Below are 72,089 nucleotides of genomic sequence, written 5' to 3' on the forward strand. Positions count from 1 at the left end.
CATTTATCATTTTCTTTCTTTAACTTTTCACATCAATATCTCTCCCCCTTTGACATCAATGCCAGAAAACTGACAAAAATATCAAAGCAAAAACATAAGCCTCTGAATCTCAAAGCTGACTACTCCCCATGAGCAGTACATCAATGCCAGAATGAATAGTGTCTCAGATAATGCATGTCAGATTGATGCCAAACCGCATCAATCAAGTCTCTGCTGGAGGGGCAAAAACTCCCAATCTGTTTCTTAGGTACTCAAATGATTCCTTGGATAAAGGTTTAGTGAAAATATTTGCAATTTGCTCTTTAGTGTTCGCATAAACCAGTCTAACTTCATTTTCTTCCACCTTCTCCTTCAAAAAGTTATACTTGATAGATATGTGCTTTGTCTTAGAATGAAATACTAGATTCTTTGATATATAAATAGCAGCAGAGTTATCATAGTGAATAACTACTGATGCAGCACAATCCACCTTTATATCCTTCAACATTTGTTTCATCCATAAAAATTGTGTACAGTTAGTAGCAACAACAACATACTCAGCTTCAGCGGTAGATAGAGAAGTACATGATTGTTTCTTGCTGATCCATGAAACTAACTTCTTTCCAAGAAAGAAAGATCCACCGGAAGTACTTTTCCAATCATCAACATCTCCAACCCAATCAACATCTGTATATGCACATAAAGTGAAGTTATTGTCCTTAGGGTACCACAAGCCATATTCTGATGTACCTTGCAAGTATCTAAAAATCCTTTTCACTGCCATCTCATGATTTTCTCTAGGATCACTCTAAAATCTTGAAACAATACAAACAACATTCATAATATCAGGCCTAGTCTAAGTCAAATAAAGTAGACCTCCAATCATAGATTTGTATCTTGTAGGGTTTACCAGTGCAGAAACATCTTTTCTTGTCAATGTCTCACTTGTAACCATAGGAGTAATTACTGGTTTAGAATCTCCCATACCAAATTTCTTCAACAATTCCTTAGCATATTTAATTTGACAGATAAAAATGCCTTTGTTAGTTTGAATAATCTGCAAACCTAAGAAATTTTTTATCTCACCAATCATAGGCATTTCAAATTCTTTCTCCATATTCTTAGAAAATTCTATCATAATTTATCTTCACCTCCAAAAATAATGTCATCAACAAATACTTCAACAATCAGTATATCATCATCAGTGATTTTATAATATAAATTATTGTCAACACTGCCCTTAGTAAAACCAAGTTTCAAAAGATATTTATCCAACCTTGCATACCAAGCTCTAGGTGCTTGTTTCAATCCATATAAAGCTTTCCTTAACCTGCAAACCATATATGTATCATCTAATAGTGAAAAACCATCAGGTTGTTCAATATAAACTTCCTCATTAAGATCCCCATTCAAGAATGCACATTTAACATCCATCTGATAAACTTTGTAGTTTTTGTAAGCAACATAGGCAAGAAATAATCTTACAGCTTCAATCCTAGCTACATGTGCAAAAGTCTCTCCATAATCAATTCCTTCCTTCTGAGAATATCCTTTACAAACCAATCTAGCCTTATTTCTTATTCCTTGACCATCCTCATTCAATTTACTCCTAAAAAACCCATTTAGTTCCAATGACATTTTTATTTTTAGGCCGGGGAACCAAAGTCCATGTGTTATTTTTCTCAATCTGATCTAATTCTTCTTCCATAGCTTTTAACCAATGTTCATCTTTACATGCCTTAATTACTGATACTGGTTCAACTTGTGAAATTAAACATACCTCATTAGTTTCCAGTCTTCTTCTTGTCATCACTCCATCGCTCTTATCCCCAATGATTTGATCTTCAGAATGATTTAATCTCACATACCTAAGAGTCTTCTTCCTCTCGGTTCCTCTTCCCTATTCTTCAGTTACTATAGAATTCTCTGATGTTGTTGGAGTAACTGGTTCAACTCTTTGTTCTGGTAAAGGTGCTACCGGTTCATATATAATCATTTCCATTGTCTGTTCCTTCTCATAAACTTTGATTTGACTTTTGTTTAGCTCATCTACTTTGACATTAGGACTCTCCATAATTCTCTGCAATCTCTTGTTATAACATCTATATGCTTTGCTTTCATTAGAATAACCAAGAAATATGCCTTCATCACATCTAGGATCAAATTTCTAAATAGTATCATCTCTCCTGATATAACATTTACTACTAAAAATTCTGAAGTACTTAATTGTAGGTGTATTGCCAAACCATAATTCATAAGGTGTCTTATTGGTTTCTCTTTTGATATGTACTCTGTTGAATGTATAAACACTTGTACTCACTGCTTCTCTCTAGTAGATATGAGGTAGATTAGCTTCCATCATCATTGTTCTAGCGGCATCCAAGATAGTTATGTTCTTCCTTTCCAGAACTCAATTCTTCTGAGGTGTCTGAGGAGCATAAATTTGTCTTCTTATACCATGCTTGTCAAAAAAGTCATTAAACTCATCGGATGTGAATTCTCCACCATGATCTGATCTCAAATATTTAATCTTTAATCCTGTCTCAGTCTCCACTTTAGCCATAAAGATTTTAAACTTTTCAAATGCTTCAGATTTTTCTCTCAAAAAAGTAACCCACATCATTCTAGAACAATCATCAATGATTAGCATGAAATATCTATCAGCATGAAAACTTTTAACTCTAGCAGGGCCACACAAATCAATATGAATACGATCAACAATATCATTTGATTTATCTTGTATACTCCTAAAAGAGGTTCTGACTTGTTTACCCATTTGACATTCTTTACATACCAGATTATAGGGCTTCATAATCTTATGTGTATCCCTAACTGCCTTAGTTGAATTGATCTTCACAATGCAATCAAAATTCACATGACACGGCCTTTTATGTCATAGCCAACTCTCATCAATATGTGTAATCAAACATGTCTTCTCATCGGAGTTCAAATGAAATATATTACCTTTTGTCTGTGTACTGGTTGCAATCTCCAAGCTAGATCTGTTAATGATTCTACATTTTTCATCCTTGAACTGTAATTGAAATCCCTTATCTACCAATTGTCCTACACTCAAAAGATTATGCTTCAAACCTTCAACATAATAAACATTGTTAGTATTGTCCTTACCATCCAATGATATAGTTCCTTTTACTTTGATCATACATGCTTTGTCATCTCCAAATCTAACTAGTCCACCATCAAATTCTTGCAAAGATAAAAACTTCCCTTTATCTCCAGTCATATGATGTGAACAACCACTATCAATTACCCATTCATCCTTATCTTCAATTTTAGCAGCAAGTGCCTTCTCTTCAAGTACATTCTCTTCCAGTGTCAGATCATCTTCCTTGATAGCCAAGAATACCCATTCTTTTCCATTGCCAGATCCACTAGCAGAGTCTTTTGTCGGTTCATTGTTTGAATCAATAATGCCTTCCTCGTCCGCTATGTAGCATGATTTGTCTCAGTTTTTCTTGTATTTATATTTGTTCTAATATCCAGGGTTAGGATTAAATGATATTTTAACTATTTCTTCAAATCTTGAATTTCTTTTAGGACATCTAGATACAAAATGACCAATCTTATTACATGTAAAACATTTAAAAGGTGTTTTTCCTTCATACTTACTTCCTACCGGTCCTTTCAGTACTCTTATAGCAAAAAATGCTTCAAGTTTCTCAAAATCATCATCTTCTTTCTTCATATCTTATAACTCTTTTGCATATAAAGCTTTCCAGTCTTGCTTACCGGTTGCAGATGTAGATGCATGAAAAGCAGGTTCAGTCTTCACACCTCCAGAAGGTCCAAATTCCTCAAGGTCAAAAGCAGATAGTTTCCCAACCAAAGTATCTCTGTTGATGGATGTATTAGCCATTGTTCTCAATTCATTAATAGCAGTAGCCTTCATTTTGTAAGCCGGTGGTAGGGCTCTTAGGAATTTAGAAACAATTTTATCTTCTGTCAGTGTTCCACCACAACATTGAATTCCCATAACTATATCATTTACCCTTTCCATGAATGCAGTAATCCTTTCATCTTCTTCCATATTCAGATTTTCATATCTCACATGGTAACCATCAAGTTTAGCAATCTTCACTATAGGGTCACCTTCATTAAGAGTCTCCAACTTATCCCATATAGCCTTTCTAGATGATTTGTCTATTAATCCCATTATTTGTTGATCAGAAAGTGCACACAGGAGGGCTTCTCTTGCTCTACAATCATTCTCAAGCTCCTTGTCCAGGTTTACCGGAGGAGGATTGCCAAATCCCACATTATAGGGCGTGACACCATTCTGTGTGATCTCCCAAATCTCCTTGCCAAGAAATCTCAGATGAGTCTCCATCTAAATCTTCCATACTGTGTAATTTGTTCCATCAAGCCTCAGAATATCCCTTTGAAAGATAGCTCCAAAAGAACTGGATGAACTTGAACTGTTAGTCGCAATAGGATCTTCCTCAAGTGGTTAAGCTTTTTGCAGAGAGGATCAAAGCTCTGATACTAATTATTAGATAGTTCAGATAACCAAAAGACAATTGAGAGGGGGGGGGGGGGGGGTGAATCAGTTGTCACAGATTACCAGAAGCATTCAACAATTAAACTTTAATACCGGAACCCAAAATAATAATACCGGAATAACAGTTAATCCAATTAAGCATAAACAATAATCACAGAATAAAAGCCATCCACATAACACCAAGATTTGTATGTGGAAAACCTGATAAAGGGAAAAACCACGGTGGGAAGCCTACCCACAGTTAGATAATACTTTTGCAGTAAGTATGTGAATTACAATGAAGGGGCCTACACTTGCAAGAAGACCAACAACCTAGAGCACACTGCTCATCACAAAAGGAGCCTCACTGACTACATACAAATGCAGACTACAATCCAGAAAAGTGTTGAACTGCACAAGGTAGCATCTCCTATGCCTAAGTACAGTTCTGGTTAAGCTCAATATCGGAGGACTAAATCCTCTTACATAAACCCAATTCGATCTCCAATGATTGATCAACTCATCTACCAGAGTGATATTACATTATTCACATATTACATTCCTTGACCATGACCTCTTACATTAACCATGATGATCTACAATGAGATCTTACATCTATATATACAAACCCTCGACCATAAACAATCAGGTCAGCCACCAGACAATAAACTAATTACATAATTACAAACCATGTTGGCCTTAGACCAAACAAGTAATATCAACACATAAGACATCCCAAAAATACATCAATAAGTCCTATCCACACATTACATTAAAGTCGGTCCATAACCTAGATCAACCGGGACCAAGTATAGGTCCACACGCTTCAACAATTATCTCCAAATGCTAAGTCTCGAACATGATCACCAACAACATCTTGAAACTCCATCAAAAGCTGCACCAACACCACTTATGCAATTTATCAAAGATCTCCATCAAAAGCTCTACTGGTGAAACCCTCGCCGAACCTAGAAACCAATCTTCTAAGCAAGCAGGATAGCATCCGATCTCTAGTCCAAAACCAACTAACCAAGTATGAGTATAAGTATCATGAACAAGCCAATTCTATCACCAAACTATAACAGAGCTTGTCGGATCATGTCGAATCCAAGTTAACCAGAAACCACTTAACCTACTGGGACCAGAAGGGTGTCAGTAAAGCATCCAAACAACTAGTGTTGACATCAATGCAACACATAATCAATTTTACCAAATGGCCAACATCATCATCTATTGGAACAAAGGCAAGGTCAATGGGAGAAAGCTCGATATGGGGATTTTAAAACCTCCATCATATAATCCCTATTTTTTTTAAGCTTATCCAAAGCAAGTTGTTGAGAATTCTTCCTTATAGAATTGTGAGCCCCAGGCTAAATAAATTGGTCATGGGCATCCTTCTTGTTATCTCTCAACTAAGATAACAGAACATAGATAGCCAAATGAGGCAAGCGGTCGACATTGAACTTCCCAATTTTTAAGGAATCATCAAGGGAAGGGAGATTAACAAGCAAAGCAATAAATGTAGCCCTCACCGCAACCTCCAGGTTGTTGAGACACTTTAAAATAAGCACTTGTACATCATTTCAAGTATTATTGGGTGGTGTATGATTAGAAAGGGTAGGTTCACTAACATCATGCTTAGGGATTTCATGATCAGAGATGCCTTTAGCTTTATTAGGAGGCTTGCACTGTGACAAAATAGGGCAATTCCTTTGAATATGATGCTCACATCTACAGAGAAACAAGCATTAATCTTGTCAAGGGTTTCGATAACACGGACCATGGGTTCACTATCGACATTGGTTTCAATTATCGTAGGAAGATCTTTGCCTAGGTTAATTGAAATTAGCACCCTAGCATGCATACGAGGAAGTAAAGACTAGGTGTTATCCACCCTAAGCACCTTCCTTATGGATTCTAGTAACTAGGGAATAAAATTCTATAATAGAGGAGGTGGGTTTTTAACCACAATCCATCTAGGGCATGATAAGGTCAATATCTCATGATAAACAACATAGGGTGAGCATAACTATTTCTTAATCATTGTCACCTAGGATTTAACATCATTGAAAAAATAATAAAAATCCCTTTTTGAATCATTTTGCAGAAAGAAAAATGAAACCCTAATTCTTAATCCATGCATTTTTAAGCCATTCATCTAAAATTTTGCAAGCTAGGCACTTAATGACACCCATGACCACGAGAAACACAACAACATTTTTTAAATGAGATTTTTCATTATTTAAAGTGTTAATCATTTTAGAATTAGAAGAAATGCTAAGGCAAGAGATAGTAGGGGTAGCTTGAACTTACCTCCTCCTCCTCCTGATTTGCCATTACCTTTGGAAAGGGCAACAAAATTTGTGTCAAACTTCGTAGAGTCAAAGATAGAGATTGGGGATTCAATCAACATAGATTTGAATAATTTGATGTCATTCGGAAGGGCACCCTCATTATTATTGGCATGGTCAGTTGAATTAATGCCCCCATTAATTAGATTTTCATTTGTACAAATGTTTTAAAACAACCTTATGAACAAATTGAAATAAAACCCACCAAACTCGAGTGAGAATTAAATATAGAGAGAAAAGATGAATAAAATAAGCCACTTACCTTGGTGGAGGTCATACACCCTCTTGCACAACATCGATGATGACCCCTACGCTAGGGTAAACCCAAGGAGCAAGCACCATCATATTTTTACAGTTTTTTTTTCAAATAATCAATGTCACCTTCTCAAATCGGGATTTGAATTGTGTATATACATACTTATACACACACACATGTATGAATGAATACACACACATATACATATACATATACACTCTCTCTCTCTCTCTCTCATACATACATAATACACACATACATACATATGTATATATGTATATATTATGTATGTATGAGAGAGAGAGAGAGTATGTGTGTATATATACATGTTTGTGTATGTACATAAATATATACACACATATATGTATATATATACACAAATATGTGTGTATTTTTATGAATATATGTGTGTGTGTGTGTGTGTGTGTACATACATATATATATATAGATATAGATATATATACATACATATATATACATACAAACATATATATATATATATATATATATATATATATATATACATATAAAACATATATACACACACACACATATGTATATATATACACAAATATGTGTGTGTTTTTATGAATATATATATGTGTGTGTGTGTGTGTGTATATATATATATATATATATATATATATGCATGTATGTATATATATGTATGTATATATGTATACATATATATGTGTGTGTGTGTGTGTGTGTGTGTACATATATATATATATATATATGTGTGTGTGTGTGTGTGTGTGTGTGTGTGTGTGTGTGTGTGTGTGTGTGTGTGTGTGTACACACACATGTGTGTGTATTCATACATACATATAGTATAGCATCATAAATTGTACACCCTTTATTAGTGTGTCCAATTTCACACTCTCCTAGTAGCTATTTTAGTATTTCCCTTTCCTCTATGCATTATAGGACCTTTATTGTAATAAATCAATATTTAGTTCAATATAATGGGTCTTATTCCACTTTATTATATCATCACACTCTTATGTGGGCCCTTAATTCTAAGTGTGCCCTTTATCATTTTATTCTGGTTTTTCCATAATCATGTCCTAATTTCAACTCTCGAAGCATATTTCGCATATCTACATATCTTGGGTTGAACCATCGAGCTGGATTTAGCACTAGAATCATGATAGCTCACGTCCCTAGAAATTTGGAAAAAAGTGGTCGGGACCGGGGTGCTCGACACACTAATTTTGTGCTTTTTTCCTCGAATTTCGAGAGGATGACTGGGCGGTCTTATCCTATTCAAATTTACCTTTGTGCGAAAAATATATTAATTCTAAGTTGGCATAAAGGTGATTTCAATTATGAAATCACTATATAAGGCATTCTTCTCAACTAATCCAATCTAAGCATCTATCCATTCAAGTATTCAACCAAAAAGCATTGAGGCATTCATAATCAAGCATTTTCAAAGGTCTTCAAGGCTTCATACTATTTATTCATTCATTGTGGAACTAAATTACATCATTCATATGCAAGCATGTGTGTGTGATTAGGGTTTTGTCATGTTCGTGCCATTTCATACAACATATGTGATTATATTCAAGAAGCAAAGCATCATTATCAAAAATTGCAGATTTGAGGTATATCTTTCCATTGTTTATTTCTGTATTTGTAATATTTCATTCAAGGTTAATTCCTAAATCAAGGTTTGACTTAGGCAAACCCCTATTCCTAACACATTTCCCCCTTTTTCTTTTGTGTAGGAAGCATGTACAGAGCTACGATCTTCAGGATTAGCTTTATTTACAGAGACGAACAAGTTCCCCTTTGGATGATGAAAAGTGTGGAGGACTGGTGTGATGGGCATATCGGTCTCGACATTTTAGGAGCTCCTTCTGGGAATAGATCTGGATACTCTTACATTTCTCAGATCTAGGTTTGTGGCTCGATCCGACGACTGTAGCTCACTGTTCATGTGTTTTTTACTTCAATTTTGGCATATTTACCCTAATTTTAGCATTTTACAATTCAACTTAAAAGAGGGCAATCAATTCAAATCCAGTAAACATAATAAGAATTCTCAGCCCTATCCTTGCTGATTTGTGGCTAGATCTATTAGGTTTACCCCTCTTTAATGTAGTGGATGTATGTACATATGTATATATGTATGTATGTATGTATGTATGTATGCATGCATGTATGTATGCATGTATGCCTGCCTGCATGTATGTATGTATACATATACATATACATATACATGCATATCCATACATGTATATGCATCTGCATATATATGTATATACATAAATATATATACACACACACACATGTATATACATGTAGGTCCCTTAAATTTGTCCAAGCTACTTCTAAATCCATTCCAACTTCTTCTAATACCTGTCTTGATGATGATTTGGGCTCTTTGGAGTGTGGACTTTTTCTTTTAAAAGGTTTTTATCCACGTAAATCATTGTGTTGTGGTATGCATGCTATTTGTGTTTATTTTTGTTAAGTTTTTGTAATTGTTGTAAAAATTTAATTTTTTTTTCTATAACCCTTGTCTCAAGGTTAGTGTAGGAAGGTGTTCGTCTACCATGACTTCCTTACATTATCATCGGAGAAATTAATTAAAATATGAAAGAGTTCAAGTATGCTCTTTCATAAGAGTATGGAATATAGGTAGCAAGTCAAGACACATTAAGATAAATGTAAATCATCACCTAATGCTTTCACTAAACATATACAAAGGAGATATTTAGAAAAACATTTAAGTAGAGCTTTTTGATGGGTTTACTATCACTCCTCTTAAATATATTTATCATGCCATGTCCTTAGAGAAGTAGACAACTTGATTTTGCCATGGAAAAGTGTAAGGTATGTGATAAATTTTCTATGGAAAAAATTGACATGACTATATATGCTCAATGGCTACACTCCAAGAGTGAGTATATAGAAAATTCTCAATATGGAAAGACAAAGTTTACATTTTAAGGAGAAAATATGATGCTTGGAGAACCTCTAATGAAAATTTTGTAGCAATCATGGATAAACATAATTCTACCATGGGACATGGTTCCTATACAACAAGAAGCATTCTAATGATAGTCATGTATATTATCTAATTTTACATGGTGATCATTCCCTTGTTACTCCTCATTCCTTAAAGACTCATTTGAAAATAAGGCACAATTAGATCTAGATTTGTAAAGAGTATAAGCACAAGACTCTTTCAAATGTCTCATGGGTCACATGGAGTTCTTGATCAATTTATCCAATTTGAATAGTGCATTAGCCACCCCCAATTCTTGGTAGATTGATTACTTAATGGTCATATGAGGTAATCAATTTCAAAACCTTTTGATGATAATTTTACATGTTGCAAAACATGGAAGGTTCACCTAAGATTCCTAAGTTTGATATTTGAAAATTTTGAATATAAAGATTTGTTTGGAAGGGAAATTGAATGTGAGTTTGGGAACACATATATTTTGTGCATGGGCCATATCACTATTATTCAAATAATGTAGATGTATTTAGAGAAAATATATTTTTTTCTAAATGGGGAACTCCCTACTATATTATTTCTATTGAGAAGATTTATTAATTCTTCTAGCCATGACATAATGTTTGTCAAACAATTTTCATAGACAACAACTCTTAACGAACTGGTGATGTTGGAGTTCTGTCGTCCGTTGGTTCTTGTGCAACCATTTCACCACCTGACGATGTTGGGGTTTTGTCGTCCACTGGTTCTAGTGCGGCTGAGATAGTGGCTGTAGGCATTCATTCTTAGGATTTTGGTGCACTAGCTTCACATGACAAGGCAACGCAAGTGGAAGAGGGATGTATTTTTGTTAAGGGCAAGAAAGCTAAGTTCTATAAGCCTTCTTGTGACATGAATCTTTGATCCCATAAGAGCAACTCTAAATGTAAATCTTGATGGTGCTTGGTTGGGGGTTGATTTCAAGTTGGTTGTTGGCTATTCTTTTTGCAGCTTTGTTTTAGGTTGTGGGGGCCTATTTTAAAAAAACCCATATTTTTGGTTATGGGTGTCCTTTTTACCCCTGGTTGTCTGGTGCTTTCATGTTCCTTTTGTCAAAAAAACTTTTTGGTTAAGGGTTTGATATTTTGATTCTAAACCTTTTAGAATCTTCTTTATAAAGGGCTCCAAGGCCCCTTCACAACCCGTTTTTGCCTTAATCCAAAACAACTCTTAATGAACATGATAAGCAAAGGATATTTACTTGGATGGATAAAACATAAGCAACCTTTGATAAGGTCAAGAAGGATTCCACTATTTAATTGAGAGCATGAACCAAAATATTTAGAAAATAGGTTCCCTATTGTTGGCTATTTAAGATCCTTTCAATCAAGCATGTTTTGGAAAAATTGTAATTAATTTATTGTATAATTTTGAAGGATACATCTTGCAAAGGTTTTAATTTCTTATTGAATCCACTTGATTAGAAAGATGAGCAGTAGAAAATGGTAAGAAAAATCTAAGTTTATGATTGTGATATATAATGCATCATTAAGGAAAAAGATAATGTGTGGATTACTATTCTTTGTTGCAACTTACTTGATCTATTGATGTCATGTTTGGAGGTTGAAATATTTTTATCATGGGAGAATTTGCTTGGAATACCTTGGTTACTAACATATTAGATGGAAAAATAAAGGATAAATACCATAGGTTACTAGTTGGTCTTATTTGATATGAGGAAAAGTTCTCTAAGTGCTAAGTTCCAATATAAAATAAAATATTTTCGAAGCCTTGCATGATACCCCATGGTGGGATACTCTAGATCCAATAATATTTGTAGTTTTCTATGGGATAAATTATCACGAAGATCACAAACAAATTTCACTTGCCAACTAGATATGGGAGAGCATGAATTTTCAATAACTTTGTTACAACTATTGCTTACTCCCCATCACAAATGGATTTAAGTATGTTCATGTGATTAATCTAAAGTTTCCCCAAGCTGACACAATTAATTCTTGGTGAGGAGATTAGGCACACATGAGTCATCTAAAAGTATTGTTTGTGATGGAGGTAGTAGGATGGCCAAACACTCTTGGCAAAAACTAGTCACGTGACAAGTGAAATATTCCCTCTTGGCACATGTTATTAGCTACAAGTAGTTAGATCTAAACACAAATGGTGAATAATTTGGTGGTTGAACTTTGGTGAGATACAAATAAAGAGTGGAAATATATATATAGTCTCTAGTGAGTTATTTCAATTGAATTCAACAAACTTGACATGTTTTTGGTGTTATGAATTTGAAAACAACCATAATTAGAGTGCTTGTATCATCACCTCTCCTTATGGGTAGTACTAGTTTATTTCATTGAAATCCTTCAATCGACACACCATCCAAGACAACCACAAAAATGTGAGCTTTGGCTCAACTTATGCACAAGAGCATTGTGTGGGGTAGTTATACATTAACAAGATTTGATAATTATCTTCCCCTCATTTGATTTCTCATAGATCCTCTAACGTATAAAAAATTACATTTGAAAAGTGGCATTTGACCCAAACCGTGAATGAGGATGACTCAAAGACCACTGAAAGGAACTTGATTGTCCATTATAAAGAAATGAAACTCATTTCATCTTTAAAAAATGATTGAATGAGGTTAGTTAAAACTTAGTACTCCCAATATATATCCTAAATCTTTTGAAGATCATTTCATTTTTTGGATAAGAAAACAATCGACTTAAATGAGTGAGGCATCTTGTGGTGGAAAAAAAAGAATAGATGCTCAAATACAATGATAACATTATCTGAATAATGAATAGAGTGTACACACCTAAAAATGTCTCATTGATCATGTACTAATTATTCCTCTAAGTGATTAAATAATTATTTAATTAAGTTAATTAATCTTATTCTTCTAATTTCATATTTCCTCATCATCTTATTTCAATTCTATCCTCATTTAATCATTTAAACCATTTTTCTAATATTAATTAAATATTTATTATTTAATTGATTATGATTAATTATGATTAATTTCTCTATAAATTCATTTTCAATTTCTATCTCTAATCATCTAAATCATTAACCCTCTTTCAAATATTAATTATTTAATTAATTGTGATTTTAATCCTTTAATTTAAATAATCTTTATTATTATTTAAATAAAGTTCATATCTAAATAATTAAATAGTTTCTTTAAATTATTTAATTAACTAAATAATTCTTCGAATTCCATTCCCAAATCCCCAAATTCTAATTTCATTTAATTTCTAACTAATTTCATTTAATTCTTCTAATTTCTCCTAATTTCAAATACATGTGCATGATTTCAAAAATCAAGTTGAAAATCAAAGTCAATATCTAGATATATTCAAATAACAAATTGAATTTAAAATAAATTCAATATTTGAATTAATTCTCATGCAAAGATTAAATTGAAAATCAAAGTCAAAGTTCAAGCACATGTTAAATTAATTAATTCAATCAATTATCTTTCCAATTCCTATTTTTATCTTCCACTTTGTTTTTTTCCAAAAAGCTCTCAAAATGTTTTCAATCAGTTAAATATTCAATCTATTTTAATTGATCTTTTCAATTAATTGATTAATTACATCATTTCTTTAATTCTCTCCAATCATTCTTTTTCTATCTTCTAGTTAGCTTTTTCTAAATAAAGCTTTCTTTGTCATCAATTATCTATCTTCCAATCATTATTTTTCATCTTTAAATCACTTAACTCATTTAATCTATTCAATCAATTAAGTTCCACCTCCAAATCAACAGTTCAACTATCAATCAACATGTAAGCTCAACTGAGTTCCACCTCTTGATCAATCGGTTCCACCTTTCAATCAATCATCTACAATAATCTATAAATTGGGCATTCAATCTCCATTTTCAACAATCACGAACTTCGAATCTCTGTGTTATTTACACGTTGCTAGCGCGATATCTAAGAGCCACCATACCACAAAGAGAAGAAGAACAATGGAAGCAATATGCAATCATGGGATATGGAGTTTTTATTGATAGATTTTATATTCCTATTGTTTGATTGTATCATTTCATTGGTTTATTTAGAATTCTTTAATTAGATAGGGATTCACGATTTCCTTTATGTTTCTAGTTAATTTGATTATGAATTTTACTTACAACATAGAGTTTTCAAAGATTCTTTACATAAAGACCAAAAAATTAAAATTAATCATTTCAACAACAAAATAACTTTTTTTTTGCTATCCTCAAAATTTTATATAGACCAATAACATCTATGATATTAAATAAGAATGTCCCATTGTGTGGAGAAATAGCCCTGAAAAAGTCTTATGCATTACCCCAATTATTGTGGTTCCTCATCATAATATTGCAATTGTAGTGTCTAGTGGATTTGTATAATATTTGATTTGAACATCAATTGACATCAAAGACATTGCTCAATATGTCTCATATTCACTATAATAATGCAAGTATAGTGTCTAGTTAAACTACATATCTCCTTGAGTTTTAACTACTAGTAATATGCCCACATGCAAGTTAGTGCATATGTCTCCCTCAAGAGGAAGGAGGGTGATTTTAAAGCATATGTAGCATTGCCTCAAATTATTAGACAATTCAATCAATAATATAACTCAACCCCTTGTAATATGTTATGTCCAACGAATTTATTTACCACAAATACAATGTTTACACTTTTTAATTAATTGAGGATTCCACTCATTACAAATATTTGCATGCCCGTTACACATTAAGTGTGATTGCTAGTTATATAATATGCACCAAGGGTACATTGAAGGCTTCACATTGTTGAGAGAGTAGTTAAGTAATAAACGTGTATGCTATACAAAGGTAGATTGATAAAACAATTATCTCTTTCGTGGGCTTTCGACTTGTGCTAAAAATATTATTTTTAGTGTAATATACAATACAATTTAGGAATGTGTTTCCTTTAAAAAATCTATGGTTTCTCATCAACACACTAAGTTCTTTCTCTATTGAATATGTCCAAGTTTCAAAATTAGCAATTACATTTCTATGTGCAATGGGCATACCAATAGTCACACTTAATTGGAAGAGACCCTTCAATAATAATCTAAACAACTGTGTTGTTGATATATCAAAATAGCCTTAGATTGTAAGTCTAAGATACAAGTAATCCTAATAAGATAATAAGTTAGATTTAAAAGATATCCTCATTTATAAAGGACATAAATCTTTCCTTAACCTAGGTCAACCTAATAAAATGCATGTAGGCTTCAACACAAACAAACCTAGATAAATAAATAAAAGTAATTGTACTTATCTTGATACTCAAATAAGGATAGAAGATAGGTGCCATTATTGAATTTAATGTCGTCTTATTTGAATACCTAAAAGTGCTAGCAACATTGATAAAAAAACTTGATAGGTTGTACAATTGAGTCATGAGGCCACTACACCTTAATCAACCCCACTAGATAGGAAGTCGCTCAATTTAAAATTTAAAATTCAAAATGAGGGCAAGTTGATTCCATGACCATAAGGATGACATCATGACCATGAACTAGTCTACAATAGAGATTGAGACTAAATATATTGAATGCCATGTGCATAGAAATGAGTACACATAGATACAAGAGAGAGAAGTGGATAGGTGACTGTATAAAAGTATATGAACATGTGAATTGAAATAAATGTGTGTGCAAGCCTATAGAAATACAAATAACACCATCTATGAAAAAATATCAAACAAATTCATACATTTTTTATTAATTCATCTCATACCATCTACAAAAAATATCAAACAAATTCATAAAAATCTTGTAAATTCATCATTATATATACTAGAAAACTTCGATTTATCTCCATCTCAAAATAACCTTAAATATATTAATTAAAAAAATAAATAAATGTTGTAATTGATTTGATGGGGTTTCAAAAGGTAATCCGGGGATTTCAGGCGCGGGATGTGTGGCTTGTGACGATGAAGGGAAGATCCTCTTTACTGGTGCAAGAATGCTACGAGATGACACTAATAATGAGGCAGAGGCTCAGGCGGCCTTACTAGCAGTTGAACTGACAACACATATGAAGGTGACGAAGGTACACTTGGAGGGTGACTCCCAAATTGTAGTCCAAGCCTTGATCAAAGGCAACACACCATGCTGGAAATTGAATGAATATGTACACAATATAAGTGAAAAGTTGAAATCTTTCCAAAATTATTGCATCTCGCATGTGAAAAGAGAAGGAAATGCCATTGCGGATGCGCTGTTGAATGATGTGTGTGAGCTCACGCTAGGGGAAGTGAGGTGGCGTGATTGCAAAAAAGAAATAGTTAGATGGAGTTAAGGCTACTTGCCAAGTTGGTACGTCAAAAAATTCAAATTTCATGTCAGACAACCGACTTTTCTTCTAAGTAAGGTCGAGTTAATGAGCATTTATTGTGGAATGCTTTCTGAAATGGCGGCGATGGTGGAGTGTTTTGCATTGAATACTAATTTCGGAATGCCCGCACATTTAATGAGAAGAGTCGGTAAGTTGGTGAAGCCAATTTTTTGACAAATTACATTGGAATTCTCTGCAATTCTTCATTGAGTATTGAAATGGAAGCCAATTTCACTCTACAGTCTTCCAAGCTTATGCCATCTTTTCGAGGACTCGTCCCCCCAAAGAAGCTTGAGAAGATGTTTCTTCCAAAAGATCCATTATTTTTGAAGGCAATTCAACTGGTCTTGGGCGAAGAGGTGGCAGTTATCGGCCACTGCTATAGATGCAGAGCACATATTTACTCTCTTATCATGGCGTGGGGACTAGAGCTGGGATACACCTGTGAGGATGTGAGAAAAGTTCCGAAAAAAATCATTCCAAAAGAGTACTTGTTAAATTTGGAGTCCTTGCTGGAATGGGTTGTGCTGGGATGGGGTTTCAATCTTGCTGAAGGCATCCCTGAGAAGAATGGGGAGTTACGGGTGAGGCACTCACGAATTCAATTCCTTTGTCACTGTGAGGAAGCCAGAGTCCACTTTAAAGAAGATGCGAAGCAAGGATGGGAAGGGTTGACAATTTTCGTCCAGATTATGGATATCGAAGATGTAATTCGATAGGAGGGTGGGGAGAGATTGGTGGAGGAGATGAGATACAGGAGGCCGATTACGCAAAAATTATCAGTAGAATTGGCAAAACAAGGTGTAGTGGGTGGTGCGGCGGGTGGGAGCAGTGGTGAGACAGAAAGACCAGCTTCGCGAGGGTCAGTGGCTGAAGATGCAGAAGGAAGAACTGGAGATTCACACGCCTCCGTGGGAAGATGAGGATTTCACTGAATCTGGGTACCTCTGAGCACATCTTTTTGTTTAGATGTTTTCTTTTTAGTTGTTAAACCTAAAACTTTATTTTTTGTTAAACAATAAACTTATCGACCAGCTTTTGGCATGATGTATTTTCGATTTCTGTTTCAGATGATGTGGATGTGGGGTAGGGTTTGAGCAGTATACATTTTGGAATATCGTTGTATTAGACAATAGAACTAGATGGTGGTTGGTTGGGGGTGATTTGGGAGAGTGATTTTCTTTTTTGAAAGTTTGATGCAAATGTACATTTTAATTTAAATAAATAAAATATAACTATTACCGATAAAAATAAAAATAAAAATTTAATTACAAAGATGAAATAACTTAATATCTACTAATTCTATAATTTTATTTTAAAATTTAAGAGCATGCTTGTGGAACCTCTCAATCTACGACTTTGCACACCATTACTTTAGGAAAGTGGGTCCGCCCAGAAAATTAGGGCACAGCGGTAAGTCATCGGATTTGAAACATTGTATTAGGCATTGAGTTCCATATCTCAAGTTCTGGGTTAAATCGGCTGTTTATTGTTGTAGTCAGTATGCCTTCCTCTTGAGATCCAGCTATAAGAGTCTCCAGTTGATCATCTCTTTCAAGCTCTCTCTGCAGCAGGATTGGATGTCGTCTTGGACAGTGAGAAATTGTTGGAAAAGGGGAAAATTATTGGGTTGAGCTTGGAAAGGGCAGTAGAGATCAGAGCCATACGTATTCCTGTATTTGCTAAAGGCTATGCATACTGTAGAATGGCGTCTCAAAGAGGCAGCTGCAATGTTGAGTTCTCCTGGCTTGATCTTTCCCCTCCTTTATCATGTGGATCCAATTCATTTTAGATATCCTGAAAAAGTCTCAAAACCCTATTACCATTTATTTCTCAGGTATTATAGCCGTCCAGATCGATGCCTAAGAGAAGACATTGATGAGTGGAAGCGTGCCCTTCAACAGATCTGCTCCTGCTCAGGCTGGTTTATGGATATACCTGAAGGGTAAGTAATGAACCTCACTCTCTGCTTTCTTTTCACTGTTTTGGGTTTATTATTTCGTGACTGCCGCTCAATAATAGAAAATGAAATATAATTATTTAAGCATAGGGTTATAGGAAAGAGGCTTAGGCTTCTGGTTTTATTTTGGATTGGAAAAATATAGATCTATAGCCCAATAATATTAGAGTTTAGTTTGTAATATATAAAATTATAAGTTGGGAAGGGGTTTGAAATTGTTTCCTACTGTTAATATTTTTGTAATTTTGAGTATTTTGAAGTTTATTTTTCAGATTTTTTTTCTTTAAAATGATTATTTTAATTAGAATTTTAGTCTTTAGAATGATAATAAAACAAATTATCATCAATTATAATTATAAAAAAATAATTATAATTACATTATAACTAAAAAATACAAGGTTATTATAGATTTGTGAAGTTTGTCATCCACTTTTCATGGCTTCTAAATTTTATTTTCTCACCCTTCTCAATTTCTTTCATTTAAACCAAACATGCTTGATGCTTGTATAGAAATATACATGTTTCTTGTTTGCATTGTCAGCCCTATGATTCAATATTTTATCATAAATTTGTTTGGCTCATTTTACCTCACAATGAAGTTTGCTCCTTAGCTAGTCTTATCATAACAAGGGTTAGGAGTATCAGGCGAGTTCGCTGAGTTGGCGAGTCGAGCCAAGCTCGACGAGTTTTGCTGACTCGAGACTCGAACTCAGAGGGTTTAGACCATAACTCTCTTGACTCGTCGAGTCCAAGCTCCAGGACTCGGCCATGATAGGTCAATGTTTTGATTTGCAAAAAACGAAAAAAACATGAAGTTGTTTGACAAGTTCGTCTCTTTCTTATACTTTAAGTTATACTCCATATATATTTTCAGGATGTTTGAGAGTGGTTTCGGATTTCCATGAGTTATAATGCAAAATCTAGTTTTTGGAGGATCCTTCAAATTTCCAGACTTAGTCAAATTTCAGGCCATTTCAAGATCAGGATGACATTTTAAACTTTTAAGGTGAGTTTACTCTAACCTTGATGTAAGGGACGGGACCTAGGAGGACACTATGCATTCAACCAAGGTCTGATTTAGCAATTTGAAGCGTGACCAGATAGTATAAAAAAACCCTAGGAATGATCTAAATAACCCCTAATCACTCAACTGACCTAACCTCCTTCACTCCACCTTGAGGAGATCCACTTGACTTGATGACCTTTGAGAAACTCAATCCCTTCAATGCAAAGGCTAAGACACTAAAACAACCAACAACAAAACTAAAAGAGCTAACCCTAGAAAGCAAAAAGTGGGGGTCTTCATTTGCAATGGGGCGATGTGTGAGTACCTCACAACAAGGATGTTTCTGAAAATTTTGACAAAAAGGGGTGAGTTGGGGACATTTCCTACCTGTCCCCACATCCCAAAAAATCCCCCTATGGGGCACAAGGTTATTTTTGGCAAGGGACATGTTTTTGAGGAGCATATTTTCAAATCCTTCTGGCCTCCCAATTCCCCCTTCCATCCAACATATATATAGCCTAAAAACTAAGAGGTCCAAGAAAGACCAAGGTCAACTATAGTCCCAAGGTAAAACCTAAGTTCAACAAGCACACTATTTAATGCTACCATAAAGAAGCACTCCTCACAGTTTCCAAGTGAAGATGTTCATGATGTCTCATGTTGGTGCTCCTAGAATTTCAATTTGGCCAAAGAAAATACTAAACAGAAGCCCCAAACAAGTAGATACTCTACCAACATGCCTTTCATGGCATAACAAGCTAGCACACATTATAATTGGGCTTTATTCAATAATGGGTGCATGAAACAAGTTTAAAATCGGTAAAAATCTCTTAATTTCAAGGTTTTTTTTATTTTGCCGAGTCATAGCCGAGTCACAAGTCGAGTCAGAGTCTGGGAACTATGGTTAGGACAATAGATTAAAATTGTTGAAGTTTCACTAGTTATTAGTGACATTAAACCTGCACAATATCAACAAGGTGGCACAATATATGTCAATGTACCTGAATGCCTTTTGACAATTCTTCTTAGATTTAGATGTTAAAGAATGGCATTTAAAGAGATGAGTTAATGAAAAGTAGAGGTAGTGTTTTTATTTGTAAAAGCTTTTCAAAATGCATAGCTAGGGTTGTGATATTAAAATGCTCACATTTTTTTGTTTTCATCTTGAAAGAATACCCAAAAAGGGTCCTAAATTATCACACACATAGTTTGCCTTTGCTACTAGATATTTTCACAACTTTAGCCCCTATAATCCCATTTCGATACCTGCAAAATATTCGTTAATCGTTAGCACGATGCAACAACATAGATTATGCTTTGAAAATTTATGCCTTTTTAAATATTTTATAGATTTAGATGCTAAAGAAATGGCATTTAGAGAGAGGAGTTAAGGAAAAGGGATAGGTACTGTTCTAATTTGTAAAGTCTTTTCAAAATGCATGGTTAGGATTTTAACATTGAAGCGTTCACTTTTTTTTTAACAAAAAGTGTCCTAAATTATGTTGCACATAGTGCCTTTGCTACTGGATCTTTTCACAACTCTAGCCCCTTTAATCCTATTTCAGTACTTGCAAAATATTAAATTGGCCAATTGGTCTCTCTACTATTACTAAAATCAATCTTATGTCATTTGACTTTCATCAATTCTATCTTCAATTTTGTTCACAATTTTATCTCTACAATATAGAAATAATAATATAACAACATTTAATTTTTTTTAAAAGTCCAGGTTCACAAAATGGGATAATCAGTGCTAAATGATGTGATTTTTATTGTATGACATCTTCAAGCTTACAGTCCAATGAGTTGGAAGTCTATAATTTAGTTACCGTTGTTACAAAAGTTCACCTGCTTGATCAACAATTCTGGTCATCAACCTTGTGCAACATTGAATCAACCTCTAAGTGTGGGATTTGTAGAGGTAAGGTTGAATCTCCAGAGAAGGTCGACTTTCTCTTCAATCTGATGCAATTGTTGGACTAACATAACACTGAAATATCTATTGTACTAGTTTGAATGGGAAAAGGGAGGGAGAGAAGGTTTGCTGAAAGAAGGGAAAGGGGGTTTGCACTCAAACTGAAATGGAGATCTTCCTTGCCTACAACTGCACAAAACATGAGTAAAAACTACCCTAGACATGTACGGGATCCTATCTTACTTAGCTTCCTAAGAAGAATGAAAATTGGAAATCTTGAAGATGACAAGAGGGACTGAAAATAGCCCACAGATAACTCCTAAAGAAGGGTCAACACAATCACTATGCTAAGGAGAACTAAAGAAAGATGCATTCAAACAAGGTAAAAGAAAATACACAAGTTATGAGAACTGAATAGAGGCAAAATAAGTAAATTCTATTCATATGAAGGCAAAGCAATTTTTACATATGTAGAGAAACATAAGTTTTCTACAGAGAAAGAAAAAGAAGATCTAGAAAATATTACAAAAAATGCCTTTATAGTTTAGGCATAACTCAGAACCCCAACTAGGGTTAAGTTACAAAAAGGTAGAGGGGAGAAGAAAATACGATCGACTGATCTAATCTATAGCATGCAAAATCTTCTCTGTGGATGTCTAATCATTTGGGAGGAAACAAAACTACCCCACAGATAAAGCAACCCTCACACATAAGCATGGTCGAGTACACTTCCGGGCAAAAAGGTCTCTGGTCCGCAATGAATAAGCATGGGTTTCGTCTGAAGTCAATTGTAGAGGCGTAGGAGGGACAATCATCTTCCGAAAATTAGGAGAAATTTGTGTGGGATGGAGTTTGAGAAATCTCTGTCAAACCCCAAAGTCTTGATAATGCCTTGAAGAGGCATGAGTGGCGTCCAGAATCAGTTTGTAGGATCACTTCTGGAGTAATGACAATAATCCTCGGTGGTTGAATGAAAATCCGATCTGATCATATTTTGGGCATCGACTGAGTAGAGAACATGTCTCGACCACCTTTGCAAAAGCTTTTAAAAGCTAATGGCCATTGCAAGATTTGAACTCCAGTCGTCGATTTGAGAGATTCGTGCGAAGATGGACGCGTGAGATCTCTCCTCAATAGTCCCCATTAGGTTCAACAAAAGCTTAAAATGTAGCTGTCCGATTGGATTCAAGTGAAAATGGGCGGTAGAGATCACACCACGCATCGGGCCGGGTCCCACCCTATCCACGTCAGCACCAATAGAGAGAGCCTGAAGAACTCGGCGTTCGGCCAGGCCAAGAACCTCACCCCATCGAGGCACACATAAAAAGGAACTTGACATTCGGCCAGAGAGGGAAGCCCATCCTGTTGAGCCTCGAGCGGTTGACATGTGGCATCGCTTGCTAGCCGATAGGAACAAACAAAGAGACCGGCCCGTTGAGTCTTGAGTGGTTGACACGTAGGCATCGTTCGCTAGCCGGTAGGAACAAACAAAGAGATCGGCCTGCAGAGTCCCGAGCGGTTGAACTTAAGTAAGAGAATTGGAGCCCAAAAAGAAAAAGGCTCCTTTGTAGACTATCAACAAGGAAAGTGCACAACACGTAGGTGTTATACGGAAAAGCTTTGGATTTCTAGGATTAGATCTATAGCTTAGTTGACAGAAAAGGTCAACAGTTACCTCAAGTTAAACAAAATTGTAGTTACTTCCAAAGCATTCGTTAGATAGTGCGCACACAAAACATTCACTTGAAAAAAAGTGAATCCAAATGTATTTGATATCATGGTTTTAAAAAAAAATAATTGAAATGATTACTTCATGAAGTGTAGCATGCGTTTTTGATTGGAGCTTTGTAGTGTGAAACCACAATCTAATATGTGGCCATGTTTAGGGGGACTTGGTGCATATATTTTTAAAGGATGATTGGAAATGATTGTAGAAGATCTTGAATACATAAAAAATAGTTGTCTAGTCTAAGGGCAAGTCCTCATGCAACTGTTTAGCTTATTTTGGCTAGCAGTTGTTGGTCAATTATTTTAGCATCAATTTGTGGAGCTGGTGGCCTTATAAATGCCAAATTTTGTTGCTTATATGATAAGCAGTCCTCTTAAATTGCATTACTAAAAGAAATCTTTAATGCTAGTTGGTCACATAAATTTCAGAGAAAAAATTGGAAACAAATAAAAAAGAGGGAAAAAATTTAGAGAGCCATGTGTCAATCTTCCTAATAAGCACTTGCTGCTTATTTCCAGCCCCTTTTTTTCTCAAAGCTTATTTTTAAGTTTTAAGCAGTTGCTGCTTCACTTAAATAAGAAAAGATTCCAATTTATTTTTTCCTCTTAATTAAAAAATTGCATGGGAACACTCGTAACTGTTTAATTTTAAGCAGAAATTGTGCTTAAGCAGCCACATAGAAACATGGGGTAATAATTTTAAATTTTAATTACTTTTCATTTGTTAATGTTGTTAACCAAAGATTTAAGAGATTTCTATGTTATATTATAGTTTACCCTAGTATGAGAATCATAATATGTGTAATAGATTATAGATTAATGTTATATATATATAGAAAAGCATAAATTCCATATACTTCTCATATAGTCATCATATCATAATACATTGGCATACACTTTTTATTTGTTCTTCAGTACTTGCGTTGCCTCTCATAGAATGATCTCTTGTCTCTCAATATGCATGCTTTGCTACCCCCCTCCATTACATAGCCTGATACATGATGTTTATCTTTATGTAATAGGGATGCGTCCCTATTAGAGAAACGAAATTCGCCAGAAATCGCCTAAACTCGGCGAGTCCGAGTCCAAGTCACCCCCCACGAGTCTAGCAAACTTGGACTCGGCCGAGTCTGGGGTCCAAACTCACCTAGACTCGGCCAGACTCGCCAGACTCGACCAAACTTGGCCAGACATAGACTGGGGTCCAAAATCTTTAAAAATCTCTAAATTTCTTGAGTTTTTCACTTTCCCGAGTCTACCCGAGTGTGAAGCCGAGTTTGACTCCGAGTCTCGAGTCCCGAGTCTGAGTCCGAGTCCTGTTCCTTTGGTCCCTATCCACATTCCTCTATGGTGGTGCCTCCTTGGCATTGTTGCAAGTCATTTGTAGGTGCTGCACTGCTTTTCTGTTTGCTTATGGTAGCTCTATTTGGTTTTATCCTACTCGGGGTTGTGTTATTTTATTGTCAGCCTTTGTCAACCTTGTAGGTTTTCACCATTGGCCTCCATTTTTAGGTTTTTAATGTAATGGAAGTGGCGTACACATATGAGGCAGTGGTGTTATTTTGTAGGTGTAGGAGTGATCCCACACATATGATATTGGTCTAGAACAGGGGAGTGATTGAATCAAGAGAATGACTGTCTAGATAGAGAATGTAATAAATGGTGATTGTATGGGAATATTGCAGATATGGATAATATATGGTTGAATGCATGGAGTAAGTTTAAATGGATATGCACATACTCCAATTGTGCCATCCAAAACACAAGCAAACAATAGTTGAGGTAAGGCATAAGTCTGTAGTGGTAGCGTAGACATAGATATAATCTCAAGGTAAGAAGAGGAAAAACATAATGTTGCATGATCTAAAAGGATAAGTAATGATATCATAAAGAGGAGTGGAGAAGGCAAGTTGCTCCCCAATCTCGTAGGGACCGCTTTAGGAAAAAAAATATGACAATTTAAGCACAATATAGGATGGGGGAAGCATGGTGCACCCTTATGTAATATAGTAGTATAATAATGAAAACACAATATAGCAAGACAAGATGCGGGCAATAAGCATAGGAGCCAACTAGGCATAGGATAACGGCATGAAAAGACACAAGCAAGCATAAATATGTGAGCAAAGCTAAGTTGTCAGTTCGGGTTTGGACATCAGTTCGGTTTGAAGAACCAGTATGCCGGTATGGCCAAATTTTGAAAAGGAGTTTGGGTTTGTTAGTAAAAAACAATTAAAACTTATATATATAGATATATATTATATACTATTATTTATTTTATATATATATATATATATAAAACAATATAGAATAATATATCTATAATATTATATTATATATCATTAAATTTCAATTTATAAAAAACCTTAAAAATAAATAAAACCGATAGCTACTTTGACCGCTGCTGAGATCCTCTGACCAAGGGCTGTGGCATGTCAGCTGAGTCAGACACAAAATGTCAGCAGAAGGAGGCCAAAACAGAGTGCAAATCATGAGATAAATTTCACCGAACAGAGTCACCTATACTTCTGTGATTTCCGGCCTGCTCCCGCATCCACATTACCGGCATTGCAACCAGTGAACACCCCAGGGCTACCTTCGCACATTCTCAGACCAGGAAATGTCCAATCTCCCTGAAAATGCAGAAGAAACCACACTCAATCCTTGTTAAATTATTAACTCTTTAATTTAATATGTATTAAATTTTTATTATAAATTAATTAAAACATAAAATACTAGGCTGTTTTATAGACCTAAATATATAGTAGATAAAAAGAGAGCTACCCAAATTTCTATAAGTTACCGTTAAAAATGAAGCTGGATAATTCCTGCAAAAGCCTGCATGGCAATCACTTTCCAAAAATAAATTTTTTGTCTGCACTTCCACACGAGACCACACTGTACGAGACCATGACCAATGCACCTTTAATCGCTTTTGCAAGTGACAGTAATATTTGACTCTAATATCATATTGAAAATTTTGAAGTTTGAAATTTTTTGAACAAATGAAATCAGAAATCCAAATTATTGCTGTTAGTATTAACTGTTATATAACTTATATCATTAGCATGAATCCGAATCATGATATAGTTATTGCTATTATATCACTTCTGTTGTTGTCATATTAATTACTACTATCACGATATATTTATTGCTTCTGTTATAATGCTGTCATGTTATACTGCTGTTATAATGTTGTCATGATATTTAACAGTTTTTTTTAACGTGAACAATTTTTTTAAACATTTAAAAATTTGTCTTGCCACGGTCCATCTCTGAGATGGTTGGGAATGCAATAATAAAGTCATTCCTGAACATATCGGAGATGGCCAGAAATTCCCACATCATTTCCTATTTGCAACACACTTTAGAAATGTTTTGAATATAGAAGATCTGTGAGGATAGCCACGGGACGTCCCCTGTTGCTCCCACATCTGAAATGCCATTGGGGACAGGGACGGGGGTTTGAGCGCATGCCCTTGTGGAACATTCAAGGAATATTATGTATAGAAGGAATGTTCTATTTTCCAAATTTTCCCTTTCAGTGAATTTTATTTTATTAGTCTTGCAATTCTCCTCACAGACGTAGAACGAGGACAATAAGTAGTACTTCTGCTCTTTTATTGACATACTGTGACCATTGCAGCTTCGAAGCTGGGCTAGTGAAGATGGTGGTGAATGACCTGATTAAGGCATTGGACAGAGTGCCGTTATCAGTTACCAAGCATCCGGTGGGAATGGACAGCCCAAAGAATGCTCTCATTCAGAAATTAAATCTCAATTCAATGGATGAGGAGGTTAAAGTTGGAATATGGGTATTGGCGGTATCGGCAAGACTACAATCACCAAGGCTGTGTATAATCAAGATTATGTTGAATTTGAAGCTGCTTCCTTTGTATCTAATGTCTGCAGTCACACCACTGCAGCAGATCCCACAGGCCTTACAAATTTGCAGAAACAAATTCTTGATTATTTAAGCAAATATGACAGTACAATCCACAGTGTTGATAAGGGCATATCTTTGTTCAGAGAACGTTTGGGAGGAAAACGTGTGCTGCTTATTTTGGATGATGTGGATGCTGTTGAACAATTGAATGCTTTGGTTGGGGATTGGTTGGCCTCTTGCAGCAGCAGAGTTATTATAACTTCTAGAGACAAACACATTCTCAATGTTGCTCATGTTTCATACGAATGCATCCATGAGATGAGTGGATTGGAGATAAATGAAGGTCTCCAGTTATTTAATTGGCACACTTTCCTCAATGCATCTCAAAGTCCGAGTTACAAAGATTTGTCTACAAGAATAGTGGAAGCTTGTCAGGGGCATCCTCTTTCATTGGAAGTGATTGGATTCTCCATGTATGATAAACAGAATGATCCAGGTTGCTGGACGGGAGTTCTTTGCAACACAATCCTTAAGGGAGATATTTGCAGAAATCTTTACATCAGTTATGGTGCTTTTAGTGATGAGGGACACAAATTATTTATGAATATTACTTGCTTCTTTGTTAGAGAAAAGAAAACATGCACTATCATTTTCTGGAAATCCTTGTACAAGATGGTAAACACTGCTGTATATAATCTTTCGATGAAGTTATTGATAAAGATTGATGATAAAGGAGTATTGCTGAAAGAGAAAAAGAGTGTACTCGGCTATGGGAGGCTGCTCATTTAAGCACCATATCCAAGAACATCAATTTCTCTTGCTTTCACTCAAGGCAATTCACAAAGGCTTGAAATGCTGTATAGACCGGTCTTCGCTATCGTCTTTTGCAGAATTTGACCATTCAAGATGTGACAAAACATACACTATGTATGCTTACTACAAGTTTGATATGGGTGGGACTGGAAAATTGTAAAAGCTTATATTACCTCCCTGATTCCATTGGCAACCTGTCACAGCTGCAGCTCTTGAACTTGGAAGGATGTAGAAACTTAAATATCCTTCCTAATTCCATTGGCAACCTATCACAGCTTCAACTCTTGAGCTTGAGAGCGTGTGAATTTTTCAATAGCATCCCTAATTCTATTGAAAACCTGTCACAGCTGCAACACTTGGACATAAACAGTCTATATAATTAATTTAATTTAAATAACCTTCCTGATACCATTGGCAACCTGTCACAGCTGCAACACTTGGACATATATTGTTGTAAAATAACCTCCCTGATTCCATTGGCAACTTGTCGCAGTTGAAGCATCTGGATATAGGCCGGTGTATAGGTTCAGATAACCTCCTTGATCATATTGGCAATCTGTTGCCAACTGCAGTACTTGGACTATATAACCTCCCCAATTCCATTGGCAACCTGTCACAGCTGTAACACCTGAACATAAAGTTGTGTAGATGTTTAAGTATGCTCCCTGATTCTGTTGGCAACTTGTCACAGCTGTAGCATTTGAACATAAGACAATGTATAAGTTTAAACAACCTCCCTGCTTCCAGAGGCAACTTTTCACAGCTGCAGCATTTGGTCTTGAGATGGTGTGAAAGGTTAAATAGCCTCCCGAATTCCATTGCTAACCTGCCACAACCATTGCACTCGAATGGTGTAGATTGTCAATGACATAATTAAAATTATCACTTCTGAGAATTGAATATTTACTTTCAATTGTACCTTTTTAATTGTATGAATATTTTTCTTTCTATATCAATTATAGAAAAACTTATTTTCTATTTCTTTTTTCCATATTAAAATAATGCAAAAGAAAATTTTCCTCTCTTTGGAAAATGATAATCTTAAGTATTCTAAAGTAAAAAATTCTGGTAGCTGCTATAATGTAAAATTTATAGCAAGATAAGTTAGAGGACTTTTTTAATGGTTGGAGTATGAGAGCAATTACAAAAAGGATCATAGAGGGCGCTGCACAGCACCCAAAAACCAGCAAAAATGACAAAAAAGAAACAAGGCATGAAGAAGGAAGCGCTCATCCACGTTTTATATTTTTTTCCAGAGAATTTCTAATTCATAAAATGAAATTATTTAATTATAATTTTATATTTTAATTTAAAAAATAAATAAATTTATGATTAGAAATTATGTATTTATGAAAGTTAATTTTGAAATGGTGTATATGAACAATGTTATCATAAGTGATTCTTTTTCCAAAGATTTGTTTGATTGATATCTTTCTTTTTTTTTATAAATCTAAAAAGTTATTTTGAAAGCTTTTAATAAATGCTGTTTGAGTCAAATAAACTTAAAAACAATTTTCAAAATTTATGTTTTTGATTTAAAAAATAAGCAGCAAAATAAGGGTGTTGGTTTTTGATACTAAGAGCTTGTAGGTGGTGAAAAAGAAAGGCAGCAAAATAGGGGTGTTAACCCATGATAGTCTAAAGGTGGATAGGCTTTTAACAAGAAGCTAGAAGATCATTGTGAAAACCTTGTCAAATCAGCAATAGGCCTAAAATATGACTCCAGTGGGGAGAAACAACCAAAGGAGTTTTGGGGGTGTGAGGTTAGGGAGACTTCTCTTTCTGCTCGTGACAAACAAGAGTCGAAGCATTACTATTATTAGGAACATTAGAAGAAGGATCAAGTGGGGAGATACCAATAGGGTTTTTGTCCACATCGGGAGTAGATTCACCAGAAGCAAATCGATGCTGCAAAATAGGAGCAACAAATGTAGAAGCCTCGGGGTCAAAGGAGGCAATAGTAGTAGCAATGAGAGGGCCAATAGAGGCCTCAACAACAATAAGAGGCACAACTTCATCTTGAGAGGGGTCATCATCCTCTTGTGAGGAGTTATCAGGAACATTAGAATTCACAACCTTGATAGTCAAGTGATCATCGATAGCATTTTTCCACCTAGTAGTAGCACTTCTATGGCGTGATAGAAAACAATATGAATTTAAGTGACCCATTAAGAAGCATCTCTAATAGCAAAAGGGGAGGCTCTCATAATCCAATGATTGAATCCATGGCTTTTTTCCAACCATAAGAACCACATCCCCAAGGAGAGGCATATTGATGTCAATGTTGATTAAAATACAGACAAAGGTAGAATGACTCATGGTAGATAATCATCAACCTTAAAGAATTGACCCGTAGAGTTACCAATGGCCCCGTAACAAGAATGTTCTAAAAAATGAAGAGGAAGATTAGGAAGGCAAACTCATATGGGATACACATTGAGTGGTTCGATAAGAGAGTTAACACCCTAAGCCTACAACATGCAAAGACTTTTAGGAATCACTCACCCAACTACAGAGGTCAAGGAGAGGAGGTTGAACTTTAGCAAATTTGTACCCCTATTGGTAGAAACCAACATTTTCCACCACATCTTGGCCGCAAATCACCACATAGGAGGTCTTGACACAAGAGAGAGGACAATTCCCTTTGGGAGGATGAGCAACGGATCACCATGCGAGCAAAGCTACACCCACCAACAAAGGAAGAAAGTCCGAGAGGGACCTTAGAACTCGCATCAACAGGGCCACTATCCTTAACAGAGGCAACAACAACAACACTAGATAGAGCAGCAGCACTAGAACCACCATTGACCCCCACAACAACAATTGACTGGGCGGGAGACATAGGCGATAGAGACAGAGGCAAGGAACCAACACCAATCTCCGTAGCTAAGAGACAACCACAACAGGAGCACCACTCACCAACAAAATAGAGGAGACAATTCCATTACCGTTGAACGCAACAAAAGAAGTGGCACCAATCCCTTTGAACGTAGACCATGACGGAAAGATAGTTTCAAAAGAGTCCATCTTCAAAATAAATTCTATACAAATAAAAATCTTAAAACTAGCACTTGCACCAAAATGAGGTGCAGATAGTAAGATAGAGTTTGAGTATTATATTGGAGGGTTAAAATTGCAAGAAATGAAAACTACCTTTGTCATGAGTAATTGTTACAATATAATTGAGATGATCTTGAAATGTTAAAAAATAAAAATAAAAATCCATTGTATACAAATGTAGCTTAATTTAATGTTTTTGTAATACACAATATTTTTACAATGTATGAAGTTGATTAACTTAAGACATCGATTACATGGAATACATTTGTTGTTGGTTGCTAGACGTCTTGAGACAGATTGCGATTCAAAAAAACATTCAAAATTTTCTCTTATTTAGTTCAAGATTGCAAAGTTGTCTTCCAACCATATTTATACGAGTGATTATTTAGATTCAAAAAACCTTGATCATCTTTCTAGCCAACTTCATTAGACAACATTGTGAAAATAATGTAAGATAATATTTGTATATTTTTTATGTTAATAAAACATAAACTTTATTATATGTTACTATGAATTTAATTATATTTGTATAATAATACTAATAATAATATTATTCTTATTATATTATGAATCTTATAATTATGATTATTTTAATATTATTCTAAATATTATGCTATTATATTGTTCATTTATTTCTTATTATATCATTATTAAAATTAATATTTTAATTAGTTAAAAAAAAGCTAAATATTATATTATTATTGAATTATTTTATTACTATATTAATAATATATTATATTATATTATGTTAAATAATAAAAGAGGGGTTATGTTATGTTATTGTTTTTTTATTATTTTGTTTTTATTATATTATCAAAACTTAATATTATTAAATTACATGAGCATATCCAAACTTAACTAAAAGCTATTTATAAAGTACTTATATATTTATATATCTCTCTCTATCTATATCTATCTCTATACTAATAAGTGCTATTACTTTGTAAAAGTAAATAAATTAACTTTGAATCATTTATTTAATTATTTTAAGTGATGTAGTTTGAGTTAATAATATTTTTGTGTTAGTTCATTTTTTTAATAATTTTTCTAAGATTTAACATTTGATTTTATGTTGCAGGTCCTTCTAAAACCTGTCTTTTAAAGGGTTTCTTGTCCCTTAAAAACTTGTTTTTCCTTAATAAAAAACATTTGATTTTATGTTTCATATTTTATATTAAATTTTCCAATTTATATTTTATATCAAAAATTTTATTTCATTTTTCATATTTATTTGTTTTTAATGTTATGTTCTTATATCTTAGAATATTCATTAATTATAACAAATATTTCAAAAGTGTTTTTGATTAAAAAAGCAGGCGCGAACTCTTAATATAGTCAGAGACTATCAAAAAGACAAAACAAACCAAGAGAGCAAGCCCCCTTACAACAATCAGATCAAAAAACAAACTAGACCCAACTCAAGGAGGGGAAGAGACACCCAAGCCTTGAGAGGGAGAGGTTAGAAATATTTCAAAAATGTTATCATCATTTATGTTTGATATTAAATCTTGAAATTTACATTTTATGTTATATATTAAATTTCATATTTTTTTCATTTTGTGTTACATTATGTATAATACTTTACATAATAAACTATGATTTTTTTTAAACTTAAAATACTAATACGTTTCACCTTTTTTTGAAGAAAAAATTGCAAAATTAAAAAAAAAAGGTAATTTCACTTTTCTTAAAAACTTAAAAATATTGTAGACTATTTCTAAATATAATAAAAAAAATCAATTTATGTTAGTGAAAATTTAATCCTATTGATTTTCAGCAACTATATTAACATCTTTAATGTTGTATGTATCTTCTAGACAAATTTAACTTTAAATCTTCTCTCAGTAACAACATTTAAATATAATTAATAATTAACCTAAACTTTATATCTTTCAACTATAAAACCAATACCACCTAAAGAAATCTCAATACTATAATAATCTTCCAAATTAAAACAAAACTTTTAATTTTTATATAAAACAATTATAACAAACACAATTATCATCAACCTAAAATCTTTTTTATTTATACATTATAATAATATAAAAAATCATAACAAAAATAATTATCAACAACCCAAAACCTCTTTTATTTATTTGCAATGCAAAACAGGGATAAAAAAGGTGTGAGAAGGCTTTTAAAAAGATGAATCTGGACATTGTACATATCTTCACATGAACATTATGAGAAAATAAATTTGTAAATGTCTTCACATGAACAATATGAGAAAAGAAATTTTCTAAAACTTAAAAGATGATTTAAAATCTATGTAAATGGAGTGACTGTAATGGCAAGAACCTACTTCCTGTGTTGCAGCATAAAGTGTTAGCACAAAATATTGTCAGAATTCACTCTTGAATTGAGCCTAAAAACTGAATCAATCTGTGATGCCTTCAAAATGAAAACAGAACTGAGTTTGGATCTAAACTTATGCATGACATGACAAATTATAGGCAATAAAATTGAATGTTGGACTAATTCTATTCAAAGGATCTTTACAAGAAAAGAAGGAACAGACCATTTCATTGGCAACATCATTAACTTTTCAGCTCATCTTGTTTTGATCTGTTTAGTGGAATAAGAAGAAGTTTCTGATGTGGGTATGTTGAAAATCAATATCTTTTATGTAAAATGGATTTAAATGGATTTTGTTTCCATGGAGTTTTTTCTGTCTTTGTTCTTGGTGTTAATGGATGTGTCATATTTGATATAAATTTTAATCTGGAGTTGACCATTTGCAGTTGTGGTTGAGAAAATACTACGGTCACAACCACAAGTTGGAAAGCTCTTGTTGATTATCAAGGCTATGGAGTTGACCATTTGCAGTGGTGGTTGAGAAAATACTACGGTCACAACCACAAGTTGGAAAGCTCTTGTTGATTATCAAGGCTAAAGATTCAGAGATTGCATTTCAAAGAATGAAGAATAAAGTAATTTGTGATGTGCATTCCGCCATGGATCATATAATATTATGACTATCTATGCGAAATGAAAAGAACAAAAAAAAGAGTTGGTGTGTGAGATGACTTTATTCCTTATTTATAATAATTTCTAAAGAAGAAAATCTCATAAACAAATGCACACACTAAAGAGAAGAAAATGAATTGAATGGTGAAGTGGGTAAGCTGTGATGGACATTTTGCTTTAGTTCATATTGTCATTAAAATGACAGTTGAACCTGTCATAATTGTTTTTAGCACCATTTTTATCAGACTGCTAAATTTTTGATGGTTCTGTTAAAATGGTCAAATCATAAGTTTAATGGTTCCCTGACTGTTTAGGAAATCAGGTTTTTTTGGATTCATTGAGAATAATTTTTTAATGTCATTACTCTTGGATAAGAATTTTCTGTACTTAATCTAAATCAATATAAATCTTGGCTTTGCCTTTACGGACCAAAAAAAAAAAAAAAATTAAATTAGATTTTTGGAAGAGATAAGAATACAGAATAGGAGGCTTTTGGTATGCAGAAGAATTTTAATGTCTATATTATCAAAGATAGTCTATAGAATAACAGAACAACAGATTTTGTTTTTAAGATGATGTGTTCCCCTTTTTCCCAATTTATTTACTTCTCACAAATTTAAAATTACAATTAACAACCACAATAAAACAAAACAATATATTCAGCAATTTTTCTTTATTTTGAAAGCAATCTTGCATTGAACAAATTGAGTGACAACCAGTGGGGAAAACTTCTTGAACTTAATTCTCAGAATCATTCAGTACAAGAGCATCCTTTATCTAATATGAGAAAAATCCTACCGTGTAATTCTACAACACAATAACATAAATAAAATTAAAAATAATGCTCAAAATATTTAAAAAAATGCCTGTCATCGGAGAGCAATTTTTTTCCCCCATAAACAGATACGATCTATTAATTTTCCACACGAAAGGAATCCATCAAAAACAAACATTTGATACACAAAACATTACGATTAAATACTACAATAGCACAAAAATTGTTCAGAACAGGCCTCAAATTTCAAAACATTTGAAGAAAGCCTGGTGTTTGGCATCATTAAAAGGAGAACCATCAATACTTTCTGAAAAAAATACGTTCTAGTAATATAGCCAGATTAATCCATCATCAATATGAATACTTTGCACAACTCACCCTAGAATCCTTTAAAGTCTGAATTACACGGTGGTTGTGCAGGTATTTTGACTTACAAAGAGCTTCCGTAAACTACAAAATTCACCGTTCTAGATGCAACCAAACAATATTGTTCAGCACCTCTTATGTGCTTACAACCTCCATGGACAGACGACCTCTCTAAGCATTGTGAAGAGGCGCTGCCCTATCTTATTTTCTCAGAAATCCATCACATCCTCGAAGCACATAGTCATTAGGTCTTTCAAAATGGACGCCAACTACTTTTGTGAAACCTCGTGGACTTCACCCAATCTATGTACTTCTCCAGGCTGTCCAGAACTAAACATATGAAATGAAGAAAAAAGGCGGGGTTTCATCTTATATATCTATAGTCTATTGACTAAATATGTTTTATACATAGTGTGATCTGAAATGTTGATGCAAAAAAGATATACATAATCAAATAGAAATACAGAAACAGCTTGTTGATTCAGTTAATTGTGAAAATTTGATCAAATTAATGTTTCATACAGTTAAATTTTTTTAATTTTTCAATAAATTAATTTATATATACAAAAAGTTTTATAAATATATGTTCTACAAATCAAAATCTCATATCAATTAAAAGCTTATATACATAATTAGGTGCCTGGCAATTATTTACAAATTTTCTAATATCAAATTACTAAATTTGATGTTCCTCCCTCTAATAATATGTAACAAACAATCTAGAAATAAAATTGAGCAGGCTTCATAAGTACTAACTTTATGATTCTGGCATTCTCAATTTCAAGAAGTTTGGCTCCAATAAGTAAAGGGGCGGAGAAAGCCACTAGTTATGAATCAGGTATAGAACCAATGGGAGATACCAAGATCCAATTTAGAATTCGTTATTATATGTTTGCTTTAGTTTTCGTTGTTTTTGATGTGGAAACAGTCTTCCTCTATCCGTGGGCCATGAGTTTTGATATTTTGGGTCTATTTACATTTATAGAAGCTTTTATTTTCGTGATTATCTTAATTGTTGGTTTAGTTTATGCATGGAGAAAAGGAGCATTGGAATGGTCTTAACTCCCAAATTTCGGAATAATAAAAGGCGAGTAGAAAATTATCTAAATCTAAAGCCGGCGATAAATCCTATAGAATCATCTTTGCTTGATCAAACAACTTCAAATTCAGTGATTTCCACTACTCTAAACGATCTGTCCAATTGGGCGAGACTCTCTAGTCTATGGCCGCTCCTTTATGGTACTAGTTGTTTTATCGAATTTGCTTCATTAATAGGTTCGCGATTCGACTTTGATCATTACGGTTTGGTGCCAAGATCCAGTCCTAGGCAAGCCGACTTACTTATAACAGCTGGAACCGTGACCATGAAAATGGCTCCTTCTTTAGTGAGATTATATGAACAAATGCCTGAACCAAAATATGTAATTGCTATGGGAGCCTGTACTATTACAGGAGGAATGTTTAGTACAGATTCTTATAGTACCGTTCGCGGAGTAGATAAGTTAATTCCTGTGGATATCTATTTGCCGGGTTGCCCTCCTAAACCAGAAGCTATTATAGATGCTATAATAAAACTTTGTGAAAAAATAGCTCAAGAAATATCTGAAGATAGAAATGAGTTTCAACAAGGAAAGAGGTATTTCACTAGAAAACATAGGTTTCATTTTGGATCCAGTATTCTTATTGAAAATAAGGAGGAGAAGTTTTTTCATCAATCTTATGAATCTCGGTTTGAGTCGACTTTAGAGATAACTCCCAAAACATCTGAACCCATTTCAGAGATATCATACCCTTTAAAAAATTTGAAGAAAATACGAGAGGTTGCTGGCGAATGAATAATCGTTAGTAAAAAGTAACGAGCAGGAAATAAAAAATAAATTTGAAAAATTCCATTAGAAATGTCAAATCCTTATACAAATACTTTGACAATAAATAGTAATCAAATGCAAGGTCGATTATCTGCTTGGCTAGCCAAGCATAAGTTAGCTCATAGACCTTTGGGTTTTGATTACCAAGGCACATAAACATTACAGATCAAAGCCGAGGATTGGGTCTCTATAGCCGTTGCTGTATATGTTTATGGTTTTAATTATCTTCGTTCTCAGTGTGCTTATGATGTAGCACCAGGGGGTTCCTTAGCTAGTGTATATCATCTTACGAAAATAAACGATAATGCAGATCAACCCGAAGAGGTGTGTATAAAAGTATTTGTCCCAAGGGAAGATCCCAGAATCCTGTCTGTTCTACGTATTTGGAAAGGTGCTAATTTCCAGGAACGGGAATCTTATGATATGTTGGGAATATTTTATGAAAGTCATCCATGTCTAAAACGTATATTGATGCCAGAAAGTTGGATTGGGTGGCCTTTACGCAAAGACTATATTGCACCTGATTTTTATGAAATACAAGATTCTCATTGAGTGCAAAAAAAAAAAAAAGAATGAAATCCCAGTATGAAAAGAGTTTATGCACGTAGACATAGATCTATGTCTATCTATCTACATAGGTGATACATGTAAAAAAATAGAATATATATCTATATAAGAAAAGAATAAAATTAATGACTATTACTCGCGAATTCCATTTTTTTATGGAAAATATAGTTTTGATATCCATTTTTTATAATCTCATGCTTGTACTTCTACATTTGTCTAAGTCCATCTAATAAATAAAATAAATAATGTTTTCGTGTTCATCGGTGGTGTAACACACATTAGAAATGAGAGAAATGACCCTTATATCTCTCATATAAGCATGGGGAGATTTGAAATGATTATAGAAATCATTTTTGGGATCTCCCGTAAAAATAAATCAATATTAGCTGTGGCTCACATCCACAAATAACATTCAAAATAATATGAATTTGAATCAATTTGGATCTTTATTTCACAAAATTATCTATATGTTGATATTTTCAATTATTGGAATTTCAACTTATTATTTTCTGACCAAAGTGGTTGGACCCAAGTCTTCTAAATTTTTTTGACGCCGTAGAGGTCGGGTAACCAATTCAAGTACATCTCTTGCATTGGCAAACCCATGAATCTGAGCAAAAGTAAATTCAACTGACCATTTAGTACTAATTCCTCTTGCTTCTAGCGGGTTAGCATGAGCCATTCCCGTGATAGCTAAATCGGGTTGTAATTTAACATTTTGATGAGGAGCATCCAGAAGGTGACAATAAATGATCAGAAATGAAAACAAATATAAGGAGGCATTTTAGACCAAGCAAGCAGCTGCTAATTTCACTTAATTACTTTGAACAACAAAGTATGGATAGGGTGGGTGCGACCCAAAGAAAGAACAAGAGACTCTTGTTTTGAAATTTTCAGATTTTAAATTGCTAAGAAGAGGTTAGAAAAGAGTACATAGAGAGAAGATGATGATGTGGAGCCGATTATTGGATGTGAGGGTTTGCAATTGGGAGTGGAAATAGCAAAGAGTACGTGGTATATTTCAAAAGAGGATTTAAAATTTTCAAAACAAGTATTGAAGAGAGTAATGATAAGGAAGAAGATAAGTGCCTCGCAAGGTGCGGTGCAGAGATTTGGCTTTGCTATAGTTGCCAGTGTTGAATAAATAGAGCGAGGAATTGTGTGTAGGCAATTAAGGAAGAGGGCAACACTGGAAAGAGAAGATTGAGAGCATGATTTGAGAATTGGGGAAGTATGTTATGTTTGCACTTGCAGAGAGAAAAGAGGGAAGAAGATAATGCACAAGAATATTAAAATCTTGAATGTTAATTAAAATATGCAGAAATTAGATAAGAGAATGGGTTCCGCGTGCGGAGTTGAGAATGGAAGGAATGCGCTGAACTGAGGAAGAAGAGAGGGCGTTATGGCTCACTGATAAAGAAACAGAACAAGATGATTAATTGTAGAATTTTACTTTTTGTTCTTTGTTATTGTTCTTTGTTATTGGAGAACCACCCAAACCTTGATAGGGGGTTTGGGGCAGGGGAGAAGACTTCTCTTTCTGACTACGAGCAACCATAGTTCAAGTGATGTTTTCATTGGGACCATCAAAAGAGAGATTCATTGGAAGGGATCTGCAAGGTTATAATCATAAGAGTCAATAAGATGCCGCAACAGAACAACAAGAGGTTGCTGAAGAGCAATAGCAGGTTGTGACGAAACAACACCATAAGCAGGTTCAATAGAAAATGGCTGCAAAACAAGAGAAGTTGTAGTGGGGACCTCAGGAAATGAGGCCACAAAAGGAGCCATAGGGGCAACAGTAGCCGTGAGGGGCACGACCTCATCCTGAGAGGGGATATCATCCTCATGGGAGGAGTCAGTAGGAGCAGAGTCTGGAGCATTGACTCAGCAGTAGCATTCCTCCACCAAGTAGAAACACCTTTGTGGCATGAAATGGAGCAGTTCGAAGCAAGACAACCCAAAGAAGCATCTCCTGCAGCGAAAGGGGAGGCCTTCAAAATCCAGCAGTTGTGTCGAAGGCCTATCCCTCACCATAAGAACTACATCTTCAAGGAGAATCGAGGAGATGTCAATATCCACAAGGATGAAGGCAAAGGTAGTGTGGTCTGTTGAGGGCATAGCTTCATCGACCTTCAAGAAACACACACAAATTGTTATATGCTATTATAGACAGTCCTTAAATCGTCAACTTTAGATATCACATCAAAGGCCCATCCCTACCATAAATGTTTGAAAACCTCCTTACTAGCATTATTGTGCATTTTCATTACACCTCTTACCAATAAACCTAATTATATAATATTGTAATTAAAAAAGCCATGAAAAATAAGAGAATTGATAGGGTTAGTTGTTTTCGTTAAAAAACATTTAAGTCCTAACTAAAGGGGAAAAGTATGCTAAAGGTTGGAAGAAATTGTAATTCTAATTTATGCTTGTGTTTCTTCTAAAAGAAGTGGATTATCAATCTAACGGTTTGACTATGATCAATTATATCAATTGTTGTAAATAATAATTGAGTATCTGGTTCTTGTGCTTCTAAGATGTAGGTTAACATCTATAGTGAGCTATCTAATAGAATTTAACCTTTTTAGTTAATTACAAATATACCAATGTTCTTAATGTAAGAGCCTTGCAATACTTTATACAATAACAAAAAAATTATTCATTAAGACTTTGAATAAACTATTATTGTTATTATCATATCAATGGATAGGTCCTTTTGATATCATTGTTGCAACTGGGCAAAAGCATGAAGCTGTGTTGCACTAGGAGCTAACTGGGGGTAGTCCGGCTAAACTACCATCATGCCTCATGGCGCCCCATGTCATTGGCATGGTGCCAAGAGTTTGGCTAGACTTTTGGCGCCATTTAGGCGTTTTTTGTGAGCGCTTGAGCTTAGAATTTTTCAAAAAAATTTAAAATAGTTTGGCCAAACTCAGTTTGACCGGACTCCCCTATGCGGTAGGTGATGTGACAGCCAAATCACCTATTTTGTTTGTATTTCTGAAACATTTCACTCCTGCTCATTAAAAATACCCTTTTGTAGAGCTCAAAGTCACGAATGTAGACATACATTTTTTAGTATGTTGATTAATTTTAATATCTTTTATTAATTAAACATTGTGAGTAGGTTTTTTAAGTTAAAAAAGAAGTTGATTAGAAATTAAAAAAATAAAATTAAAAGATATAAAAAAATAAAAAAATATATTTTTCACTAGATGAGAGAATCTTCTCCAAAAAGGTATAATTTCTTTTTTGATAATCATAAATTTAATAGACAAAAGGTGATGTCGAATGAAAAATACCAAATTCAGCTATGTTGGACTTAAAAATATTATTACGAGAAAAATATACATCAAAATTTAATTTTTTTTTAACACTGCATATATATGTCTTCTATTTGGAAAATTAAAATCAGCAAAAAATAAGTTTGTTTTCATTTTGTTTGGTTTAGTTGCTTTTCTTTTATGTTGGTTAGTAAACTTAATTCAAGAGGAGAAAACTTAGAATACCTAGCAGCATTCGGTATAAATAGCAAGAAATAGCTAGAAGAATAAACAATGTTTTTGGTTTGCACTTATAGGTAATGTTGTCATGATTGAGCTCTCACATCTATCACCTAACTAAGTTGTAACTACGACATTTGTGGCATTGTACCTATAAACCGCAGGAGAGTAATAAGAGACAATGCAGTGTTAAAATCTAAGGGGTGAAAAAGTCCCCCTTGGATCAATAATCTAATATGATAATTTTTAATGAATTTAGATCGGCTAGTGAAATTTTAGAAAACCCCAACATGGATTAGATCTATGTTATTATTCAAATTTATTCCTAATTGGATGTTATCATCCTTTTTTTGATACACGAGTAAGGGTGACGTGATCATAGAACTAGGACCTAGATGGAATTAGATAAACAAGCAAGGGGCCACAATGAATCTTTTTGTTTTATGAGCTTCCCAACGTGTGTAGCAACTATAGAGAAACTATCTAGGACAATGACCCTAGAAAGGGTTGTGTACTCACCATGTAGATTATACCAAACCTAGTTAGAAAACATAACTACATAGGCCTTGATCTCGTTCGAAACTGGTGTATGTAGGCAGTCTAGAGATGAGCATGCAACCAAGGATGGGGCATTAGGAAAGTGATGTGTTAATAAAGGTTAAAATAAATCAAGATAATTCATTTGAGGGAAGGGATGAGAATAAAAATATCTAATATAAAGTTAAGATAATATTCATTGTATACTAGAAAGGAATCCCAAATGGATTCGCTTGACTCATTGAGGCTTTAGGTTGAATTATATTCTATTTATATATACTCCTATAGACGATGACCTTTGTACACTTCCATTAGGGACTATAGTCTCTAGGAGCTTAGGGTGACAAGTTGTCCTTAAGTTTAAGTCTCTGGCCATAATATTTTGTTTCCTATCTTGTGTGATGGATGAATGCCCATCTTGTTTGATAGATGAATACCTAACCCTTTGGAGGGATAAATGCCTATCTTATTTGAAGGATAGATGAATTACTAAGCATATAAATGAATGAACACTAAAAAACTTAAAAGAGAAATTTATAGCACACACAAAAATTATTGATATTTTAGAGAATTTTGGAATGGTTTTTACAATTTATATTGCCTATAATAAAAGAATAAGTAAGGTCTTGAGTAACAAATTCAACATTATACAGTATTCAAGAGCTCTTCTCAGACGGTTGGGCAAGATCTTCCCATCAATGGCTCTAAAGAGCCTGTGGTGGATTCTGCTAGATCTGTCCCCTTGGTCCCTAGGACGGGATCTGATACTCCTTCAGTGGATGTTGCTGATGGTGCTGTACCTTTTGCTGATGTTTCAAATGGTGTTCCTAATATGATTCCTTCTGAGCCATCTGGTGGCTTTGATATTTTACAGATTGCTGGTTCTGCCCTTGCAGTTGCGTGTGATAGGATTCTGGATGGTACGTCTGTTGGTGCTGCCCATATACCTGTTTTTGTTTCTGGTTCTGTTTCGGCTTCTGATGCATATGCTGGAGCTGTCCCTTTGTCCTTTTCTTCTTCTAGGGATGTGCCTGGCCCTGGCTCTGTTGGCTCTTTGATGTTTGCTGGCCCCTCCTTGGGCGTTGGTTTCCTGCGTTGGATTCGCTGGAGTGGCAAGATGAGGCTACTAAGGTTGAAGAAGGCTAGATTTCAATTAAAAACAAACATTCTAAAATGTTTTAGCCCTCTTTTGACATGATCCTTAGATCCCAAAAGAAGGGATCCAAACGGAAATCCTAGTTTGTTTCTCCTTTTGGATTTTGGATTGTCTCCATATTTCCCATGTGTTTTTTTGTCAGGCAACTTTTCTTTTTGGAGGGGTCAGTCTTTTTTGATCCCCTTTCTTGGCTGTGCTCTATCTCGTCTTAGCTCTGTTTCGTTTAGTGTTTTTTCTTGAATATTTTTAGATATGGGTTTCAGGTTCCCCCTAATTAACCTGCTTTGTATAGGGTTTCAGGTCCATTCAAAATCTGTTTTCCCTTATTCAAAAACAAATTCAGTAGAAACTAGATTTATTTTGTTTCAATAGTTTATTTTCATCATATTTGTATTTTGGAGGTCATGGTTGTATGTTTTAAACTATTGTAGGATGCCTTTCTTAATGTCATTTCACAAATTGGCTAGATCTTGTATGCCTAATGTTTTGTTATGATATAGTTTGTTACTTTCAAAATGGTTAAATGTGCAACCAAGTAAGATTAATATTATAGTTAAGAAAATGATTGAAGGTTATATACTAAATATTAAATAAAGTATTAGTATTATTATTTTTTAATTATATTATTTGTAAGTTGTAATATAATGTTCTGTGTGTAATTGTAAATTTATATATATTTAAAATAAAAGTAGAATAATAAAATAATAATTTATACACTGACTATTTTTAAAATTTACATACAAAACAAAATAATGAATTTATTTTTACACCAAAAAGTAAGTTTGTAAATTGACATATACAAAACTAAAAAATATTCAAGATAATATTAATTTTAAGAGGTAAAAATTTCTTAAGTTTTTTAATTTATTTTTCTTTTGAAAAATATTTTAAATTAATATATATTTATACAAGAAATAATTATAACATTAGAAATGTCTTTGGACATGTAGTGTCGCGGTTAAAACAATTCGTTGGTGAAGCGATCACCAAGGTTCAAACCCATGCTGGGCCATTGTGCTCGTAGGCCTTGTGTCTTCACTGGGTCGTTATGCTCGCTGGTTTGAAGAAGTGAAGTGTGGAGATGAGGTCCCCTGGTTGTGGCCTCATCGGTTCATAGCTCTGGGTCAAAAGCGTTTCACGTGGAGCCGGAGGGCGTGTCATGCCAGCATCTTCGGTCACATTAAAAAGTTTACCAGACATTATTTAAAAAAAATAAAATTATAACATTAGAAACATCTTATTTTTTCCAATAAATATTTCTTCATAAGAGAGACATATTATAAGATAAATAATATATTATATTTGGGTCACACCCCTTGTCAAAAGGTTGTTCAATAATTTATACAAATTCATAATATTGATAGTGTTGTCCTTTAAGAATGAAAAAAAATGGAATAAATAATAGGCACTTTAATGCTCTAGTATGGTAGCTAGTGGCAATGTGTTGGAACTCAGGGTTTTACAAGAGGGTTAGCTTGCCCATGGGACCCTTGTTGACTTACACTTTTTTATTTATTAGTGAGTAAGCACTCTATATCATTGACGGTACTATTTTGATAGTGTTGTCCTTTAAGAATGAAAATAAATGGAATAAATAATAGGCACTTTAATGCTCTAGTATGGTAGCTAGTGTCAATGTGTTGGAACTCAGAGTTTTACAAGAGGGTTAGCTTGCCCATGGGACCCTTGTTGACTTACACTTTTTTATTTATTAGTGAGTAAGCACTCTATATCATTAACAGGTACTATTTTGATTTGAATAGTTAGTCCTATTTTGTTATCAAATGTTTATGCTCCTATTGATTATTAAAGCAAGGTCTTCATGTGGTTGTACATTCATTCTTTTCTTATGTTCCTTGGATATTGGTTAAGGACTTTAATTCTATCCTTACTTTTGATGAGAAACTTGGGGTCTTGAATTGCATAGACTCTCCTTTAGTCATGTTTCAAGATAATATATCTTTTATTAATGTTGTGGATATTAAATTATGTTGCGGACTTTTCACTTGAAATAATAAGATGTGGTCCCGTTTCTATTTCTGAGTGGAAAAACATGCTTTTATTATCTTATTTCTAGATTAGGGATAATTGGATTACTTCTAAAAACCATCAAGTTTTCTTATCATTAAGAAGCACTCATTCAATTTTAAGTTATTGTGCCTTCAAAATCAAATTATATGTTAGAATATGGTAGTTGATGGTTGAAGTTTAAGCCCTCCTTTGGTATTGCTATGTATTTTTTTAAAGTGTTTAATTTGTTAAGTTCAAGTATAAACAATAGAACAGATTTGATTTTGGTAATATTTTTTAGCAGATAGAAAAGATATAGGAAAGATTGAATGATAAGGGAATAAATTTTGGAGGAACTTCCTTTCTTTCCAAAGATTTTCATGAATGAGATCTTCAAAAGGAACATTTTAAGAAGTAGAAAACGATAATTAATTGGCCTCAAGAGGGGGGTCAAAATATTTAATTTTTTCGTATAATTTAGTTAAAGGAAGGTGAGGTTGTAATTTTTTAAATCTATTTCATCCTCTCAAGGAATTCAACTATCTCCATTCAAGAGATTAACAAAGGATATTTTTATCATTTCTCTTCTTCATTTAAGTAAAGTAGTTTTGCAGTAGTGGAGGAGGAATAAGTTGTTTTAGGTTGCATACCTTCTTTGGTTACTTGAAAAATTAATGGTCTTCTTATGAGACTTGACACTCTTGCAAAAATATAAAAAAGAACATTTTCCACATCGAGAAAGGCAAGTTTTTAGGCCTTAACAAATATCTCTATTAAGTTTTTTTTTTTCGATATTTTTGGTACATTTGAAAGGATGATATTTTAGAAGTTGTACATGAATCTTGTAATGATAAGTAGATTCTTAAGGAAGTCAATGTTGCATTTCTAGGTTTTGATTCCAAAGAAAGTAGGGGCCAAATCTTTTGATTTATTTCATCTTATTACTCCTACAATGTCTCTTACAAGATCATTATAAAACTCATTGTTGACAATCTCAAACAAATTTTTGATTCTTTGATTTTGTTTGAGTAGTTGGGATCTATGAAGGGGCAAGGGTGTTTTAAAGATAAATCTATGTTTATCAAACTAGACATGTACAAGGATTATGATAGGGACAAATGACATGTCCTTGAAATTTTTTAATCTACATTTAATTTTTTTATAAGATAGATAATTTAAGTGGACCATGAGTTGTGTAGCATCTTCTTTTACCTCTATTCTCATTAGTGGAATGCCATCTCTCCTTTTTAAGCTTCAAAAGAGCCATGACAATGTGATCACCTTTACCCATATCTTTTCATTCTTATGTTTGACTGTTTGAGACAATTCCATAATCACTAGAGTTAATATAAGTATTTAGGGTTAGAAAGTGTTTAGGTATTTTGATTCTCATTCTCATCTTCATTTAGTGAATTATATTGCTTTAATACCTTTGTTTGTAAAATCCAAGAGGCTTAGTGTTGGGAGTGCTTTAGATGTACTTTTGGTGGTTTCTAGTTAGAAGATTAATGAGGATAAGTCAAATATTTCTTGTTTAACACTCCTTTGGTCATTTAATAGAGAATTTTTCTTATTTTATTATTCAAACTAGAAAAGATTCCTTTGGATTATCTTGGTATTATCTTGTTAGTGGTCTTCCTAATCAACTTCAATGAAAGATAATTGTTGACAAGTTTAGAATGTTGGTTTCTCACTAGATTTTTTTGATGGTTCTCTTTTGTTGAGCATCTCACCATTTTAAAAATTAGTGTTGCAAGATATTCTTGTTTATATATTTTTGTTGCTTTCTACTCCTAAAAGTTTTCTAAAGGATTTTGATTCTCTTTCTAAGAAATTCCTTCGGATGGAGAATTTGAACTTAAAAAATGGATTCTTATTAGAGTTGAGATTGAGTTTGTAAGCCTAGAAAAATGCTGGTATTGGTCTTAGTCATTTCAAGTTGAATAGTTGATGCTTGACTATAAAACTTTATTGGAGATGGTGTAAGTCACAAGATCAATTATCAACCAAGCATTTAAATTATAAATATTTATAAGGTGTTATTGATATTGAGGTTTTGAGAATAGGTTTGATTAGAAAAGGCACTATGCTTTGGTATACTATTAAGAAGGGTGCATCACTTGTTAAGAAAGACCTGTTAGAGATTGTAAATTTTAGCCATGATGCTATTTTTGGGACCAATTCATGGTATTGTAAGCTCTCAATTCTCACCTCCCTTGTCCATTAGCTCATTAAGGTAAAATCTTTTTGGATACTAGATAGTCTAAAGTTTTAGACTTAAAAATTTATAAAATTTATCACTTGGTGGGAAATTTTTTTATTTATCATTGGGAGGATTTGAGTTATTGGAATTTAAGGGGGATATGCATATGATTGGATGACCCTATCCTCTATTCTAGTGAATTGGCCATGTTTTCTTTGGAGGAGGTTAATGTTATTCTTTGGGGCTATGATATTCAAGGGTTTTATTTAGTTTCTTGTGAGTATTAGATCTCAAAATATTAAAAAGTTAAGCATAGGTATTTTATTTGGTAGATTAGGATTTGGAATGATTATTATTTGCCTAAATATAATTTCTTTCTCCCACTACTCTGCCAAAATAAATGTCCTACCTAGGACAACATAAAAAATAAAGGATTCTATGTCCCTCTAAATGTGTTCTCCATGGGTTTAACGATGAGTGTCAAGGCTCATCTGTTTTTTAGTGCTCACTTTTTAAGGGTCTTTGGAGGCAATGATGGCACATTTGGAACCAATGTATAGGTTATTTTACTTCTCTATTTGATTTTTTTGGTAGGTTTATAATGTCCTCCTACTTCTATCTCTTTACTTTTGGTGTTTTGAGATATTGGTCTTGTCCTTATTCTTTGATAGATTCAGTTCAAAAGAAATCATCAAATCTTCCAAGGTTATTAAATTTTTACTGTGTATGTATAGAAAAAGATTTTGGACTTAATAAAGGAAACTTTGGTGGCAAAGTATTCTATGAGTAAAGTCTTAACTCCTTGTGATGTTCATATTTTGAGGTGATTAGATTTGGATCATTTGGTTGTCAATGTGCATTTTGGCTCTAGGATCAAGCCTTTTAATAAGGTGAATAGATTACGTATGTGGTCTCCTATTGTGCCAATCTAGGTGTAGTAGAGATTGGTGGAGTTGGGTAGGATAAGATTTTGCACTAAGAATTAGATGGAGGCATGGGCCAAAATGCACTAATAATTAGATGGAGGCTTGGGCCATCCTTGTGGGTCTAGAAGAACACTATGAGATGGGTTGAAAGAATAAAAAATATAAGACGAATTATGATTTTGGTCTCTTTTTTGAATAATAAGAGATTTCACGAGTCTTCTTGGAGATTGGCATCTTATGTTAGCAAATTGTTTGACCCTACAGATCTTTGAATGTTACTTATGACTAGAAGGTCTCAAATTGAGAGACCCTATCTTCTCAATATTCACCATTTGTTTAACTCCTCCATAACGATTCGACTTGCTTTGATTATTTTGATATTTTTTCTAAAAAAATTATATATTTTTGTTGGTTTCACAGACTTATTTAATTCTTGTAGAAGTGGTGGGTTTGTGAAAAACCTCATATTTTGATAGGTACAGGCCAATCTCCACACAAAATGGCACTCCAAAAAATATATCAGATCTGTAAAATACAGCAGTTTTTTGTCAGATTTTTTGTGGTTTAACAACAATAAAGATGTAAAGCATGAAGATTTAACTCCTAAAAGTTTAAAAAAACTCCATTATATAAACTGTAGACATGCTTCCTATTATAATAGGAGAAGATTTAAAAACTGAAAATTGCACGGTGCCGTGCATTTGAAAACGGACATAGTTCATCGAACGTGCCTCCTCCATTAATTAATTCAATACTGATACTTTCAAATCTGGAAGACACGTTAAAATGCAATTAGCCCGAAGAATATACGTTAAAGAATTGTTCATCCTCCACTATAAGAACACGTTTCATACCCAGAAATTTTTTAAAATGAGGAGGACGTGCGGTGCTCTGTAGGCGAGATTGTTTTTGCACGAGGAGGGATTCTTTTGCCTTCCCAATTGCCGTTTGATAAAAAAAGTTATTTGCTGGCAAGGCAGATGATCAATTTTTCATATTTCTTATAGGCTGCATTATGATTTCATACTGTTTTCCTCCGGATTTTTAGTGAGTCTTCATTTGAAGAATCCCGTAACGTTGTATTCAGCCACATACATTTTGGAGTCAATTTGTTGAGATTCGAGCTCCAAACGTGAAAACTGACAGCCCACTCAACTTTTTTCTGTTGCATTTGATATCGATTTCGATCTCGAGGATATCTGGAATCTAGACAAGTATAATCTGAGTAAACTTGACAGAAGAAAAATAAACAAGTTTCATTTGACCTCTACGTTTATATTGTCGAGTTCATTATATTAAAAAAAACAACACATTTCCACAAACTTTGGCGTAATAATGCACAAGTCTTTCTTCACTATTTTGGATCGTTATATTAGCATATATTGTGAGAATGGAGAAACAGTATTTTTTTGATCAATAAAAGCAGTCGCGAATTATATTGATTTTAGATAAAAACAATATATACATACATAAAAGATGGAAGGATCATAAATCAGATATATGAATGAAGAAACAATATTATTCGGTGTTGTCTTTCCTTTTGTGTGTATATGGATCTCTCAAAGAAGAAGATTGAAAAGCAGTAGGTGTAGTCCCATGAGAATGTAAAAAGTATGAGGTGAAGGTGGAAGCAATGGAGGAAGATGGTTCTGATAAAATGCCAGAAGAGGAAAAAAAGAAAACTAAATAGTCCCACCATGCGAGTAGGGGCTCACATCTTTTATACCTAGTGAATTTAATGTACGAACATCCTAAGTCATTATGAATGGAATGGACCACATTACTTTGAGGAGAATGTGCACTTGTAGCCATAGCACGTTTCATTTGTAGTCGTAGGATTTACATCAAAAGAAAGAGTGAGAATCGATTTAATATAGTAATAGAGAATTGTGATAGAAGATGAGGCTATTCAAAATAATAAGAGATCTCACAATATTCTATCATCTTATGAATGAATTTAAATATAATTAATAAAGTTGTGGAGTGTTGTTTGAAGAAACCTTCCAAAAATAGAAAGTGAGTCATATAATTGCATGTTGTACACATGACATATGGTCAAAAATAGAAAGTGTGACTTATATAACTACATGTGGTACGCTCAAGTTTGAATATATTTTGGGTTCATTCACTTGTATTGTGAGATTGAACTAAAGATTTTTCAAGCATCATATGAATGGATCAAATCAATCTTATGCCACTCAAAACTAGATCGTGGGTCTAAAATGATATTCTTGAGGCATGGAGTGAATGTAAAGAAGTAAACATGGGATTTGACAAACGCATGGGTATAAGAATATATAGAATAAAATAGGTACAAGAATAAAACCTAACATAAGTATACTATTTGTTATATATTTTTGCATTTAAGACATTCCACTCTTTTAAACACAAACTTAAAATGATAGAACATAATTTCACCATCACAATACAATGAAATAATTTTTAATAATAAATAATAATATAAATACAAGAAGACTAACTCAAAATGATAGAACATAATTTCACCATCACAATACAAAAATATTTATAATTTAATAAATAATAATATTATATACATCTTTTAAAATCAAATAATACCTTTTTAATTCTATTTATAAATTACCAAAATCAATCTGAATATAATATGAAATCTCTAGAGCAAATATTATGTTATAGAAGAATCCAATTGCACAAATAATTTTTTAATTAACAATAAATATCCAGATGAGTCAAAATACATATTTATAATTTTTGGTCAATTCAATGGCCAGCTACAGTTTGGCTTCTTTCTTTTAATAAACCTCTTCTTGATTAGGATATTTTATTTCATGTTCTTTAATGCTGAATGGGCAGTTCCATACCTGAGATCCAGTGAGTTGAACGTGCAACCTTTTCTGAACAACCTTGTTTAATACTGTACACCTGTTAACGTTCAAAAGATGCTTACTTATCTGTATTAATAATTGTCTGCAAAACTGGTATACTTATAATAATAGGCCATACCTTCAACGATTTCATATAAACAAAATAAAGATGGTTGACTTCCCTACATGATCCTGCCATAAAGACAGCAGATTTGGAACCAGTCTGTTGAGATTTTAACTTATCACTAGTGAGGTAATCACTTTACAGTAGAAGAAGAAAAAAACACTAGTGAGGTTATCAGTTGACAGAACGCTTGGCCTCAGTTGCTATAAATAGACATTTGCATTTTCCCAAATGTCATCATTTTGTGTCCCAAATGTCATCATTTTGTTCAGATCATTATAGTGTTGAGTTCACTATAGGATTGAACTCATTATAGTGCCTTTATATTGTTGAAACTTGAGTTCATTAGATTGCTAATAGATTAGTATCAAACATGGTGAAGAGACGGCATGCTTTGATGCTGCCCTACCCTGCTCAAGGTCACGTTAAGCCCATGATGCAGCTCTCCAAGATTTTGGCTGCCCGAGGTTATTATATTACTTTTGTTAATACTGATTATATACATGACAGAATGGTGAAATCTGGATCTGCCCATTCTGGTGTGGATTTCAGATTTGAAACCATTTCAGATGAGCTACCTCCAGAGCATGGGCGCACCCATCAAATTGATGAGCTCTCTGAATCCTTGGTAGACAATGGCCCAGCACAGTTGGAGAATCTTGTGGAGAAGTTGAAGGCCTTACCAGATCTTCCTCCCTTTACTTGCATTGTTTATGATGGTTGTATGTCATGGGCTCAGAAAACAGCCACGAGGCTTGATATTCCTGGAGTTTCCTTCTGGACACCTAGTGCTTGTGGTTTCTACATTTACTTGTCATGGCCTCTTCTTAAGGAAATGGGATATATTCCTCTTAAAGGTATTTTTCCTATTGTTATTTCTAGGGTAATAGATATTCTTCTTCTTCTTTCTTTTTTTTTCAATGGGTGAATGGTTAGGATTTTTAACTTGGTTTGTTTAAATGGGTGAATGGTTGGCATTTTTAATTTGTTTTTTGTCAATGGGTGAATTGTTGAGATTTTTAACTGGTTGGATTCAAGTTAAGTGAGGTCATAAATAGGGATTTCTTCATAGAATGAAGACAACATTAATGTAAGAGTCCAAATCCATGAGTTCAGTAGTCCAGTGCATTAATGTAAGAGTCCAAATCCATGAGTTCAGTAGTCCAGTTCATTAATGTAAGAGTCCAAATCCATGAGTTCAGTAGTCCAGTGGTTTAAGTCTGTGAGTTCAGTAGTCCAACAAAGTTGAAAGCCTGTGAATCGTTATTTTTCAATGGATGAATGGTTGGGATTTTTAACTGGTTCGAATCAGTAAGTATCTCATCTTGATATATATTCTCAGCATTGATGTAACAGTCCAAATCTATGAGCTCAACAGCAGTCGAAATTTGTGAACTAAGCAGTCCAGTAAAGTTGAAAGCTCACGAGTTCAGCTGCTCAGAAAGGGTTTGAATCAAGAAGTTTGAACGATTGAAACCCATAAGCTCAATAACTCGACATAGACTCGAAAACCATAAATGCAACTTTCTGTTTATATTGTGAAACAAACAGTATTAAGCATATGTCTGTTCTAGTATATCAAATCAAGTGGAACTTTTTACCATCTTATAATAGTTTTTAGAGGATGTGAACATTATATGAACATAAATTTGGAAGAAAGTTCATTGCAAAATTACATAGTTCAAATTTCATATCCTAATACTTAGGGCAGTGTTTGCCGATCTTCAACTTCTCCATGATTTTTTTGTCTTGTATGTTTGGACTGCATTTGCTGATTTCAATAGGCGATAGTTGAAGTGATATATGATTAGAGTGCCATTTGATTGGCGATATTAATTTTCACGTGGAAAAAGGTGAGGTTCCTTGTGGAATTCTTTCTTCTAATAAACCTCAACCTCATTAAGATTTCGATAATTTAAATTAAGTCATTGATAAATCATTTGCTCTATTATGTCACATTGTTCCAATTTAAAACAAGTTAATCTCATTTTAATTTCTGACATTTTCACATTCACAAACAATGATCGTAGGTGGTTTTAAGAAAATATAGTATTTGAGGTCTGAAATAATATTTTGATTCGTTTATTTGAAATCGCATTGATTTCTCCAATGAAATCTATTACACATTTTAAGTTTTGATTTTTCAGATGACTCATCTGAAACCTAGTTACCAGAAACGCGACCGGAGACTTCTGTTTCGTGTTTTCCCATTGCGGACGGCCGTTTCAGCTGTGATTTTCGTTTTTCTAGCAGTTGCGTTAAAATTTAAATAAAAACAAAGATATTTTTATCTTTTCTTCAACTTAGAGATGGAGTTTACGTTAGTTTATAAATGCCAATAAAACTCAAGCTGGAGTTTACATTAATTTGCAAATTTTGTAAGCCAGAGTTAAGTATCACACAAATTTATTTTTGTCCTTCTAGTTTTATTATACTTATTGTGTGAAATGTTTTTAACAAATTATTTTAAAATGAAAGAATGAAATCAAAGAATGTTTAAATTTTTTATAGAGATATGTGTTTTTTATTTTTTATTTTTAAAATTAATTTTATTATATATATATATATAATCCGTTTCTTATACGCAACCTTTTAAACTTCCATTTTTCATCACGTTGCCATTGCGGTTGCGTTTCTCATTTCTCGTTTCTGATAACATAGGTCTGAAATCACATTGACTTTTCAATAGAACCCATTTATTAATATCATTTAAAATGATTCACCTAAACAAAAAGATTAGAATGTGTTATTAAACAGAAATATATTTGATACAAAAATTTCACATAAGAAAATATCTCAGTATTCTTGTATTTATGCATAAAGTTTATTTACATGTATAAGTACACAAATATCCATTTTTTCAAATCTATGGTATTTTATGTGCAGATAAGAGCTATCTTACAAATGGGTATATGGAAGAAGAGATCAGCTGCATTCCTGGGATGCCACCCTTTCGCATGAAAGATGTGCCAAATTTCTGTCACGATGCAACAAATTACATGTTCAAATTCGTGGAAACCCAAGGCCAAGCTGCATTTTCAGCTGATTCCATAATACTCAACACATTTGATGAACTAGAGGGTCCAGTAATGAAAGAACTCCAGGAAAGACTTCCTGTGTATAGTATAGGTCCTCTTCTGCTAGAGCAAAAGAATGGGTTTTCTGACAGCTCTGCAAATATATGGGCAGCAGAACCCAGTTGCTTACAATGGCTGGATGAGCAGGAGCCGGGATCTGTTGTTTATGTGTGCTTTGGAAGCATAACTGTTATGTCTGATGAGGAGCTTGTTGAGTTTGCATGGGGTCTAGAGGCAAGTAAGCAATCCTTTTTGTGGGTAATTCGTCCTGACATCAGCCATGGAGCTTCTGCTAAGCTACCTGTGGAATTTGTGGAGAAAGTGAAAGGGCGAGGTTTCTTTGTAAGTTGGGCACCTCAAATGGAAGTGCTTTCCCATCCTTCTGTGGGTGGTTTTTTGACTCACAGTGGGTGGAACTCTACTATTGAAGCCATTTGTGCTGGTGTGCCCATGATCTGTTGGCCTTTCTTTGCAGAACAACAACTTAATAGGACATATGTTAGCCAAGTTTGGAAGATTGGAATGGCAATGAAAGATGTGGTGGAGAGAGGAGAGGTGGAAGAAATGGTAAAGAGATTGATGAGTGGAAAAGAAGGGGAGGAAATGAGGACGAGGATTTGTGAGCTCAGGGACGCTTCCATTAGGGCGATGAAGGAAGGAGGATCATCTTATAATAATTTGGAGAAGCTTTTTGTGGAGATAGAGGAAGAAAACAGATCTTGATAATTGTGTGTTTTTTAAAATTAGGAGATTTGTTTTAGGATTATTATATCTTAAATTTTTTTATTTCAAGTATTCTAAGATAATTATGTAGTTAGTATTGTATTGGATATTTTTCATTTTTTATGCATAAGGTGTATATTATATTCATACATAATTGATGTAAAAAGTCTCTTTCAATAATAATGAATAAATATGATATCTTTTGTGTACCTCACTTATATTTTTCTAAAGATAGGTATGCTAGTTATCGATCAAAGTTGAATTACCAAAGGAAAAAAATAAACTATAAAAAGGAAGAGATTGGGTACTTAGTTTATATTGGTTGTATTTTATAATTTTTTTATATTAGAATTTAGGTTTGAAGGAGGTCGTCCTTTCAAAGAAGTTTATGTTATGCATTTTTATTTATTATCTCAAGTATAACACAATAAAATTATTGCTAGTATAATATATAGACTATAATGATTGAATCAAATAATTTGTTTAGATTTAACAAATAAACTATAAGCATAACATGATTAAACTTTCAATCTTAAGTTGATCATTTTTAAATATTATTTGATTCAATAATTAGAAGCAATTTTTCCCTTTTAAAATTGATGATCACTTATTGTTTTTACACATAATTAAAAGTACTGAGAAATTGGTAAAATTATGTTCTTGAGAAAAAAAATCTACATTCAAAATGCTCATTTATTACTATCAAATATTATTTAAGAAGAGTAACTCTATTTTTAACGACAATCATAAGAAAGAGAATACATATAACTTTCATATATACAAGAAAGAAATCCTATTTTTAATATCAAAAGATGCTATAATTTATAAAAGGAAAGATTATATAGATTAGCAGTTGCACCTTGGTGTGCAATGGGTACACAAAAAATGTGTGGAAGGTATGAATTAGGAAAATAATCAAGCTCCATTACCAACACACTCATATTATGATTGCAACTGGAAGGTTGGTAGAGAGGAAGAGAGATAGGGATAAAAAGAGGGAGAGACAGAGGGAGGAAGAGAGAGGGATAATGAGATAGAAATAGGGGATAAATATAGAGAGGAAGATAAAGATGTAGATATGAATGGAGATGGAGGTGGAGAAGGAGAGAGAGATAACACGAGGGAGGAGTGAGCTTGGTACATAGAGATGGAAGAGATAAATATATAGATGGAGAGAGAGGGAGAGAAAATGCGAAGGGAAATATATAAAGTTAAAGAGAGATAGTAATTGATATACAAAAAGAGAGAGAGAGAGATATAGCACGATAGACAAAGATGGAGACATAATAAGATAGAGATAGAGGGAGAGATGGAAAAACAATTATGGAGAGATGAAGATAGAGAGGAAAGAGATATAGGTATAGAGGTCTAAAAAGAGAGGGGGGGAGAGAGAGGGAGAGAGATGGATGGTTAGGGGAGGCATGTATAGATATAGAGGGAGACAGAGGAAGATAATGTAGAGATGGAGACAAAGGGAGAGAGATAGGTAGAGAGGGAGAGAGAGAGAGGGGGAGAGAAGAATAGAGGGAGGATAACTCTATATATATAAAGGAGGAGAGATAAAGAGAGATAGGGAAAGAGATAGAGAGATATGAAGTGAGATAGAGAGATAGGGAGATAGTATACTCTCTCTCTCTCTCTATTTCTTTGTAACTCTCTTTAGGTCCTAATTATTCCCTCTCTATGTATTAATTATATATTATATTATATTTTTATTTAACAACATGTGTTATATTAAACACAATGTATGATTGTAATAGTAAATATAATTCAAATATAGATTCTATATATATAAAAAGTTAAATATTACACATATAATATATCTAGCATAAATAACATATAATACTCAATAAATCTAAATTTAATAAATAACATTATAAAAAATATGATATATTTAAAAAAAATTAAATTCTCAATAAAGGCATGATAATAAATGGAAATAGATAAATGTACAATGTGTGTGTGTGTGTGTGTGAGAGAGAGAGAGAGAGAGAGAGAGAGAGAGAGAGAGAGAGAGAGAGAGAGAGAGAGAGAGAGAGAGAGAGAGAGCCCAAGCGATGGGGTGGGGGGGGGGTGCTAACAGTTAAAGTGACATGCTTATGATTCCACATTTTTCATGCATGTCTACCAAGGCAATTGTATTGATATATGTTGTATCATATTCTAAAGCTCTCATTTTGGCATAAAAAAGGAAAAATAAAGCAAAGGCTATATAGACTGTCTTTATATATGTCGATAGCATTTTCTTACAAGTTTATAAGGATTTTTCAACAAATCTATTTTGTACTTTTTTTTGTAAACATAGCAATCCATGAGATGAAATAGATTAAGGGAAATATAGAGAGAGAGACGAATAGGGAAAGAAATAGAGAGATAGGAAGAGAGAGGTAGAGAAATATATGGATACAAAGAGAAAGAGGCATGAGATAGAAATAGAAAGAGTGAGAGAGAATGAAGGTGACAGAGACAAGTAATAGATAGAGGCATAGAGAGATATATAGGGAGATTGAGATATAGATAAAGATAAGATGTAGAGATAGGAAGGGAGAAATGAGGAGTGTGTGTTGACAATATGATGGAACTATACATATCCGGTCAACTACTTAGAGTGGGGGGGGGGGGGGGGGGTGAAATAGTAGATAGAAAATAAACTAAACTTTCACCAAAACAAACTTTCAACTCTGAATCAACTCATAAAGTATATCTATTGAGACACTCAGACAGATCTGCAACTGCACTGTTAAACTTTACCGTTTGTCCTAATACTTAGTGACACAATGCAACAAATCTTGAAGCTTAAATACCATTTGACAAAACCTTAAATCACTTTATTAATACTAGTAAAAACATGTTTTAGATCATTTTTGATCATTCAAATGTATTTATGCAGATTTACCAGTTAGTCAAATCAACCATATCAAAAACATATCCACAAAATCATTCACCACTTGACACAATGATTTTTCACGTGGAAACCCAAATGAGAAAAACCATGGTGGGGATGAATACCCACAAGTATTTTGAACTCTTTTGAAGTTCGCTCTGTTAGGAGCCAATCCTTGTTAGAAGCTTATACAATAATGTCTCGTTAGGAACAGATCTGGTTAAGGACCACCTGGTTAAGAGATTGACTACAAATACCCTATTAAAGGTAACCTTAGTGGAGGATTTCAAATCCAAGATAATGGATCACCTGGTTAGAGGATTTCAACAACAAGCCTGTTAAAGCTTACTCCATTAAGGGATTTAACTATTCTAATGGTTAGAGAACAACAAGTTCTTGATTGATATGGAAATAACACTTCCTTTCTTAATTAGATCCTTTATCTCTCCTATCTTCCTTCACAACATTCTGCAGACACACCTCCTGGTTCGACAACAATCACTTCCACACTTAACCAAATTGCCAACACTTCATTAAAACAAATCATCGACCTTATAAGCAAATACATTAGGTCGGTAACACAACACAAACCCTACAAATCTCATAGAGATTACAAACATATCAATTCAATCTTGACCGTTATATTACATGCAATCAACATTACATTCTTCTAGGCATCTTCAATCATTCCTGGATCACTGCACATTGAATTTGTAACTCATCATGTGTTTGTCACTTCATATTATGCATTTGATCATTCCCAAGGTAAACAGTTATCTCTTATGCACCAAATCCATTTCAAAACTCATCACGTGCAACATGCTTACATGACATCTTCATCACCGATCATCATTCAGTCATAGATCATCACAACCAATCTCCAAACTTCATCAGTTAGGGTTCTGCATCTCAACTGGTTAGGGTTACCGATTGATCTTCACTACATCAACACCAGTTGCTTTACTGCATCATTACCGGTAGCATTCTTGCTTCATTACTGGTTGCAATTGACATAAATGACAACACTTTACTTCTCCAATACAATCTTCATGCAATGCCAACATTCTCCCCCTTTGGCATTGATGGCAATATAAATATCAATACTGATTGATTGTCATGATTGAGAGTAAAGCACATACACAGGTATATGAATCCTGATTTATATTTTCGAATCATATTCTGTCCTTCAACTACATCTTCAAATCATCAGCTGGTAACAGGCTATCAATCATATACATTTCTTCTCCCCCTTTGACAACAATGCCAAAGTGAAGGTAAACCTTTCTAGTTCTCATCAATGCTTCACCGATCTGCAATTAGCTACTCCCCCTATGGAGTAGCTCCATTCTTCACCAATCCTTCTTCAAGATTTTCAATAGGCTCTAGGATTGACGGCTTCCCTATCTTCTTATTTGACTTCATGTAGGGGTACAACCCCTAACTTACTCTAAGATATTCAAATGTAGCCTTAGGCAGAGGCTTAGTAAAAATATCTGCTAGCTGTTTTTTAGTGGAAACATGCTCCGTGATACATCCTTGCTTTGAAATTTCTCTCTCAGGAAATGACAATTCAACTCTATATGCTTTGTCCTACCATGCAACACCGACTTCTTTGAAATATTTATAGCACTTGCGTTATCACAAAAAATTCTTACCGGTTCTGATATCTTCAGCTTGAAACCTTCCAATATGTGTTTCATCCAGATTGCTTGGGTACAATTCATGTAAGCTGCAAAACACTCAATTTCTGTTTTTGATTGAGAGATACAACTCTATTTCTTGCTGCTCCAAGATACTAATCTGCCTCCAAGAAAAAATTCTCCTCCAGTTGTACTCTTCCTTTCATCAATATTGCCTGCCCAATTTGCATCGGTATAAACTTTTAAGTCAAAGTTTCTTGCTTATGGATACAATAATCCATAATCTATAGTGCCTTTCAAGTATCTAAAAATTCTTTTGGTTTCAACCATGTGTGACTCCTTCGCGCTTTTCTAAAATCTAGCAATCAATCCTACTACATCAACAATGTCTGCTCTTCTGTGGACAATATAATGTAGCTTACATATCATGGATCTGTATTCCTTTTCATCAACTGGTGTAGAATCATTTTCCTTTGACAATTTATAGCTTGTAACCATTGGTGTTCCAGCTGGTTTACAGTCTCCCATTCCAAAAGTTCTTAACACTTCCTTCACATGCTTGGATTGTGTGATAAAAATACCTTCCTTCATCTGTTGGATTTGCAAACCTATGATTTTTTTTATTTCACCTACCAGTGACATCTAAAACTCATTCTTCATTTCATTAGCAAAATCATGACACATATCATCATTTCCTCCAAAAATGATATCATCAACAAATACCTCACTTACCAGTATCTTATCTCCTTCCGTCTTGATATATATGTTATCTTCACTGGTTCTTTGAAAACCTATCATTACCAAGTGCGAGCGTAATATTCATACCATGCTCTTGGTGCTTGTTTCAATCCATAAAGTGCCTTATATAACTTGCACACTATATCCTTTTCTACAGTCAATGCATAACCATCTGGTTCTTCTATGTAGACTTCTTCTTCCAATATTCCATTTAAAAATGCTGACTTAACATCCATTTGATATACTTTAAATCCTTTATATGTTGCAAATGCAAGTAAAGTCCTTACTCCTTCCAATCTTGCTACTGGTGCAAATGTCTCACCATAGTCTTCACCTTCCTCTTGTGCATATCCTTTTCATACCAGTCTGGCTTTATTCTTGACCATTACTCCATCTTCATTCAGTTTGTTTCTGAATACCCACTTTGTACCTATTACATTCTTATTCTCCGATCTGGGTGCCAATGACCAAGTATTATTCTTGTCTATCTGGTCAAGTTCTTCTTCCATTGCCTTGATCTAGTCTTCATCTGCAAAGGCTTCTTTTGTAGTTCTAGGCTCAATGGTGGAAATCATACAAGAGTTTTCTCTTAGCCTTGTTCTAGTTATCACACTTGCATTCTTGTTGCAATAAATCTGATCAGGGCTATGATTGAGTCTAAGATACCTTGGAATAACATGATCTTGATTTCTAGGTTCTTCTTCTTCTTCACTTTCTTCATCTTCTGTTGAACCTTCCCATTCTGGTTGAACTGGGGTTTCTATGATCTGTTCTCCAACTTCTGGCTTTACCAGTTCTGGTTCCAAAAACATTATGTTAGGTTCTTCTTCTTCCTTCTCCTTGCTAGTTTCTTCTGATTTTTTAGGAAATTCATCAACTTAGACATTGATACTTTCAATGATCTTCTTAGTCCAGTTGTTGTAGCACTTGTAAGCTTTGATATTGGTGGAGTAACCAAAAAATATTCCTTCATTGTTGGACACAATATGCCACTGAGAGGGGCGGGGGGAATAAGTGGTATCCAAACTTTACCCTTCTAATCCCAAGTGAGAATATCGGTTAGCAAAACAAACACTAATAAATCTTACAAGTAATCTAAAACAAAGCAACACAATACAATCACACAAAAGGGGCACACCACATAACACCAATATGTACAAGGAAAACCCAAGATGGGAAAAACCTTGGTGAGAAATGCTGCTAGATTCTACTGCTCCAATCCAACCTCACAATGAAATTTGTTCCAGAGTTTAGGGCACCAACCCAAAGAGCTACAACCCCTGAATTAGGGCACCAACCCAAGGAGCACCAACCCCTGATTTAGGGCACCAACCCAAGGAGCACCAACCCCTGACTGATTTATGGGTTACAACCCAAAGGAGCTACAACCCCTGCATCGAACTACAAATCAATGATCTTAATAATAGCATCAAATACAAAAGTAGTTATAATGTCACAAGTGAATCTTGTAACCATTGCATATACTTCACTCTGTTGGTGAGACACCTTGTTTGCTACACTGGTTCACCTCTCTCTGTTGCTGTTTTATCGGTTTACACTCTACTGGTTACCTTGCTCTGCATCTGCTTCGCCGGATCTCTCCTTTATTGTTTTGCACTTCAACACCCTCTACTGTCTTCCTACCGGTACAAGCACCTACCGGTTATCTTCTCTGATGCAATCTAGCTTCTAAATACCGGTTTCTCAAGATATACTAGTTAAACCCCCTGTTAAACCCTATCACCGGTTTAACCTTTTCTTACTCAATCAGTTCACAACAACTATACCCTCTCCCATCCAACAACACTTAACAAATCTTTGGCTTGCATATTTATAGCCTAGTATTCTCGCCAAAAGCCATATTCAAACTTGGCGCTTTACGATTTTCTTTATAGATCACGAGACACATAGAATCCAATCAGATCTAATTGGATCTCGACTTAGTGATGGCCAACCTGCAAATTTTCTTCATCTTCATGCCTTTCAGAACACACCTTCCTTTTTCAGCAACCTACAATCAATCAGTCAACACACCTCTTGGTCAATCACCATTAATGGTTTGATGGATTGCTTCAAAAACTTTGATCTACATCCAGACAATCTGCATCAATCAGTGCACCCCATGGATATGGTCATATTCATTCTGCCTTGAGCTGCAACCCCTCTGCAATCATCCCTCAAGCTTTGCAATCACCATTAATGCCGGACCAACTACCAATTACCTCATCGTCACTCTACACTGACTTGTGCAAGTTCGCCACTTCACCTCCACGTGGTATCATTGTTGGTATCCACCTTGGCTGAGTCATCTATGTTGGTTTAGGAAGGATCACCGACCATCATGCACTACTAGTGCACATCTACTGATTTATCAAACCCGTCGGTATAATAACCCTACCAGTATATCGTACTTTATCGGTTGACCTTCATGCCATCACCTTTTCTATCCTGCCGGTGTATACCTTTATGTCTGCACTTCACTGCTTTATTGGTGAAACACCTCTATGAATATGTTCACTTATCGACAACATAGCTACTTTGATAACTCTCCTTATCCTTTAGTTTGCTACACTTCTCTTTATCAGGTGAGAACCTTATCTTCCCTGTCTCTTCTGTGAAGTTTCATTGGTTGACATAACATGTCAACTATCACAACTGCAGATTTTGGTAGATGTGTCTGTTGGTGGACAACATACTTTCCTGCCTGCCAGTGAGACACATTGATGACACCAAGTCATCAAACTCCAATTGTTCTGCACCAACCTTCATCTGCATCCCAGTATCACCATGTATGTTCCTGCAAACTCACTAGCATCCTTCTTCATCTAACTAGTTCTCCTCTTAGCTGGTTTGTCAAGATGACAAACACACCATCTCAACTCCTCATTCTTCCTTCACTATCCCGATAGCACACCTTGTTTTCACTTGCTTATCCGGTGTGCATTTCTGATGTCATGCTCTGGAGGCTTTCTCATCTTCCACTTGTTCATCCATTGTGCATTTCTGTTCTCATGCTCTAGAGGCTTTCTCATATTCCACTTGCTCATCCGTTCATCTGGTCTCTGCATTCAATCACCTGCCTATCTCAGGGAATCATTTTGCCGGTACAAGTGTGACTTTACCGAGTGGAGGATACATCTTCAACTTGACATATGTTCCAGTATCTTTCCATATGTTAGCTTGCTCATAGAAGCATCATACATTGTCAACTGATCCCTTAACCTGTGATAGCTTCTTCATCTGGTGGGAGTTCTGCTAGTTAACATCATACTAGAAATCCAGTGGCCTGCACAAATCACCTCTGGTGTTGATGTGATTCTAATAACATTTCGCCTCTTCATCACAATTAGCCTCCCAATATGCCTTATCTTTCATACCAGTTGTATGCATCACTATGTCAACAACCTTTTACTCATCGGTCTCTTAACTGCACCACTAGCATACTGGTACATACCGGTTCATTCTTTTGCATACTGATGGTCACCAATGACAACACATCAACTCTTCTCCTATACCGGTTATCCTACTATACCGGTTGACATCAATGATAGTAGTACCAAAAATGAATCATACCGGTTGCATTCTTCTATACCAGTTGACATCAATGACAACACATACTTCTTTTAATAAAACATCTATTACCAAATTTTATGAAGTAACTAACGTTAGGTGATCTACCATACCAGTATTCATAGGGTGTTTTATCTTTACCTCTTTTAACTAGTATCTAGTTTATTGTATAAACAACTGTGCTGATAGCTTCTCTCCAAAATGTCTTATCTACACCTCCTTGAATTAACATAGTCCTAACAGCTTCAACTACTGACCGGTTGTTCCTTTCTGCAATATCATTCTACTATGGTGTCCTTGGTGCAGATAGCCGCTTGTTGATTCCATAGTTTTCACAGTATCTAGTGAATTCCTCTGAAGTAAATTCACCACCTTGATAAGTTCTTAAGCACTTTATCTTCTTTCCACTTTCATTCTCAACCAAGGCTCATAATGCCTTAAATTTGAAAAAACCTTCTGTCTTGTCTTTCAAGAATGTGACCCACATTATCCTTGAGCAATCATCGGTAAATATCATGAAATACCGATCTCCTTGAATACTTCTAGTCCTCATTGGTCCACATAGCTCGGTATGAACCAAATCTAGCAAATGTTCAATTGAGAAAGAATTGCTCTTGAAGGTTGAGGATGTCATTTTCCCTCACTGACATCCCTTGCACAAAGCATTTACCAGTTTGTCCAACTGTGGCAAACCTCTTATTGATTTTGATTTGCCGACTCTTACAATGTTATCAAAATTCACACGACAAAGCCTTTGATGCCAAATCCAACTATCTTCAACTTTTGCAATCAAACAACTATTGACTTTAGAATTTAAGTGAAAAAGACTACCTCTAGTTTGTTTGCCGATTATAATCAGTTCACCTTTGCTTCCAAAGATCTTGCAAAATCCATTCTTGAATTCTAACAGGTAACCTTTGCCATTGAGTTGATCAACACTCAAAAGATTGTGTTTCAGACCTTCAACCCAATAGACATCATCTACACTACTCTTACCATTCAGGGAGATGGATCCTTTCCCTTTCACCATGCAGGGTGAGTTTTTCCCAAATCTCACAACACCTCCATCAAACTCTTTCAATGTAAGAAACTTACTCCGGTCACTGGTCATGTGGTGTGAACATTCACTGTCTATAATCCAATCATCTGAACTATCCAAGTGAGAGACCAATGCCTTCTAATCTGATATCTCTTCTTTGATAGCTACAAATACAATGTCCTCATTAGTATCACCCTCAGATTCATCATCTATAATGCCTCCATCCACTGCAATGAGACAATTTCTTTTACCTTTTTCTTTGAACTTCCTATATTTATGTCATTTTTCCTCATCATCTCCATTGGGATAGTTAGCAGCAATATGTCCTATCCGATTACATGCAAAACATTTCAATGGTAGTTTACCTCTGTACTTACCGATACCTTTGGGTAACCGCTTGGCCAATAATGCTTCAAGTTCCATAAGACTGTCATCATCATCTACCACTTAGCTGGATCTGGATTCATGACTATAACTAGCTTCTCCACTTTTCCTTACTGGTGGGGATGAGACTAAGGCTTTAAATGCAAATTTTGACCTTTGAACACTTCCATAAAAACCATTTAATTCAAATGCAGTTGATTTACCAATGATAGACTCAAGAGTTACCTTTGTCTTGTCAATAGATTTGAGTTCTTGAATAGCTGCAACTTTGATAGCGTAGACTGGTAGAAGGGTTGTCAACACCTTGCTAACCACAGTGGCATCCTCCACTGTACCTCTAACACTTTTGATTTCTCCAACAATCTCCTTGATTCTCTGACCATACTATTGAATTTTTTCACCTTTACCCATTGTCATGTCATCAATTTTTCCTCTGAGACTCTCTTCCTTGGAAATCTTTACATGCTTATTATCATCATAGATTTCTTCCAGTTTCTTCCAAACTTCATATGCAGTCTAAAATCCATGAACATCAACATACTCTAAATCAGACAAGGTACTGATGATGACTCCAATGTTTGGTTGTTCTCTTGTTGCTCCTTCTGATCATCTATCAAAATTCCACTAGGCAAGTTATACTTAGTAACAACTTGATCCCAATACCGACTTCCTAATCTCTTGATGTAAATCTTAATCCTATCACTCCAAATTTTGTAGTTATCTCTATTAAACTTCAAACCTTCTCTCTTCATCATTTTCTCCAAGATCTTTTCCTCAAGTTGTTAGGCTTAAACTCAAGAGGACCTGAAATGCTCTGATACCAATTGATAATATGACGAAACTATAAAGATCCGGTCAACTACTAAGAGGTGGGGGGGGGTGAATCAGTAGATAGAAAATAAACTAAACTTTCACCAAACAAACTTTCAACTCTGAATCAACTCATAAAGTATACCGGTTGAGAGTTGAGACACTTAGACAAATCTGCAACTGCACTGTTAAACTTTACCATTTGTCCTAATACTCAGTGACACAATGTAACAGATCTTGAAACTTAAATACAATTTGAAAAAACCTTAAATCACTTTACTAATATCAGTAAAAACATGTTTCAGATCATTCAAATATATCTATGCAGATTTACCAGTCATTCAAATCAACCATATAAAAAACACATCCACAAAATCATTCACCACTTGACACAATGATTTTTCAGGTGGAAACCCAAATGGGAAAAACCACGATGGGGATGAATACCCACAAATATTTTGAACTCTTTTGAAGTTCACCTTGTTAGGAGCCAAACCTTGTTAGAAGTTTATACAATAATGCCCTGTTAGGAAAAAATCCAGTTAAGGACCACCCGGTTAAGGGATTGACTAAAAATACCCTATTAAATGCAATACCTTGTTAAAGGTAACCTCAGTGGAGAATTTCAAATCCAAGCTATTGGATCACCTGGTTAGAGGATTTCAACAACAAGCCTGTTAAGTCTTACCCGGTTAAGGGATTTAACTATTGTAATGGTTAGAGAACAATAGGTTCTTGACTGATCTGGAAATAGCTCTTCCTTGCTTAATCAAATCCTTTATCGCTCCTATTTGCCTTCACAACATTCTGCAGACACACCTCCTAGTTTGACAACAATCACTTCCACACTTAAAGAAATTTCAAACACTTCATTGAAACAAATCATCGACCTTATAAGAAAATACATTAGGTTGGTAACACAACACAAAACCTACAAATTTCATAGAGATTACAAACATATCGGTTCAATCTTGACTGTTAGATTACATGCAATCAACATTACATTCTTGTAGGCATCTTCAACCGTTCCTGGATCACTACACATTGAATCTATAACTCATCACATGTTTGTCACTTCATACTATGCATTTGATAGTTCCCAAGATAAATAGTTATCTCTTACACACCAAATCCATTTCAAAACTCATCACGTGCAACATGCTTATGTGGCATCTTCATCACCGATCATCCTTCCATCATAGATCATCACAACCGATTGCCAAACTTCATCGGTTAGGGTTCTGCATCTCAACTGGTTAGGGTTACTGGTTGATGTTCATTGAATCAGTACCAATTGCTTTACTGCATCATTACCAGTAGCATTCTTGCTTCATTAGCGGTTGCAATTGACATCAATGACAACACTATACTTCTCCAATACAATCTTCATGCAATGCCAATGGAGAGAGAGAGAGAGAGAGAGAGAGAGAGAGAGAGAGAGAGAGAGAGAGAGAGAGAGAGAGAGAGAGAGAGAGAGAGAGAGAGAGAGAGAGAGAGAGAGAGAGAGAGAGAGAGAGATGGGGATAGAGAGATAGGGAACGATTGAGAGATAAAAGAGGTGATAGAGACAAGTAGTAGAGAGAGAGAGTATGTTCGTGAGAGTAAGAGAAATATAGAATTAAGAAGGAGAGACATAAATAAATAGATAGAGAGAGATGGATAAAAATAGAGAGGATAGAGGAGATGTAGAGAGATAAAAATAGGGAGAGAGGGAGAGATAGGGATATATAGAGGAGAGATAGAGAATTAGATATAATGGAAAAGATGTGAGAGAAAATCGCTATGTATTTCCCAACGGTCTAAGTAGGTTATTTTGAATTGATCGAAGCAAAAAAATTATAATATTATTGTAGACACCTAAAATTGTCATGTCTAATTAAATAAATATTTTATTTATTTAATTATCTAAGCCTAATTCTTCTATTAATTAAATAAATCTTTATTTATTTAATTAATTCATTTATCCTCTTCTAGCCTTATTTCTCATTTAAATAAATACATTTACTTATTTAAATTATCTTTTTCCTAAATTAAATAAATATCTTATTTATTTAATTGATCCCTATTCCTCTATTAATTAAATAAATCTTTATTTATTTAATTAATTCATTAACCTTTTCTACTTATGAGACATGTCATTCATCTCTTAATTCATACACTCCTTACCCCTTTCATTATTTTATTATTTCCTCTACCTACCCTCTAATCATAGCCGACCTCTTTTTACACCTCTCAATCTTATCCCTCCATTTCTTATAGTATCTTCTATATATGGAGATGCTTCCTTCATTATCAAATAACTACTTGATCAATTGACTACACTACGCTTTGCACCTCCATATGCGATCCTACTTGCAACCACATTCCGTTCTTTGTTGAGCTCTTGTGCACATAAAATCTGAGAGCAAATATATCAAGCAAGATCAATGGAGATAGGAAGAATGGAGATTCAAACCCTATTGGACATGTGATGGTATAATCTTTGTGATTTCATTTGATTTGCATTGTCTTAGGTAATCTTCATATGTTATGGTGGATCTTTGTTGTTGTTAGGCTAGGGTTTTGTGGTTGAATCAATTTAGTCTTTCAACATTATTGTTATCCATTTTCCCCATATACATTTTGGCACGCTTGGTGGGACCCTTGTCCCTTTTGCATTTAACCTCCTTGTTGCAGATTTGGTGTTTTGAAGTTGATGATTTGACATTTCCGACAACATTTCGATATTTTCGTGTCTGCATACTTTCGGATCGCGTTTTTGGTTTTCTGCTGCGTCTCCACCCTCGACAGTTTTTTTTTTTTGCAAATTCCAGAAATCGCGTCTGTGATCCCTAATCGTGTCAGTGGGAATTTTAGGCGCGTCTGCATCCAGAAGCTGTGTCTGCATTCTAGAACCGTGTCTGTGTGATTTTCAGGCGTGTCTGCGTCCAAAGGTCACGTTTGTGTTTATGGTAACCGCATCTGTGTACACTTATTTTGCATTTTGGATTTTCATTGATTCAAGTTTATAGTCATTCGGTTTTTCAGATCTGGTTTATTTTGAGCTAATATATTCAGATCTAGCTAACGAAATTGGTGTAGCTTGTCTTGAAAGCAAAATCGTTTGTCGAAGGCCCCCATTTCACAAAGTCTTTTGGATCTAAAATTTACCTAACTTGTGTACTTTGCAGGAAGGGGTGATCATTTGAAACCATCCAAATTACTAATAACTCTTTGTTGCAGGACCTTGGCAAGAGTTTTGGATTTTTATTGTGTGCCTTGTTTTCATAGACTAGCAAACACTTCAATTGGTGCACTAAAATTGAATCATTGTCTTTTGTGTCTTGAGCAATAGGCTCTTTTTGTTTAATCTTTAGAGGGCTTGTCTCCCCATGTGGTCATTAGGACTACTAGTGAGGAGAGAACGACCCAAGTGGTAGCAAAAGAAAAGCCATCTTCTTCCAAATCACTATAAACAACTGTATTCATGGTGAAAACTATGGATAACGTGTGTTGATTAGTTCATACCGACACTATGTCTCCCCATAAACCCATTTGATCAAATTTATTTGATCATTTGTAGGGCATAACCCCTACCGGCTGGGAGCCTTCTGTATTTACAGAGCTGAAAGTGCCACATGTATGGCCACACGAGCAGATGCCCTTACTAGCACCTTTTTGTTTTAAAAGCCAAAATCCTTCTAGTTGTTGGGGCAAGAGGTTGGACCTCTGGTAGCGGCCCACACACATATGGTTCTTAGTAGAGATACAAAGTTTGCCACAAGGAGTTTTCGTGGGGACTGATGCTTGGCTGACCCAAGAAGTGAGTGCCGAGGGTGAAGCCAGTGAGGTCAAGCATCTAAGTATCCGCTCTAAATAGCATAGCCTCGGGGGTAAAACCTCATGTGGGATCAACAACTATTGTCTTGGCCAGCCATAAGAATTGTGCTTGACTTATTTTGAACATTCAAACATTCAAGACCAAACATTAAAACATTGTGTCTTTTGTGTCTTCAAGTGTATGCAAAACAAATTTTACATCAAACAACACATTTTTCTTTGAGTCATTTTGAGTCTAGACACTTGCAAACATTGAGTCCTCATCAACACTATGTCCTCTTGTCACAAAAAAATAGTCAAACAGTCAGATTTGGTCACAACAAAACAACTTCACAGATTGGAAAAACTTGCACAAATTTTGCAAAAACATGTCTATGTCTGACATAATAGCGTCTGTGTTGTATAACCGCGTCTGTGAAGGGTAGAAACGCATCTGTGTTATGAGAATCAACATTGCATTTACAAAATCTCAGAAACATGTCTGTGTTAAATAGAACCACGTCCGTGTCAAGAAATCACGTCTGTGCAGTATATAGGCGCATCTATGTTCAGAATTGAAAAAACTTTTACAGTCCAACAAACAAACACAGTCAGTTTTGGAATTCTTGAGCTTCCTAGGTTATTTCTCCAGGGTTTCATCTAGCATTCAACCTGTCTTTGGGTCTCACACAGTCCATCATTTCTTTACACCTTACATTACATTCACATTTGTCTAAACTTGAGTCAAAAGGTCACTTGCTTGTCCTCATCATACTTTGTCAACACACTACATACAACAACATTTTTCTAAGTGGTCCCTCATCAAGGTTTATCACCTTTGGGTCTCATTTGGTCTTACTTAGAGTCAAGGTCAACTTACCTCATCAAGAGAAACTATCCTCTCTTTGAAAGCCACACCTACTCTACTACATACATACTTGGTCTCACATTTTGGACATTGCAAGTACACCTCAGATTCATTTACATTTCATCCAACTCTTGGTCTTCCATACTCTTTTCCATTTCATCTAGTCTCACACATCTTGGTATATATGTAGTTCATGGTTGAAACCCGTTCCCAAAAATCTAGGAGAGAAGCTAAAGAGGCTCAAGAGTCCGCAAACATGAGCTCCTATGAGTATGACAATGATATCTTTTTCAATTCTGATCATACTACATTACTTGACATGGATGCCTATAGAAACATTCCAAATGTTGAGCACATGGACACTACAAACAACAATGATCCACACAATGACAATATGGACAACATTTCAGTACATTAAGCAGAAGTGGAAGACACCATTATGAATCCTCATTTTAATCGATTGGTTGAGGAAATAATGAGGAGAGATAGACAATACTTTCTACAAGTGATGGCACAAAGTGGAATTGAGATCCCTCATGATTTTGACATGTCTCAAATAATGGAAAATTGACCTTTGCAACAAACTCACTCCAACATGGATCAAAGGAGGCCTAATAGTGGAGGCAATAGAGGACCACATATGGTGCCTGAATCACCATCATCTTTGTTTCAAAAACCAGAGGTCCCATACACACATGGTCAAGCATATGATACTCAACTTCGCAGACCATTATGGAGGTCTTATGCAGAAAAATATGCTCAATCACATACCAATGCTAAGGATCAACCACCAAAGCAATTGGATATTCAAAGGCATGCTCAAAATTTGGACACAAGGAAACCCCATGTCAAATTTGGGGACAACACACTAGAACAAACTAATGACATGCTTGTAGAGTATGGTATACATGGACAAAGTAGATATTTCATTCCTCAACATGAATCTATACCAAGTGGTCCATATACGCAACATCATTATAGACCTCCTCCATATGAACATGTGTATGATCAATATAATCCATATATGCAACATGCTCCTCCTCCAATTGGTGCCTCAAGCATGGGGTATGGTCCAAGAAGTCAATCTCCACCTAAGTGCAATTTGGAGCAACAAATCAGGGACTTACAAAAGAAAATGGAGCCAACATACACAATGAGAGACATATGTCCTTATCCATTTGACAAAAGCATTCCAATGCCTCCATTTCCTACACACTTTGTGACGCCTAAGTTTGATAAGTATAGAGGAAAAGGAGATCCTAAGGCACACATAAGACAATTTTTCACAGCTTGCATTGAGGTAGCAGCAGAAGAGACATATTTGATGAGATTATTCCCATAGAGCCTAGGCGATCAAGCTATGGAATGGTTCTCCCAACTTCCACCTAGAATTAAGTCATGGGGTGACTTAGCAGAGGCATTTATCCAACATTTCTCCTACAACATAGAGACAGACATATCAGTCACTACTTTGTGCAACACCAAGCAAAAAGAGGGAGAGTCTTTTGCATCATTTTTACAAAGATGGAGGAATCTAGCCAGTAGATGCTCTTGTGAAATTCCACAAAAACAAATGGTAGAGATGTTCACCCAAAATGTTAACAAAGACATTGGCTATGATCTAAGGAAAGCTTGTTTGTCTACCTTCAAGGACGTCATTGAAAAAGGATTAGCGACAGAAAAGGTCCTAATTGAGCAAGGCATCATCAAAATATTCAAAGAAAACAAAGATGACTTTAAAGGAAAAGATAAGACAAGATTTTGGAATAAAAAAAAGAACATAGTCAATGATGGTGTTGTTGACACCAATTCAGTATGACCCAAAATCATTTTTTTCGGATCAAGCTCTACAAACAATCAGGTGAATACTCAGACAACTTCCAAATCACGAAGGAAGTACACTCCATTGGGAGAACCACTTGAGTCAGTTTTCAAA

At 34.5% G+C, this 72,089-nt stretch overlaps 2 protein-coding genes and 2 pseudogenes across 5 annotated transcripts; all 4 read left to right on the forward strand.

Moving 5' to 3' along the window:
• The first annotated feature begins 17,769 nt into the window (after positions 1-17,769).
• On the forward strand, positions 17,770-34,056 carry LOC131049200 (disease resistance protein RPV1). 4 transcript variants are annotated; one of them, XM_057983243.2, is made up of 3 exons: positions 17,778-18,135; positions 18,241-18,348; positions 26,659-28,687. In XM_057983243.2, the coding sequence occupies exons 1-3, from the start codon at positions 18,095-18,097 to the stop codon at positions 26,987-26,989; spliced, it is 480 nt and encodes a 159-aa protein (XP_057839226.1). In that variant the 5' UTR covers positions 17,778-18,094; the 3' UTR covers positions 26,990-28,687. The 4 variants fall into 4 exon arrangements, 2 of the variants coding, with proteins under 2 accessions (XP_057839226.1, XP_057839225.2); XR_009372729.1 differs by lacking the exon at positions 26,659-28,687 and adding an exon at positions 33,513-34,056 and having other exon boundaries at positions 17,770-18,348; XR_009106676.2 differs by lacking the exon at positions 26,659-28,687 and adding an exon at positions 33,598-34,056 and having other exon boundaries at positions 17,770-18,348.
• A 544-nt stretch (positions 34,057-34,600) lies between these two features.
• LOC131049194 (NAD(P)H-quinone oxidoreductase subunit K, chloroplastic-like) lies at positions 34,601-36,714 on the forward strand (annotated as a pseudogene).
• Positions 36,715-36,822: 108 nt separating this feature from the next.
• Positions 36,823-37,346, forward strand: LOC131875669 (NAD(P)H-quinone oxidoreductase subunit J, chloroplastic-like; annotated as a pseudogene).
• Positions 37,347-50,992: 13,646 nt separating this feature from the next.
• LOC131049205 (7-deoxyloganetin glucosyltransferase) lies at positions 50,993-54,454 on the forward strand. The gene is made up of 2 exons (XM_057983250.2): positions 50,993-51,479; positions 53,509-54,454. Exons 1-2 carry the CDS (start codon positions 50,996-50,998, stop codon positions 54,420-54,422), a joined length of 1,398 nt encoding a protein of 465 aa, XP_057839233.2. The 5' UTR covers positions 50,993-50,995; the 3' UTR covers positions 54,423-54,454.
• The last annotated feature ends 17,635 nt before the right edge of the window (positions 54,455-72,089 follow it).

Source organism: Cryptomeria japonica, chromosome 5 (genome assembly GCF_030272615.1).
Source record: "Cryptomeria japonica chromosome 5, Sugi_1.0, whole genome shotgun sequence".
NCBI lineage: Eukaryota > Viridiplantae > Streptophyta > Pinopsida > Cupressales > Cupressaceae > Cryptomeria > Cryptomeria japonica.

Bases quoted from the DNA above. Each gene is read 5' to 3' on its own strand.
- LOC131049200 (XM_057983242.2), top strand. From the start codon at position 18,095: ATGCATACTGTAGAATGGCGTCTCAAAGAGGCAGCTGCAATGTTGAGT. The intron at 18,349-26,658 runs GTAAGTAATGAA...TGACCATTGCAG, and splicing joins TTTATGGATATACCTGAAGG to CTTCGAAGCTGGGCTAGTGA.
- LOC131049205 (XM_057983250.2), top strand. From the start codon at position 50,996: ATGGTGAAGAGACGGCATGCTTTGATGCTGCCCTACCCTGCTCAAGGT. The intron at 51,480-53,508 runs GTATTTTTCCTA...TTTTATGTGCAG, and splicing joins GGGATATATTCCTCTTAAAG to ATAAGAGCTATCTTACAAAT.